Raw genomic sequence first — 70563 nt, forward strand, 5'->3', positions numbered from 1 at the left:
GCAGGGGATGCCAGAGACTGGGTGGCTTAAATAACACAATTCTCATAGACCTGGAGGCTAGAATGGCCAAGATCAGTGTGCCAGCTGATTCACTTCCTGGTGAGAGCTCTCTTCTTGGCTTTTGATGGCCACCTTTGTGCTCTGTCCTCACACAGAATCAGAGACAACTCTCTGGTTCCTCCTCTTATGAGGGCACTAATCCCATCATGAAAACCCCACCCTTATGACCTCATCTAACTTGATTACTTCCCAAATGCCCCATCTCCAAATACCATCAAATTGGGGTTGAGGCTCTAACATATGAATTTGGGGGACACAGTTCAATCCAAACCTGTCTGGCCTCAGCCCTCCTCAATGGTATATTCAACAAACAGTTAAGGAGATCCTACTGCGTGCAGTCACTGCTCTAGGTACTCAGGATACATCCATGAATGAGTCCAACAAACCCTCTACCCTCATCATTCCAATAGAAGGACAGGGACACTACACAACAGTCATGATAAATAAGGAAATGGTATAGTGTGTTAGGGGATAAGGCTCAGGAGAGTGGTTTCAGTTTTACATCAGGAGGTCAGAACAGGCTTCGTCAAAGAGAAGACCTCTGAGGAAAGACTGGGAGGAGATGATGGAGTGGATATCTTAAGGAATAGTTTTCCTGGCAGAGGTGACAGCTCTTGTAATGGCCCTTGTGGGGACTGTGCCTGGTGTGTTCCAGGAACGAGGCCAGTGTGGCTGAGGCAAGAGCCGTAAGAGAGTCTGAGATCAGAGCAGAAACAGGGAGCCAGGTCAGGTCCATCTAGACCTGGAACCTCACAATGCCCATGCCAGAAGGGGCCTCGAAGATTTGCATGATGATCACCACTTGCTGGTCAGATGAGAAAATGAGGTGGACAGGGTTGACAGGCACTGAAATAGACCCTGGTTCCTGTGCAGTTTCTCAAACCCAGCTCTTGCTAGTGAGGACCCTGCCTGGGTCCTGTGCAGGGCTGTGCCCTCCACTCTGTCCAGACGTCCAGGAAAGACCACCCAGGTGGCCACAACCGCGGGTCAGAGACTGGGTGGCTGCCGTTGCAGCACTGCCACCAGGGGGCGCCGGGCCAGCGCGCAGCTTCTCCCTTCATCCCTAGAAACTCCCCGATCGGCTCCTCAGCCCCCACCTGACCCCAGCTCCGGCCCCCGCCGTGGTTCCTTCCCACCCAGGCTTGCCCGCTTTTGTCTCAACTAACCTCCGGCTCAGTCCTCTCTCTCTCCGCCTTCCCCCGCCCCTCTTACCTCTGCCCGAGCTGTGGGGTGAGACAGCCCGGCCTGAAGAAGAGCTCTGAAAAGGGAGCCCCCCCACCCCCGGGTTTTGAGGGGCGGAGGAGTGGGAGATGCGGAGGGGCGGCTGCGGGCGGGGGCGGGGGCGGGGCGGGGTGGAGTGTGCGCATCACCCGAGTTGTCTACCCTGCCCCCCGCCGGGGCGGGCTCTTGCTCTTTCCCTGTTGTGTTTGCTGCTGAGGGGTCCCCGGGGGCTCATTTGGAGCCAGGGAACTGGGCAACCTGGGAGTAAGGGCCGAAGAGAGATTCAGAGAGGAGGGGGGCCCTCTGCCCGCCAGATCCCCTGGGAAAGGAGGCTGCCTCTCCCCCTACCCTCACTCGCAGGGTTTATCCTTTCATCAGCCACAGCCCCGGGAGGGGAGACTGAGGCACCAGAGGAAGGCTTCCAGGCACCTCCTTTCCTGCCTCTGGTTCCTGGAAGTGTCAGTACCAGGACAAGCAGGGGGTGGACACACCGCTCTGCTCCGGGCCGCCCAGGAGCCCACAGGGCTGAGGCGGCGCTGCTGCAGCCCCTTATCAAGGCTCTGTGCCCAGGCCACACCCGCCTGGCACACACAACCAGCCCGGAGAGGAGGGACGTCCAGAGAGACCCCTCCCCACTGCTCCACAGCCTGGGGGGCCGAATCCAGCTTGGGGTAATGCAGGTCTCCCCCACCGCCCTCCAGTGCCTCCGTCTGGTCCCCACCCTGACCTGGGGTTGCTCTCTGGGCCTCTGAGGCCTGAACCCCGAGCCTGAAGAGTAGAGATCAGCGGGAGTACCCAGGCGCCTCCCCTGAACTTTGGTCTGGCTGAATAGCTGGCCTGAGGCCAGGAGCAAGGTTCCCCTCTCCAAGGGCAGACTTCCTGCTGGCCAGAGGCCGGGGAAATCCCAGAAGCAAGCTTCCCCTGCCCCACAGGGGCTCCCAGCGGCCAGGCCAGGGCAGGGAGCTGCTGGGCCCTCCCACAGCAGAGGGAGTGCCAGGCAGGGGGAACTGGGGCTCGGGCCCACCAAGGACAGAGGACAGGGCGAGAGAGGAGCTAGGGAGACCGAGGAGCAGGGCCAGAAGCCCAGGAGGGAGGGAGAGGGGACCTCCTTCACCTTTCATTTCTGGGTATCAGGCTGTATCACTGTTATCCTGCTCAGGGGAGAGGGTGAGGGCTGAGGGCACAGTGGAGGTGGGCAGCCAGGAGACACTGAGAGGTGGGTGCCGGGTTTGCCTGTCAGGAGGAGGGGATCTGATCGTGATGGGCTGAGGTGGGGAGGAGACAGCTGGCAAGGCCCACTCTCCCCAACTGGTGGTCCTGTGGGAAGATGGGGAAGGGAGGAAGGAGGTAGTAAGAGTGAGGGGTTTCCACGTGGCAGAAAGCAAAGCCCCTGCTGAAGACAACACAGCACGCAGAGGGTGGTGCTGGGCATTACAGTGGTTATTCTTGTCCTGTTTCCCTAGAGATCTCATTCGGGCCCCCTCACAACAGCTGTGGTATGTTCCTCCTCCAGCTCCCCTGCTGGGACCAGGCCCAGAATCTTCCCTGCAGTGAGCACCCCCCCCCCACATTCTGTCTCCCTCCTTTGCAGCTAACTGCCCCTCCTGACCAAACCTGAGCCTCCTCCTCCTCCTCCAGGAAGCTCTCCTAGACTGACCTCCCCCATCCCTGCATTCCAGGGCTCCTCATCCCCACCACAATGGCCTTTTCTGGGCTCTGATAGGTGGCTGCATAAGTGTTCTACACACTGTGGTTTCCTGGGTGTGCCTCAGGTCTCCCATTAGTAACAAGTCCAGGGCAGGGACCTTGACATCAGGTCACAAGCCAGTCCATGTGGAGAGGGGGTGGGGGAGCCACCCATGGATTTTTACAGCTCCAAATCCTAATTAAAGTGTCTCTTTCTCCATCACAACCTGCCCAAACCTGGCCTTATATCTTCCCTTTCACCTACTTTCTTCTCAAACTTCCAGTTCTCGGCCAACTGGTCTACCCTTCTCCTACTCACTGAGGCTAGAAACCTGGAGTCATCTTGACTTTCTCCTCCAACAGCCCAGATACAGGCTGACATCCAGCCCTGCCTTTTCCAGGGCTCCAACCCAGGTCACTTCACCTCATCTCAAGTCAGCAAGCATTCTTGATCACCTGCCAGGGCCTGACCGATGTCAGGTGCTGGCACACAAAAGATGAGTAAGGCAGCAGCCTTGCCCTCAAGGGCGTCACCGCGCTGTTAGTCGCACTGTAACAAGTTCTGTACTGGAAGCCCTGAGAGCTTTGGAGTCGGAGAGCCGCATTTCCACTGGGGACATGAGGAAGGCTGCCTGGACTGTGTCTGTCCTTCCTTCATGGAAAGGACAAAGTTCTGCTCACCAGTGACTGGCTGGGGGACTTGGACAAGTTACTTCACTTCTGAGCCTTTGTTTCCGCAGCAACAATATGGGAATGGTAAACCCTTGCCGGATTTGGGAGGATTAGCTGTAATGATAGCTAACATTTGCTAACCCTTATTAGGTACCAAGCCCTCTCCTAAGAGTTCTATAGGTAACAGGTCATCTTATCCTTACAGCCCTCTGTGAGACAGAGGACGAAGTCATCCCTATTTTCAGATAAAGGGGCTAAGGCTCAGGGATATTAAGCATATTAGTGAGCCCAACTAAAAAGGACTGCTGCCAAAATTTGATGCAAGACACTGTTTCATAATTTGGTCATACTCACTTGTGCAAGTTTATCTTCAAAATAATGTAATTATTTTGTTAACAATAATTAATTGTAATATAACTTTTTTTGAGAGCTCTACTCTGTTCCAGGCTGTATGATGATGACTTGCATTTAATCCTCAGAACAACCTTGAACAGCAGATATTATCATATTGTGAGAAAATCAAGGCTCAGAAAAGTTAAGTAATGTCCCAGTCTTACAGCCAGTTCCCTGGATAGTCAGGCTTTAACCCAGATCTGTCCAACACCAGAGTTTTCTCTTCTGCCCAGCACCCTCCCGTGGCTCAGCCTGTCTGCTCACCTCCCAGGCTCACACAGTCACCTCACGTGTTCACCATGTTTGTTAATGCTCTGCTGCTGCTGCTAAGTCGCTTCAGTCGTGTCTGACTCTGTGCGACCCCATAGACGGCAGCCCACCAGGCTCTCCTGTCCCTGGGATTCTCCAGGCAAGAACACTGGAGTGGGTTGCCATTTCCTTCTCCAATGCATGAAAGTGAAAAGTGAAAGTGAAGGCACTCAGTCGTGTCCGACTCTTAGCGACCCCATGGACTGCAGCCTACCAGGCTCCTCCGCCCATGGGATTTTCCAGGCAAGAGTACTGGAGTGGGGTGCCATTGCCTTCTCTGCTCACTCCCCACCAACTCTCCACATCACCTCTGATTCACCCCCTCCACTTTTCAGATTCCCACCCGCCATCACAGGCTCAGCGTCTCCATAAGCCGTCCACACTGAGTCATTGAAGCCCACCCTGGCTTCTCCCATACAGCATGTTTGGGACATATATTTTGACACTTGACCATATTTAATTGGGGCTTCCCAGATGGTGCTAGTGGTAAAGAATCTGCCTGCCAATGCAGGAGACATAAGAGACACAGGTTCAATCCCTGGGTTGGGAAGATCCCCTGGAGGAGGGTATGGCAACCCACCTCAATATTCTTGTCTGGAGAATTCAATGGAAAGAGGAGCCTGGTGGGCTATAGTCCATGGGGCTGCGAAGAGTCAAACACAAATGAAGCAACTTAGCACACATGCACATATTTAATTGAGAGTGTAATTATATTTTATTTGGCATTGTCTTATAATTATCTAATATTTAGAAATCATACATCCCCAACCAGTGCAAAACTTCCTTGAGGGCAAGAAACTTAACGAAAATTTCCCTTCACTTCTTTTGTCTCCTCCCCTCGTCACTTCAGCAGATTGCTAGACACACAGCAAGTGCTCCTTAAATAAATCGAGAGGTGAAAGGCGTTGAAGAGGCAGGAATTCCTAGATTATTAATCATCCTTGTATCTTATTGTATGGATGCATATCTATACAATATGTCACCCCGGGCAGACAAGCATAAACCTCACCTGAAAGCAGCTTCTTCCTCAGATTCTGGGAGCTGGGAGCCTTTGGGGACAGATCAGCCGAGGCACAGCTTTACGCTTCCCTCTCCACTGGCAGTGCCAGCTCCTTGCCCTTTCATCCCTCCCTCTTCTCCCTGGATGAGGGCACTAAGAGATTGTCCTGAGGGTAGGAGAGGCGTCGTGGAGGAGCAGGGAGGGCCCACAGGGTCCCTGCCAGCTCTTCAGCCTGATGTGCAACCCTCTGTGTCTCCACAGTGACCCACACAATCTCTGGGTTTCGTGAGCAGGTGACCCACACAGTGGCACAGCATCCAACCCTCCGAAGGTCCCCGCAGATGAAGGTGAAAACAGCCTGGGCTCCTTCCTGGCTCAGCCACTTATGGGAGACAAGGAATTTAGGGGGAAATTTGTCAGCCTGTCTCAACAGGCTCTTAGCTCTACTTGTAGTTTCGCCGTTTCCTCGTGTATGAAGTTCCGAGTCCCCTTAGTGTTTCCAGCAGGGGTCACAGGAGATGCACATAGTGCGGTGCCTGGCACACTGTAAGCACTCAACACCTGGCAGCCGTTGTGGGCGCTATTGTGATTATTGCTGAGGCAGGAGATACTGATGGGAGTTGGGAATGTAGATGGAGCTGGGAAGAGCTGGAGGGTTGGCCTTGGGACCAGACGACTCATACCCATGGTCCAGAGATCAGGGACAGAGTCCTACGGGTCCAGGCCTCCCGCCATGATTAATACCCTTTCTCTCCTTCCACTTTTCTAATCATACCTCTCCTGCCTCCTCAGCAAGGGCCGTGCTCTATCTCCAGCAGTTTTCTTATCACGTCTTGAACATAAGCATTGCTTGTGTCTGCTTCCGAAACTTTGCACAAAACATTTGCTGCTAGATAGTCTCCCTCGCTCCGCCTTCCCACATGCGTGCCTATCACCTCCTCCAGGAGCCCTTCTTCACCAGGCCTCTCTACTCCTCTCCACGATTCCAGGGGCACCCTTACCGTGCAATTGCTCAGACCTCACTTAGTCGTGGCTTCCTGCCTCCCCCACTCACTGAAGGAAGCAGATGCCATATCTTCGTCTTGAATATAAATGCCTGAGGACAGACACCTGGCCCCTTTGACATTCTCCTTGCCTCATTAGAATGCCTCTTTCTGAGCTATGAGCTCTGTGTAAGCCCACTCCTCTGTGCTCCATTTTCAAAGAGTGTAACACAGCTGCTCCTTCTCACCTTCTCAGAGGGATTGACCATAATTCAGAAAAGAAGGCTGCCTGTCTGGGAATCAGGGTTCCAGAAAACCACAAGATAATCATGATTTAAATGTGCTTCTGTCCTCAGCAGCAAGGATGAAGGAACATCATGGTGCAATAGAAGACTCCGTCTGGAAAAGAGCCCAAGAGAGTCAGATCTACTCCTGGCATGTTGGGTGATCTGAGCAAAGAACTTCTCCATGACTTACTTTTCCTGATTTGGGGCTCTGAATTTGAGGCTGGTGCCTATCCATCCCAGACTGTGCATATGATTGGCCCTTTCAAGATTCCTTGGGCTTGGTGAAGCTTTTATTTGTTTACTTTCAAGCAGGAAAATAGAGCTGGCCCTAAGTGACACTGTCAAGATCTGAGATTATGTTTCATAGTCCTCCTTCCTGTTCTTTCAGCCCAGATCCCTTCCACCTGCTTCTGGTAGTCAGCGGGTAGAGAGAGGAGGACTTCCTCTCTCCCATATATTTCCCTCATTTATTTCCACCTAAACATGAAATGATTTGAGTAGTAGAGTCTTGCAGGAGTGAGGTGAGTTTCAGTCAATTGCCTTTCACAGGTAAGTTGAACTTCAAGCCTTTAATCACTAACAGTATGTGATTGACTATATTCCATATTCTAATAGTGATCTCCAAGAATATTTAGATGGCAAGATCCTAAGGAGCCCTTTATCCCTGAAATTCCTTGTGCCCATTCAAAATATTGCAAATAAACTGTACTAACATTTTGTTTGTATTTGATTTTGTTATCTATTGATATATAATAAACCATCCCAGGAGGAGGGCATGGCAACCTACTCCAGTATTCTTGCCTGGAGAATACCTATGGACAGAGGAGCCTGGTGGGCTACAGTCCATAGGGTTGCAAGGAGTCGGACACAACTGAAGCAACTTAGCACACAAACCCCGCCCCCAAATTTAGCTGTCTAAAACAAGAGCCTTTTTATTATATCTCACAATTTTATGGATCAGGAACTTGGACAGGGCTCAGCTGGGTGATTCTTCTGCTCCACAGAGCATTGAATGGAGTTACCCAGTGGTATTCAGCTGGGGGCTCAGCTCAGCTCAATGGTCCAAAATGATTTTCTCATATGTGTGGTATCTTGCCTGAGCTGCTGGAAAGACTGATCTTAGTTGGGGGGCTTTCCATTTCTTTGTAGTTTCAGGGTCTTTGCACATGTTTTCTCTAGCAGAGGGACTGGACTTCCTAAATGGTAGCTCAGAGGCCCAAGAGAAAAAGGTAGAAGCTGCAAATCTTCTCAAAGGCTAAGCCCAGAACTCCCACAGTATCACTTCTGCTACACTCTGATGGTCAAAGCAGTTAGAGGCCAGCCACCACTCAGGAGAAGGAGAAATAGATCCCATCTCTCCAGGGAAGAGTATCCAAGAATTTGTGGTCATCTTTAATCCACACAGAGTAACCAGATGGGGACTCAGAAGGAAAGATGTGTGGGAGAGGAAATGAAGGACCTGGGATAAAAAAGGCTATGGAGAGTTTCTTGATGTAAAAGTTGAAGTTTCAGACGTGACTGGGGTCCCTGACAAAGGTAATAAATACCTCAATCTCCCAGATATCTCTTCTCTCTACCCTTCAAACCTAGACTAGCCTGATCAGATCCCAGGAGTTTGGTTAATTTGAAATCCAATGGGTCAAAACCCTCTCTACCCAAACACCTAACCCTCTTCTAGGATCCTTTATTCCCCATCTTCTATCACCTCCTGTCTTCTCCTTTTCTCCTAAGGAAGTCAGACCCTGCACTTACTATCTCCCAGGACTAGTTTCTCTAATCAGTAATCACCACCTTGCATTTAATGAGCACTTCCTTTGTACCAGAGTCTATGCTAAGTGCTTCAAATGAATTATTACACTGACTCCTCACAACAAGGCACATCTCTCATTTTACAGATAAGGAAATTGAAACTCAGAGAGATTATGCAATGCACCTGACCTTGTGTGCTCAACTCAAAAGTGCAGGCTTTAATTACCACATTATACATCTACTCCTCCAAAGTATTAGTTGCTCAGTCATGTCTGACTCTTTGCCACCTCGTGGACTGTAGCCCACTGGTCTCCTGTCCATGGAATTCTCCAGGCAAGAATACTGGAGTGGGTAGTCATTCCCTTCTCCAGGCAATCTTCCCAACCCAGGAATCAAATCCAGGTCTCCTGCATTGCAGGTGGATTCTTTACCATCTGAGCCACCAGGGAAACCCACAGGGTCACAAAGAGTAGGAACAACTGAGTGGCTAACAATCCTCCAGTTGTACACCACTTAAATGACCCATCCATGTCTTTATGAGATATGAGGGCTGAAAGTTCCCCAACATGCTAAAACAAAGACCCCATTAGATGACAAAGGACGGGAGGAGGAAACTCAGGGACCCCAAATCTTTAAAAATGGGTATGCCAAGGATATTCTCTGTTGAAAAGTTATAGTCAAGGTTTCTGTCTTAATTTATGTCATATTGTGTGAATCAGTGGTGAGGATAAATCTGTAAGTGATACCATAGAAAACTCGTTACAGAGAGACAAAAGAGAACTAACTAAGCAAGAAGAGAGAAACTGAACAGCTCATCTGGCAGTCTAAAAGCACCAGAGTTACACCTCGCTTAACTGGAAATCAGGCTCTGACAACGCCAGTTCTGTGGAACACAGTACCAAATCCAGAAGTGAAAAAGGCCTTTAAGCGCACAGAATAGCTAACACAGAGCTTTTGAACCAAAGTCAGATCCTTAGGGCTACACACGGAGCCTTACTGAGTTACGCTGAACAAGGTTCCTGAAACCTCTGGCTTCCCAGCCCATGGTCCCAGGAAGACCAGGTGGGTGTGGGTGAAAGGCCTGCTAAGGAGGGAAGTGCTTTGAGAGCAGAGAGATAGCAAACAGCTTAAGAGCCCAGGACAACAGGACTCAAAAGTAGACACAGCATTGTGCTGTATATCACTTCACTTTAGAGAAAGGATTATAATGCCTCGTCTGGTGCCTGATGGCTCATCAAGCCCTTTAACACACATTATCTCATTTCAACTCCACAGCAAGCCTATGAAGTAGATGCTGAGGGGAAAAAAAAATACACAGAGAGGGTTATTGACTTATCCATGGTCACACTGATTAACGAGTGCTGGAGCTGGGAATAAACCCAGATTTTATGATGTCTAACACAGGCCTTTTCCTCTACACCAGGATGTCTCCTTTTTGATAATGACGACTGTGAGTCATCAAGAGGTTAGTTTGCAACTAGCAGACGCTGTTGAAGACAACAGGGAAGTAGGTAATATGCTTATTTTTTTTTAATTAAAAAATGATACAAATAGACAAAGGTTGGCATTTAGGATAAAAATCAGCTTTCTATTCTCAGCTACAGGATAATTCTGACCATTAGACAGTAGTCTGTGCCTCGTTGTTCAGACAACACCATGACTGAGCAGCGTCATCTTTGTCTGCTCAGCTTTCCGGCATCAGTTCCTCCTCTCCATCTCAATTCTACCGCCTTAATTCTGTTCTCTCCTCTCTCTCTCCTGAACTTTCATAAAACTCTCAATTGGGATCCCCACTTCCAGTTATGATCCCTTAAATCATTCTAGCCAAGCTGACAGGAAGAAAGTCACAGCTCTTAGCAGCAATCAAAGATCCACTCCATGGGACTTCCCAGCTGGTCCGGTGTTTAAGAATCTGTGCTTCCACTGCAGAGGACATGGGTTCCATCCCTTGTCAGGGAACTAAGAGCCCACATGCCACCCAGTGCAGCCAAAACAAAAAAGACTTACTCCATGATCCAACCCCTGCCAACCTCCACAGGTCGAGTCTTGCCCCTCCTGACTCCACTTTTGGGTTCCTACAGCACCAAAGTCTTCTTTCTACCAAGTTTCTCCCTCATAGTTGATGGCTTCTGCTCTTTTTATGATCCTCTCTTTCTGAAGTGCCCTTCGGCCATTTACTTGATCAATTTCTGCATATCTTTAAAGACCCAAGCTCGGTTGTCATCTAGATTCCTCTCCTTGTCCCTACAGTGCCCTATCTCCACACCACAAGGCCTCTATCCATGAATGTATCAACTACAATGCTTGTAGGTTTGTGTAACAGAACTCCCACACGTAAAGCAGCTTAAACAATAGGGGCTTGTTGTTTCTTTACAAGACGTCCGGAAGTAGGTGGTTCCCGAGTTGGTTCAGTGTTGTCAGGGACTGTTAGCATCTCACCAATTCCTTCGGACCTTCTGCAAGATGACTGCAGCGGATCTAAATTCATGATAACACCCAAATTCAGGGAAGACCCATTCGTTTTCTAGGGCTGCCATAACAGTACTACAGAAGGGAGTGCTTGAACAATGGGACTTTATTTTCTGCAGGGCTGATTTCTTCTGAGTTCTCTCTTCTGTCTTAAATGGCCACCTTTTCCCTGTATCCTCACATGGTCTTTCCTCTGTGTGTGTTCACGTTTCTTCTTCTTTATGAGAACATCGGTCACCTTGGATGAGGATCCACGCCAATAGCCTCATTTTAATGTAATTATATCTTTTATTTATTTTTGGCTGCACCGGGCCTTCCTTGCTGCTTGGGCTTTTCTCTAGTTGCAGGGAGTGGAGGCTACTCTTCAGTTATGGCGTACAGGCTTCTCATTGTAGCGTCTTCCCTTGTTTCGGAGCATGGACTGTAGGGCGAGTGGGCTTCAGGAGCTGCAGCTCCCCAGGCTCTAGAGCCCAGGTTCAGTAGTTGTGGTGCACGGGCTTAGTTGCTCCGTAGCATGTGGGATCTTCTCGGATCAGGGATCGAACCGGTATCTCCTGTATTGGCAGGCAGATTGTTTACCACTGAGCCACCAGGGAAGCCCATATAACTATCTCTTTAAAGACCCCATCTCCAAATACAGTCACATTCTGAGACACTGGGTGTTAGGACTTCCACACGTGAATTTGTGGGGTTGGGGGAGGACACAGTTCAGTCCAGAACAGAAGATGAAGGTATAGGAGATCCCCTCTGGGAATATCTCTTTCAGATCAAGAATCCTTTCCAGTACTCCTCCAGTAGACTTTCAGAGTAGGATTTGGTAGCATGCCCTGTTCCTAGTTACAAGGGGAGGGTTGGAAAGTATTTTTGATTTTACAATGGGAAGAGGGTTCTGCCGGCCAGAAAGAAAGAGTTGGGAATTATTGAGCAGATTACCAAACTGTCTGTCGCACGCGCCCCTGCACTGTGTGGCTGTCTGCTTATGCTTCTACCTCTCCCACTAGACTCTCAGCTCTTTGAAGCAGAGACCAGTGTTTGAATCATCTGTGTACCCCCAGTGACTAGCACAGTGCCTGTCTCATAGTTAAGTGCTCAGCCAGTATCTACTGAACAAATTAACACATAGAATTTAATGAATTAAATGAAACTGTTTATGCTATATTTGATTACATTAAACTCTCTTCACAAATTTGGCTTGCTCCATCTGTGGTTCACACCTTTAATTATTTGTACAGTGTATGGCTGGGCTTCCCCGGTGGCTCAGAGGTAAAGAATCTGCCTGCAATGCAGGAGACACAGGAGATGTGAGTTCGACCCCTGGGTAAGGAAGATCCCCTGGAGGAGGGCATGGCAATCCACTCCAATATTCTTGACAGAAAAATTCCACGGACAGAGGAGCCTGGCTGGCTACGGTCCATGGGGTCGCAAAGAGTAGGACACAACTGAAGCGACTGAGCATACACACACTTGGAGTGCAGCTAATGAAAAAGTTATTTCAGTCAGAGGAGACCACATTCCATGAACTTTGCTTCCCCAAAGTCCAGCACAGGACATGGTATATAGTAATTGCTGCATGGATTGTAGAATGAATGATGGATGGATTAAAAAAAATTAAAATAGATTTAATGCTTTGAAAAATATGTAAACTTAAGAAGTTACTATGTTTTCTAGAAAAATGTCTTCCAGAAATGGGCATCCCTTCTGCCCTACTGGTACTTGTAAAGGTGGTATATTATCTGGTATTGATACCTCCTAGAAGTGGGCAACAGAGGATGAGATGGTTGAATAGCATCACTGATTCAATGGACATGAGTTTGAGCAAGCTCCAGGAGACAGTGAAGGGCAGGGAAGCCTGGCGTGCTGCAGTCCATGGGGTCACAAAGAGTCGGTCATGGCTCAGCGACTGAACAGCAACAATAATGTCTATCCTATTCTATTCTAACAAAGAATGATCCTCATGAGCTTGGCCAGGGAGCCTATAACGCTTAGACCAATTTCATCTGAGAAGGAAAGATAGACTAACAACTGTAAGGCTGAGCTCTTTATGTGATACTTGATTTGTGGAGTTGTAGGAAGGATGTCACAGATCCACAGAAAGCACTGCTGCATGTTACATTTGGTCCACAAAAACCCCATGATCTGGTCATCCATGTTCTACAGAATAAGGAAGAATCAGGCACCCTAGCCGATGAATGGCATTAGTTGTGGGGATAAGTGACTTATTTGGTGGCAGTTCCCCAATGCTAGAAAGGCTCTCACGATTTCCATCTAATTCCAACTTCCCTCTCTGCATCAAGAGGGACTTCCCTGGTGATCCAGTGGTTAAGACTCCACACTTCCAAAGCAGGGGGCATGGGTTCAATCCCTGGTCTAGGAACTAAGACCCTACATGCCACACAGTGTGGCCAAAAAAAAAAAAAAAAATGTAACTTAAAAAAAAAAAAAAGGCAGTTAAGGGTGGAATTACATGGCGTCAAGGAGGAGCAGGGGAGGCGAAAACTCAAAGTTGCCACAAGTAACTGGGTTCCCAGAGGCAGGGGATTTTGGCACCAGGAGACTCACTTGTATAACCTTGAGTTCAGTCTCCTCGCTATTTCAGACCCAAGGGACCCACATCTCCCTCATGCAGTTCAAGTAATGAGGTTCAATTAAAACATTCACGTTCAATTAGAGTTTCAGGGATTCAGGGGCAATGTTAGTACAAAATATTTTCCACGAGGAATGTAAGAGAAACTCGCACTGCTCTGGGCCACATTGACATGTAGGGGCAGGAGAGGACTTGGTCTGCAAACAGCATCTGCATATGTAGACAGTGAACAAGATGACACTTGTGTGTGTGTTTGTGCTTCTGCAGTGCCTACTCTCTGTGCCCCGGGTGCTTTCCTAACAGCCAGAAGAAGGTGTGTGCTAGGGTGTTTTCCTTCCAAGTCGAGATTTTTTTCTTCTTTCCTTCAAGTATTAGCAGCCCAGATTTTTGCTGCAAAATCAAGACCTGTTATTATAATGATTGTGATTTTTTTAATTGTGCCAATGAACCTGGTCTTAATGCATTATTGCAAGCACATTAGCCAAGCCCATTACAATAATCTATTGTTGAGAGGAAAAATATCCTGGCAGTACATGTATCTAGAAGTCCGCCTTCTGAATTGATGCCAAAATACGATAGATTCCCGGCTCCTTATGATGTCCAGCTACTGTACACGAACTCCCACCCCCCTTCCCTGCTGCCAACATAATGACAAGCTTTACTTTGATGTTCTCTGCTTTCACAGTGGCTTTAACTCTCTGCCAGAGTCTCATGCACTAAGCACTCTGCTATTTGAAATCCCATTACCTGTAACTCTGCTAACTGGCATCTTACAGATCAAAGGTGTAATAATTGAGGAGACACTGCAGTGACTTCTGAACCATTTAGAAAATACTTGATTATGTTTAGAATAGTTTAACATTGGCCTTTCAGCATATTCTGCATTTTTTCAGATGCAAATACAGCTGCCCCAAATACAGTTTATCAATAAATGACACCAATAATATACTCTAATAAATCAAGATGATGTAGACAGGCTGGAATGAATAACAGATCAAAACCAACCAAATAAAGATTGACAAGAATTAATGTAACTTGAAGTCTGGCGTTTAGATTTTAAAACTACTTAACAGAAGAGTCCTGGGTAACAGTTCCCAAAAGAACGCCATGAATATTCCGACTATCCTGTTCAGCAATGTAGCTTCCCAGGTGGCTTAGTGGTAAAGAATCCACCTGCCAATGCAGTAGACGCAGGGTCAATCCCTGGGTCAGGAAGATCCCTTGGAGGAGGAAATGGCAACCCACTCCAGTATTCTTGCCTGGATAATCCCATGGGTAGAGGAGCCTAGTGGGCTACAGTCCATGGGCTCGCAAAGGGTCAGACACGACTGAGTGAGCACACACACACCCCCTCAGCAGTGTACTGTGGCCTCTGAAAAAGTTAATCCTATCCCTCCGCACCAAAAAAGGAGGGTGGAGAGCATCTGAATAAAGGAGGCAGAATAGTTTTACTCTCTACTTTGCTCAGACCAGGTCTGTGAAGGACAGTGTCTGGTTATTGAAGCCACATTTGCAGAGAAAAGGAACTAAGGAGGTTTTTTTTTTCCAGCAATGGCTAATGGAGGCATAATACCTGTCTTCAAATAACTGATGAACTGTCACACAGAAGAAACACTAATCTTCATAGCCCCAGTGCCCAGAACTAGGAGTCATGGCTAGTCATGTCAATGGAACACATTTCAGCTCCATATAAGGAAGAACTTTCTATAATGAGGGTGATCTAAACATTGAATTTGGATGAATCAGGAGGTACAAAGAGGACTTCTAGAGTATGGTAATTTCTGTTCTCTGCCTGGGTGGTAGGTACTTTGTTTTATTATTGTTCTGCATCTGATACATGTATACTTTCATATGCTCTTTTGTAGATGTAATATATTTTTTAAAATATTGAAAAAATACACGTGTCTAGCAAAGCAATGACCTCCTTATCATCATGAGGGTCCAAGAAGAGGCTGGGAGCACTGAGAGAAGGGATGTGATAGGTGACCTCTGACACTCATTCCATCTCTAAGATTCTACACATCTAAATACATGTGCACAATGATTAAAGGAACACTTTAAAAAATATTCTTAAAGTGATTACCTGTTAATTAACTAGGTCTGAGGCCTCACTCCATTTTCACTACAACTATTATTAGTGTTTGTTAGACTATGATCTCCAAGTCTATTACAGTGATTATCATTTTATTGGCCGTTATATAATGAAAATTAGATAGACACAGTCTTTGCCCGCTTAAGATGACAAACGATGTGGACAGTCATAAAGAGAATATAGTGAGAGCCGGATATGAACAGTGAATAAATACAAAAGACAGCAAAAGGTTTATATGGCAAACAGGTCAAGGTTCAGCTTGGGAAACAAATATCCTAGGGTCTTAGAAGAAAACATCCTGTATAAGTTAAGACCAAGAAATCTAGCCCTCTGCTCCAGTTAACTTCAGCAGGCTTTCTGAAAGAAGTGAACCTTCAGAAATCGATGGATTCTAGGAATTCCCTGGTGGTCCAGTGGTCAGAACTCCCCACTTTCCTTGCTGGAGGGCGTGGGTTCCCGGAACTAGGATCCCACAAGCCACGCGGCATGATTCTGGCAGTCAAACATTTGGTTAGGGCAAACTTTCTCCTAGGCTGTCAGGGGGCAAGAAAGTCAGAATAACTTAAGTGGCCATTTCCTCGTGTTAATCTTGTTCTCCTGATCTGTTCCTTCTTGATCTCTCACTACCTTCTCCACAGTGTTGATTTGACATGAAGGAACCAAGACCTAGAAAAGGGAAATGAGAGGAAGGGGTATTTGTGGATTGTGATGGACGTGGAATCAGGGAGAGTCCTTGAGTCCCTAAGTCACTGCTAAACAAACAGTCAGGCTCTCTACTCCTCCTGGCCGAGCTGTGACTTTGGGCAAAGTTACTTCTGCTTTGGACTCACTTAACCTTTAATCTGGGGATCCCCACTCATATTACTGACATTAATTCCTCTAGCCTCACAACAACCTTGAGTTGATGGGAAAACTAAACCAAAACACAAAATCCTATGAGATACTTGAGTCCAATGTGGTAAAATGCAAATAATATTTAGTCAAATTTTATTCTCTTATAATCATTTCTCTTCACTTTATCGAAGACGAAACTGAGTTACAATGAATGGGAATAAGTTAATTTCATATATACCATTCAGTCTTTGACCTCATCAGTGTAAACAGTCTAAAGTGTTAGCCATGTCAGACTTTTTGGGACCCCACAGACTGTAGGCCACCAGGATCCTCTGTCCATGGTATTTTCCAGGCAATAATACTGGAGTGGGTTGCCATTCCCTTCTCCAGGGGATCTTCCTGACCCAGGGATCAAATTCAGGTCTCCTGCACTGCAGGCAGATTCTTCATCATCTGAGCCACTAAGGAAGACTGTAAATAGTCTAATGTTACAGTATTTTTCTTTCTGGAATTTCCTGTCATGGTCACTTTATAAATGGGGAAACTGAGGCACAGAGTGATTGAAATATACTGCCTCAATGTACTGTCTTCATAAGATAGTGCCTAGATGAGAAACTCAAGAACACTAATTCTCAAGGCAAAATTCTTTTTCCGTTAGATTCCTACTCAAGTTTGAAACATTAAATCCACTCAAAGTTTGTGAAATTAGGTGATAAGTGCTATAAAGTCTGAGCTCTTGATACCAAGAACAGAGTAAGGTCTGGGGTAGCAACAAAAGTAATCAGATCCTTGACTTTTGTAAAGGGTTTCATAGTTGACAAGCACTCCACAGACACTGTTACACTCTGTCCTCATCAAGGACATCAATAGCATGCCCCTTTTACAGATGAGGAGGCTGAAACTCAGAGGCTAGTCAGAACACAGTTCATTAGGAAGGGGCAGAAATGAGATGGAAACTCGGGTCTTCTGAATCCAAGTTTACTGAAGACACACTTTGGGGAAAAGAGGCTACCCGGTTTTTACTGGGAGACTTGGTGGACTCTGAGGGAGATAGGAAGAAGCTAGTCTTAGCAGCACATTCACAGAAAAGGAAATCATCATCATTAGGCATTTCAAATGATGACACAGAACTGCTCTGGGCACTGTGGGGACCTATCAACTGCAGCTCTAACCTCTGAGGGCCTGCAATCTAAGACAAACACACAAAGAACAAATATGTACATGACATACAGATGGTATCTAACAGTAGAGCTACTACAGTGATCTACAGCAAGAATAGAGAGGAAAGCCTGTGAGTCCATAAATACAAACGGGAACAATACAGAAAAGTGAGCCAGGGAAGAAAGAAACACACACACCAATTCAGAAAGGATTTTTTTTTTTTTTTTGGAAGGAAAAAAGTTTTTTGAGTTCTTTTTTCCCTCTCTTTTAAGTTAAGAAGCAATGGATTAGCTGTGTTGCGGCCAGAGTAGAGAGTGTGAGATTTAAAACAGAAATTTATCGTTAGGCCTATGGAACAATCATAAAGATGGGTGGGAAGAGAGGGGGAAGGCAGTAAGTGGACAAAGAGGGCCTTTGAGCAAGTGGAAGTTCAAGACATATTTACCTGTCTTGACTTCCGGACTGTATCTAAGTGTTTCCACCCCCATGCTTTCAGAAAACTCAAGCTCTCCACACTTCAGGAACAAGAAATTCCAAGTTGGGAAACCTGTTTGCAGTGGGTGAAGAAAGCAGCAGTGCCATGGTGGAGGAGATAAGAACCTTGGATACGTGAAGGCAAGGTTCCAACATGAAGCCAAGAAGTCCCTATCTTGCCCTCAATTTCCATCTCCCCAGATTCTAACACCACAGGAGAGGTTCCCAGGGCAAAACTCACTTATCTGGATCCACAAATTGTTAGAGAGTTTCCAGTTTGCTTTAAATAAACCCAAATTCACCTGTTGAGTTTCAGGCCAGTGATGAGATTCTTAAGGTAAAAACTCTTTTGAGCTCTGCTGGCATATAAACATTTCTCAATGTATCAAATCAGACTCCAGCCAGGTAGAGATACCTATTTGTCTCTGTTAATTTTTGTTTACTCAAGTCATCCTTCGGAGCCTTAATTAGCAAGAGAAGCTGCAGCAAGGGACCTGTAGGAGACTGGACCGTTTGCTTGTGCTTAGTCATTCAGTCGTGTCTGACTTTTTGGGACCTCATGGACTGCAGCCCACCAGGCACCTCTGTCCATGGAATCCTCCAGGCAAGAATAGTAGAGTGGGTAGCCATTCCCTTCTCCAGTGGGATCTTCCTGACCCCAGGGTCGAACCTGGGTCTCCCACACTGCAGGCAGATTCTTTACCATCTGAGCCACCAGAGAAGCCCAGGGGACTGGGCTACGAATATGCAGAGAGTCCTATACTCTGATGCTGGCTCCTTGTAGAACGCAAGATCTTTGGAGGTGAAGTGCTGGCTTATCCATGACAATTTGAGACATGAGTCAAAGGTTAGCAATTTCATACTTTCAAAGGAGGCTGCTCATCCTAGTTTCTGAGTTGACACAAATACTAAGATGTGTATGGGTGGTATGAGAATTTGAGGATTTTTATGATGGTTCTTATGACTATTTTCACCAACATTTGTTTCTCTGCCATATTTATAATGTGCCATTTTGTCCTCTAACCACTCTACATGTATTAACACATTTAATACAACCACGTGAGTAGACACTATAGGTATTATGTTTATAGAGAAGTTGAGTAACTTAACCAAGGTCACACAGCTAGTCAGTGAAAGCACTAGGACCTGACTACAATTTACATCATTTAGCTAAATTCCTTTTTTTCTTTCCCCATACTGCTCAGCTTGCAGGATCTCAGTTCGCTGACCAGGGAGAGAACCTGTGCCCTGGCAGTGAAAGCCTGAATCCTAACCACCAGGCAACCAGGGAACTCCCCAAATTCCAATACTTTTAAAAGAATGTTTAACCAAATACCCGACATCTACATATAAAGCATTGTTCTAGGTCCTATGCAGAAGATACAAAGGATAGACAGACAGTTTCTGAACTTAAGAGACTCACTGTATAGCTGAAAATACTGGTAAAATGTTACCAAGCCCAAGTTCGTAGTGCTCACAGCATGACAGATCAATATATCAAGAGATGAGCTGTTGGGGCAAGGAAGAGCAACTTTTATTTAGAAAGCCTGGAGACAGAGAAGATGGTGGACTAGTGTCCCAAAGAACCTTCCCTGAGTTCGAATTCAAGCTTCTTTTATATTAAACAGGGATGGGGGTAAAGTCCTGATTCCAGGATGTGTTAACTTCTTCAGAACTTCCTACAGCCATTTCCAAGAGGGCCTAGTCAGGAGGTTTCCTATGTGCTAAAGAAAGATGCTTCAGGTTAACACTCATTACATGGGAGGCACAGTTCCCAGAGGTGGTCCGCGATGTACAATTTAAGATTACAGGCAGCATTTCTTGAGTGATTAACTTGAAGAAAAGCAATAGAATACAAAGGTTAAAGCAATCGCAGTAATCTCCATATGGCACTGGAATTTTTCTCATTTTATTCACCTGCATAGGATTTTCTCACTAGAAAAGACCCTGTATCACCAACACCATTCTCTTTTCTTTTTAAACAGAAAAGGCAATTGTAGCCCCAGAAGGGACCAACTTATTAGCTAATTTACAGTAACCAGAGAACAGCGAGTGGCAAACCCAAAACTGGAAGCCAACTTTTCTAACTAATGGTGATGTTTCATGTTCTTCTTGGCATTCAGGACATAAACGTATAGTTAGAACAGCGGTACAAAACAAAGTTTACTCCTTTATCCAAATTGTCATTCAATTCCATTTCTCTTCTTCACTTCTGGCACATTCTTACTGATCATTTCAACTCACTTCAACTTTACTGATCCCCATTCCTCCCTTTTTTTTTTTTCCTTTTGGAGTAAAACTAGGCCTTGACATCACTCAAACATACGGGGCTGGGATGGAGCTAATGTTGAACTGTTTGAGGTCCTTTACTATTAAAAAGAACCTTAAAGGAAGAACAAAAAGTGTATTGGACAAGATGCTAGTCATTGCTTGAGCAGGAACAAAAGAAAAAAAGAAAGGAGAGATGTATCTGAATGACTTAGGGAGACGTGCAAGTTGTTTAGGACAAATTAAGCTAAATGCAGAGGGGCAGGGATCAGCGAAGAAACTTCACAACCCCCTTAAGTCTGGGCGGAGCGGGTAAAAATGCCGAAGCAAAGCGATTCACAGAAAGCCTCACGGAGTCTTTTCAAAGTATCTGAAAAGACTCTTTCTTAAGAGGGTAAAGAACGCCCTCTGAGGTCCGCGGGTGTCTCTTCCCATTGTGAAGCCTCTCCTCTCTTGGAGGTCGCAGGCCCCTTTTAAGGAGAAACGGAGGACCCCACCCTCTCAGTGGTCTGGGGGAAGCTTCAAGTCGGAGCCGGGCCCCTTCCAGGGAGAACTGCGAGGTGCCCTCCGGCGACAGGTGAGACCCCCCGGGGCACAGCCTCGTCCACACCCGACCGGCGGGAAAGCCCGCCGCATCCCGCTGCTAGTCCCGCCGACCACAGGCCCGCCGCCCGGCCACCAGCCACGAGCGTGCGTAACGTGCCCCCGCAGCGTGACGCACGGGCCGCGCCGGGGAAGCTGCGCTGGCAGCGCGGCGGGAGGAGCGCGCGGCGGGGGCGGGGTGCAGGCGGAAGCCAGCGTCTGCGGAAAGGAGAAAGGAAAGGGAGACGCGGCTGGGTGCGGCGGGGCGCGGCTGGGAGACCGGCGGGAGGGCGCCGCCTCCTCCCCCGCCCTCTCCGCTGAGGATGGAAGTGACGAAAGCAGCCGAGGAGGTCACTTCCTGCTGGGGTGGATGAGGAGGAGCCGGAGACGCCGCGGAGGAGACCGGACCGAAGACCGACCGTGCCGGGGAGAGGTGAGTCCCGGCCTCGCCGCCGACTCGTCCGGGCCGACCCCCAAGCTTCGGCTGTGACGGCGTCCCTGCGGCCGGGACAGCGGGGAGAGCCACGTACTAACCCTGCTGGGCCTCCCCCTGCGCGGGGGCGGGGGAGGGAGGGAGCCCCCGTGGCTTAGGGGCGACGGGGACCCGGGCAGCGTTCTTGCGGTGGCTCCGCGGAGCCCCGAGACCACGGGGAGAGGAAGGCCCGGTCGGCAGGCAGATAAATAGGAGGCTCCGGGGGCTGTGGAAGCCGGGACGCGCGCGGTACCAGGCTCTGCAAGCCTCACTCTATGGGGAATGGTCGCAATCCGAGGTAGGGCAAGGGGCCTGCCGGGCTGTGCAGAGTTAAGATGAGTGACCCTACTTCGACAGTGTGTCCTCGGAGTGAATTTGCGAAAGGCATGAAGAGGCGCCTCCGGACTCCTGGGAGGAAGGCCTTTATAGGTGAAATCGGAGAGTTGGGATGTCAGGAGAAAGCTTCCTGGGCACGTCATTGTTGCGGCGGGATTTGAACCCCAGAGTCGTCGTGAGTGAAGGCATTCCCATGTCAGGATAAAGATTCCGCAACCCGACGGAGCAGCCTCGTTGTTAACGTTCAAGGCAGCTTCCTGGAGTCGTGGGGAAATTAGTGTTTTTCCTCCCTCATTGTCACGGAGATGGAAGCAGCCAGGAGAGGAAACTACTGCCTCAGCTCTGGGGCCTTGTTATTGTGTATCTTGTGTATGTAACTGTGTGTTTCTGTTTGTTTTCTCCTTCCTTTGGGGCATTTATCCATCTTCATTCCTTGGTAATTTCTTAGACCGAAACTTGTTGGTTGGTCTTCTTAAATGTGTATGGTGAGGGGAAAAAAAAAAAATTTCAAAGGATCTAGAGGAATCCTAGGTTAGATGAAATTTCAAGATTAGGAATTTGTATCCACCCCGCCCTAGGGTCACCAAGGCACCTACATTCCCTCTAGACTCCTGCTAATGTTGGTGCTGAGGGCCTGTCATTCACCCTGGGGAACTGCCTGAGTAAGAGTAAATCTGCCTTCTCCTGCTTGCATATTTCTCTGGCCATTTTACTCATCCCTGCTTTTTGCTAAAGGAGTAACAGATACAGGCTGCTTGCTGCTAGGAGCAGGAAATTTATTAAGAACTGTAAATCTGGATGGAATGAATGCAGATCACAGCCAGACTGCCTCCACTTGTTGAACAGAAGGTTCCCAAAAATGCTTGCTTCTTTTTTCCTTTCTGTTAAAGGGAGAAAATATAAATTTTTTTCTCAGAGAAAAATGGGAGGAGTGTGAGTTTTCATGTATAGAGTAACTGTACATATGGTGTGTTTACTTCCTGTATCCCAGGGTGTTTTTCAAGGAGGAAGGGGCAGTTTCTGACTGGGAGGAGTTTTCCTTTTCCCATCTCACATAATTCAGGAAAGTAAATCAAAATCAGATGTTCATTCTTGAGTGGCAATCAGATGGATTTGGGTTTTGGTTTTGTTTTTTTTTTTTTTTTTTTACTCTTTAAACTGGTACATCTGGGTGAACTCAGGCTTGTGTATCTTGGCATCTAGGCCTGTCTAGTAATAGAAGACAAACTGTTTGACTTGTTCTGGCTGCCTTTTTGGACTCATTTCACCATACCCTTCCTTTTTTTACATTTGAAAGATTGGTCAGGAGGGAGAAAGCAAATATTAAAAACAGTGTTTACTATTTGTGGTTTAAAGTCAGGTAAGAGATGAATTATGGTCTTTGAAGTTGATGACCTGAGGATCATCATTTCACGACTTGAGGATTAGCACTCTGGAAGTGACATGTTTGAAAGAGGGTTACATAAGGAGGGAAAGATGAGGAAATGGAAGTTTGGGAAAAGGCTGTGGCAGAAAACCTTGGGAGGATAAAAAACACAGAACACCTTAAATTAATTGACATGGCTTGTGTCTCTCAGCAGGAGGGTGAAAATGAAAGCGGGCTGTAGCGTCGTGGAAAAGCCAGAAGGAGGTGGAGGTGAGCAGAAGCTAATCAGTCATTTTCTGATGTACCTGGAATGCCCCTCAGTGGTCCCTTTTCTCTTCATTTGGGCTTGGTTCACAAATGCCAGACTGTGACTGACCGCCTCCTGACAGGGTAGATACTGCTAGGACAGTTGTATGCTTTTTCCTATGGATGAATGTTAACAAATGTGGTCACCACACCCTCATTTCCAAGCTTTCGAGTCTCTTTCCTCTTAGAGAAACAATTCCAACCTTGGGGAAAAGGTGCTGTTTTCTAAAACATTGTCTTTCCTGTGTGTTCCCTTTGAAACTTTCATGTCCTCACAGGAAGTAGGCATGAGATTTAGTAAAGTCTGAAAGGGGAAAAGATTAGGACACCTGGCTGCTGCTACCCAACTCTTATCAGATTTAATGATTGCCACAAGGAAAGGTAACTTCAGTCTGCCTTCCTCTGCACTGTTGTGATTAGCCCCAGTTGACTCAAAGGGTGTTCATGGCATGTTTGCACAGCACTCTAGAGTTTCTGAGCATCGGAATGTGAAGCTGGGGATACTGGTATGTATGTTCCTAGCTCCTGACTACCTTGATCTTGCCCTTTTCATATTAAAGGGTATCAGTTTCCTGATTGGGCCTATAAAACAGAGTCATCCCCGGGCTCCCGGCAGATCCAGCTGTGGCACTTCATCCTGGAGCTGCTGCAGAAGGAGGAGTTCCGCCATGTCATTGCCTGGCAGCAGGGAGAGTATGGGGAATTTGTCATCAAGGATCCAGACGAGGTGGCCCGCCTCTGGGGCCGCAGGAAGTGCAAACCACAGATGAATTACGACAAGCTGAGCCGAGCTCTGAGGTAGGGAAAAGAATTCCCAAATCCATTGTGTTAACAGATTGGAAAGAGGCTTAAGTAGTTTGGTACATGTTAGATAAAAATGTATCAGGTAATGAGAGACGACACTAGTGAATAACGTGTAGCTTTACAGCGGGAGTAGAAGAGCTGTTAAATCTGGGTGGCATAGGCACAGGAGGAGAAAAGGCATATCTTTGGTTGTATGTAGGAGGGAATTCCAACGTGGCTGGCACTGGATCCTGACAGCCGATTCTGCTCTGTAGTGGGCGAGAATGTGTGGTGAAACCTGGATTGGAGCTAATTTGTAATCCAAAGATTAGTTTAGACTTCCCCGTTGGAAATGTATTAGACTGTCTCTTCTTTAGGCACTCCTGAAAGACACTAGAAAAAGAGTGAAGCAGGCACACAAGAGGACTGCTCAGTGCATGGCGGGGCCCTCACTGTTGAGGAGCCAGTGAGCTCAATGGGCTGTCGGTTCGTAGTTTGCTCCAGCTTGTCTATAAAGATTGGTCACTCTAATTTTTCTCAGGTTCTCTTTTCCCCTTGCCAGTCTTTATATTTCATAACCCTTTACCCCTCCAGGGGTGTATATAATCTATGCCACTGAATATATTCAAGGTTCTGGGTACATTGAAATTCCCCTGCCTTCCTTCATTGTGTGACCCCGAATGTAAAATCTGAGCAGCAACATTGCTGGAGCCTCTCACTTCTTTTGAAAGTGAAGTAGGCCAAGCTGACTGCTGTTTTCCAGCTCAGAATGTACCATTATTTGACCTGCCACCATAAAACAGTTCTACATTCCTTTGTCTATGCCTTGAGCTTAGGCTTCCAGACTAACCACATCAGGTCTCCCAAGAGATTTGTCTGCCCCCACCTGGGGAAGGCAGAAAAGAGAAACGAAGCAGTGACGTATAGTAGAACAGGAAGGAAATGGACTAAAGAATTGAAACCGTAGAGAGATAGACAAGAAAAGGGTTGGGTCTCTAATAGGTGTACAGGATCTCAAAGAGAGACTGTCTTTGTAAAGGACTGGAATCTTGTTGAAAATTGAATCTGAAAAGTAAGCTCTTAGGTCTCCCAGCCCTAACCTGAGGGCAAAGCTGCAAAAGAATGATAGTGATGTTCCGCAAGTAATACTCTGAGCAAGAGCTGTTGATTGTCTGTTGGTTGAGCTGTTGGTTACCTAAGTGTATCAAAAACAGTCAGTAGCTAGAAGACGATTTGACATGCATTCTTGTTTTTACAGATACTATTACAACAAGAGGATCCTTCATAAAACAAAAGGGAAAAGATTTACTTATAAATTTAACTTCAACAAGCTGGTGATGCCCAACTACCCATTCATCAACATTCGGTCAAGTGGTAAGATGCGAACTCTCTTGATGGGGAGTTAAAAAAGAATTTTAAAAACCCAGGTCTTCAGATTTGTCATGTTTAAGGGGTATTTAGAAACACCACAGTAATATGATCCCCTGGATTCCCTCTGCCAACTAGTCTCATTCTTCTCACAGGAAGTGATAGACTGCAGCACTGAGATAAATTTGGTTGATTTGGGTCTGTTTTCTGCATATTATCTGTCATCTCCTAGATATTATTGCATTGTCCTGTTTAGGAATATTATTCCATAGGTTTGTGTTGATCCTTAAGTTCAGGATTCAGAATTTCAACTCCCAGCCCAGTGGCTCTTTCACAGACAAGAAGTAGTTTCTAAAACACTTCCGATTTTCTATGAAACAACCAAGCTCACCCTTATCAAGTGAATCTCATCAAAACCACAGCATCCTTGATCACAGGAGGGGAGGTTCATATGTTTGCAGTGAAAAGCAGTGCCTTTGATCTGCACCAACAACTCCTCGGAGAACAAGACTCTGGGGTTACTTGACCTTCTCTCTGAAGTGTTGCAAGGCTTCCCCTCTAGGCTCTCCACAGGATAGCTTTCCATTACAGCTTTTCACAGAGGTTTTGGGTCTGCCTCTCAGCGAAGGAGAAGGCAGTCTCTGATAAGGATGTTTGTTTGTTTCAAGATGCAAATCGGGCCCCTGCCTAAGAAAACAGATTGTATTTTACTAATTTCTGAGGAGTCCATCAGTGCTCTGTGTTTGTGGAATTGTATAAGGCAAAGAAGTCTGCTTGTGACTCTGTAGTATTACAACTTCTCAGGAAAAAGTTGAAAGAAACCTGAAAATTTAGAGCAGGGGTGTGGCTGAGAGAATATGCTGAGATCTGTGGCAGATATGTAATTACTACACACAACAAGTTAGGGCAGTTTTAGCTTGATGCTGCTATCATTACAGTTCCATCTCCCCTGTAACCACTCCCTCCTGTCCCTGGGGCATGCATTTAAAAAAAAAAAACTATTGGAATGCATCTCTCTAATTACAACCTGTTTTCTTTCCTTGTGCCTGAGGGAGAGGTGTTAGGAAATCAAACCTGTTCTAACCACTGGCATCTTGTTTCCTCTATTTTTCACTCTTGCCCCCTCCCTGTGTACCTAGAGGAATTTTGACTCTAGGAGTCAGTTCTTTGCATCAGGTGGCCAAAGTATTGAAGTTTAAGCTTCAGCTTCAGTCCTTCAATGAATATTCAGGACTGATTTCCTTTAGGATTGACTGGTTGGATCTCCTTGCAGTCCAAGAGACTCTCAAGAGTCTTCTCCAACACCACAGCTCAAAAGCATCAATTCTTAGGGGCTCAGCATTCTTTATAGTTCAGCTCTCAAGTCCATACATAACTACTGGAAAAATCATAGCTTTGACTAGACGGACCTTTGTTGGCAAAGTAATGTCTCTGCTTTTTAATATGCTATCTCGGTTGGTCATAACTTTTCTTCCAAGGAGCAAGCATTTTTTAATTTCATGGCTGCACTCAGCATCTGCAGTGATTTTGGAGCCCAGGAAAAAAAGTCTCTCACTGTTTCCATTTTGTCCCCATCTGTTTGCCATAAAGTGATGGGACTGGATGCCGTGATTTTAGTTTTCTGAATGTTGAGTTTAAGCCAACTTTTTCACTCTTTCTCTTTCACTTTCATCAAGAGGCTCTTTAGTTCTTTACTTTCTGCCATAAGGGTGGTGTCATCTGCATATCTGAAGTTATTGATATTTCTCCCAGCAATCTTGATTCCAGCCTGTGCTTCTTCCAGCCCAGCATTTCTCATGATGTACTCTTCATATAAGTTAAATAAGCAGGGTGACAATATACAGCCTTGAGGTACTCCTTTCCCAATTTCTAACCAGTCTGTTGTTCCATGTCCAGTTCTAACTGTTACTTCTTGACCTGCATACAGATTTCTCAGGAGGCAGGTCAGGTGGTCTGGTATTTCCATCTCTTTCAGAATTTTCACTGTTTGTTGTGATCCACACAGTCAAAGGCTTTGGCATAGTCAATAAAGTAGAAGTAGGGGTTTTCCTGGAACCCTCTTGCTTTTCTGATGATCCAGTGGATGTTGGCAATTTGATCTCTGGTTCCTCTGCCTTTTCTAAAACCAGCTTGAACATCTGGAAGTTCACGGTTCACATACTGTTGAAACCTGGCTTGGAGAATTTTGAGCATAACTTTACTAGCGTATGAGATGAGTGCAATTATGTGGTAGTTTGAACATTCTTTGGCATTGCCTTTCTTTGGGATTGGAATGAAAACTGATATTTTCCAATCCTGTGGCCACTACTGAGTTTTCCAAATTTGCTGGCATATTGAGTGCAGCACTTTCACAGCATCATCTTTTAGGATTTGAAATAGCTCAACTGAAATTCCATCACCTCCACTATCTTTGTTCATAGTGATGCTTCCTAAGGCCCACTTGACTTCACATTTGCATTTTTTTCTATTGAAAACCCACAAATCCAGCCACTTGGATAACCTGAATGGGGACCAATATGCTTTTCCAGGAAAAGGAAATCTAGACCATCACTCTGTGAAGACTCTGGCCTAGCAACCACACAGTAGTGGCCAAGAACTGCCTGTTTGGCCAGAAGTCAGTTGAATCAACATTGATTCTTAACCAGGCTCAAGATCCTGATCAGAAAATCATGGGGAAAGCAAAAAGTCCATTTCTTTTAAGGATACAACTAGTTTTTTACATCCTGGATGCAGATAACCCCAAAGAACTAGAGTCAGTAGTTCATAGAGAACTTTTACCCAAATAGACCAAACATTTCAGGTTAACTTCTAATGATGACAAAGAAATGTAACATTTATTGAACATCTGCTTCATGGAGGTACTTTTGCCCAGTGTTTTTGTGAGGTAACTCATGCCACCCTCCCCGCTTAGTGAAGTATATGTCTTGGTGTCCCCGTTTTAAAATGATAACGTTGAGGATGACAGCAGAGTCAAAGATGGATCAGGGTGGCTTGAGTACAGTTACCTGCTGGGCAGTTTCTCAGGAAACAATTCTTGAGCCATTGAGCTATTGAAATCTAGCTCATATTTAATAGACCATACGTTCCTTCCCTGGATTTGGGATTCATTAATTTGTTCAACAGATAATGTGTTAAGACTTAAAAACAAAAAGATTATGGGGGAGTTACTTCCCTCAAGGAACTTAAAATTTAGCAAGAGCGATAAGCTATCAATGTGGAATGTGATAAATGCTCTGAGGAGCAGCGCTGTGTGGACTTAGATCCTGGAGGCTAGAGTGATCTTGTCTAGATGGTGGGTTGATACAGTTGGGCTATTTTGAACTGTGTTTTTGAACATAGAAGAAATACGTTTTTTAATGTATTCTTAAGTTTTTTTACATTAACATGTATTTTTAATGGACTTATAAGAAACATTGGAAAGATGCAGAAGACATGTAGTAAAAATGCTTACTTGTCAGGGTTTGGGGGCAGGGCAAACCAGTTCAAGGATGAACTTGAGACCTCTCTATCCCACCCCAGTTTTTTTATATTTATCCTTATTTTAGAAAACTTTCAAGCTACCAAAAAAATTGAGGGGGAGAAAATAAAACTGCGAACACCCATATATCCTCTACCTACAATCACTAATGGATAACATTTGCTTTATCTATATATATAACTTTTAAATCTTTCAAGATTAAGTTGCAGATGTGACACTTTATCCCTGTGTACTTCAGTATGTATCTCCCATGCACAAGGACATTCTCCTCCTAATCACAGTAACATTACCATACTCAGGAAATTTTAACATTGCTCTAATATTGTTATCTAATATATGGTCCATATGCCTTTTAAAAGTTTTAGCTTTTTAAACCATGATTATTTTCTAATAAATCATGTATTTTAACAAATACATGGAATTTGCTATATGCTGGTACTAGTTTAAGGACTTCACAAATATTAATTCTTGTAGTTTTCATAGCATGAGGATTAGTCCTGTTATTATCTGTTTTACAGGTAAGGAAACTGAGACTTGGAAAGGTAAGTAAGTTACATAGAATAACATAGCTATTAAGTGGTAGGGCCAGGGTTTGAACCTTATCAAGGGCCTTATTCCCATTTTGCCAAAGGGGTTCAAAGACCCACTGGTTACTTGTACCAGGCTACAAAGTAGAAGGTGCTAGAACTAAGATTCAAACCCACATTTTCCAGCCCTGCTAAAGTAGGACTGCTGCAGCTAGTGAAAGTGAAGTTGCTCAGTCGTGTCTGACTCTTTGCGACCCCGTGGACTGTAGCCCACCAGGCTCCTCCGTCCATGGGATTCTCCAGGCAAGAATACTGGAGTGGGTTGCCGTTTCCTTCTCCAGCAGCTAGTTAAAGGGATCCAGAATGCTGCCTCCAGATTGCCTTCCTTCACTCCCTCTAAACCCACTTGGGAAATGCTCTGTGTTCTATCTCCATTTTTGCAAATTGACAATGTATCTTTAGCCCATGTAGAGACTGAGATATCTATCTTCCACTTGGAAAAACCAAAACAAATAACTGACTTGTTCAGGAGACAGGACCTTCTTTATCACCTCCGTTTCTCTCCATGTTATACTTATTCAATCCACCAGCACACAGAAAAGTGTTTTGGAGGGGGCGTGTTTTGGTTTTTTTCTTTTGCTTTTAAATAGATGTGCTATTAATACAAAATCAAGATTCAAGAGAATCAAAAAAAAAGTAGAATCATAGCCACTATAATAGGCTGGTCGCAGAAATATTTTTGAGACCCCCCTGAGTCTGCTCAAATTATATACAGGTCCATCCATCTGTTTTTCCTGATCACACAATTAAAATCAGTTGTTTTAGAAAAAAAAAAAAAACCTGTGGAACAGTTTTCTGCAGAACGTCAGTTTGGGACATGCTGCTCTGGCACAGTGTTCTTCAGACAAGTGTGCTGAGAAAGCTACACAGTCTTGCACTTAGCAACTGACCCCAGGGTCCTATCTGAAGATGACTCCGTTGTAACAAGAACAGAACACAGCTGATTGCTGGCAGTTCCTCCCCACATCATATCTTGTGCACCTTTTTGTTTCTTCTCCTATGTCACCACACTTGCACTTATTTGAGGTTTTTCTTACTTTTTCTTCTCCTTTATCCTTCCCTCAAGGTAAAAATAGCCCTCCTGACATCATCAGTGATAGAAGACACTGATACCTCCCAGGAGCCCATAGGGCCCCTGAGGCCTCAGACGTCTTATGCTCTGATTATCAGAAGGACTTCTGAGGGCCCTAGAGAACTTGCGAGCCTCTAAAATTGGCTTGTGTAGCGCAGTGTTGGTTTCTGCTTAGAGCTTCAGATCTCAGTCGACAAATTTGGGAGACGGGTGGTAGGGACTGGACTTTGTTCCAGCCTCCTCAGTGGTTGAAAGGCATGGAAAGCAGGATGGGAATGGAGATTGTTACACAGAATTTATATAATAGAACATAGATTTGGAGAGATTGAAAAATATTAGACTCTAAAGAAGTGGTTGTATGTCAGAAATGATAAAAGACACACCATGAGAACCTGCCTTAACAAACATGGCCCTTTGTTGTGTTTTTATCTTAAAATGCGGTCTTGGTCATGTTCATATTTGTGAGGTACAGGGTCTTCAAGCTTTTAATGCATTGTTTACATACACATCATCCCCAGTTTTGTCTGTTGGTTTCGGTTTGTTTGCTTGCTTTATAGACGTGGCCCAAATAATGAAAATAAGAAAAGACCATTTGTAAACCTGAGAATTGAAGCAGGTGTTATATACTGTATATACACACTCTTACACTCATTCATTCAACTGATAGTTCTTAAGAGCCTACTAATTATTCAGCCCTGAACTGCTGGAAATCTACTTGCAAATAAGAAATCCCTGCCTTCATGGGGTTTAGAAAACAGATAAACAAGCAAATGATATTTTAGATAGCAATGAGTACTAGGAAAACAAAGTGAGTAAGAGGCTAGAGAAAGGCGGCAACTAAATTGAATGGAGGAAGCTGAAAAGACAAGCAGGTGAGAGATTCAGTCCAGCTGGAATGTTTGTTTCCTGTTGCTCTTCAACATTTTGTACTTATTTAGTGTCAGTTAAATTGCCGATCATGCATGACTAGACCTCTAAAGTGGCCTTTTGTCTTTCCCACCCTCACAGGTGTGGTTCCCCAGAGTGCACCACCAGTGCCAACAGGCTCTTCCCGCTTCCATTTCCCACCTCTGGACACCCATTCTCCAACTAGTGATGTGCAGCCAGGGCGGTTCTCTGCTAGCTCTCTAACTGCTTCTGGCCAAGAGTCAAGCAATGGCATTGATAGAAAGGTGGAGCTTTCAGAGCTGGAGGATGGCCCAGCCGCTGACTGGCGCCGGGGCGTGGATCTCATGTCCTCCCGAAGTGCCGTGGGTGGAGGGATTGGCCACCAGAAGCGCAAGCCTGACATCATGCTTCCTTTGTTCTCCAGGCCAGGGATGTACCCTGACCCCCACAGTCCCTTCGCCGTCTCTCCGATCCCAGGCCGCGGAGGCGTCCTTCACGTCCCCGTCTCACCAGCCCTGCCCCTGACCCCCACCATCTTCTCCTACAGCCCCTCGCCAGGCCTGAGCCCCTTCACCAGCAGCAGTCGCTTCTCCTTCAGCCCTGAGGAAATGAAACACTACCTTCACTCTCAAGCCTGTTCCGTGTTCAACTACCATCTGAGTCCACGGACATTCCCTCGGTACCCAGGGCTCATGGTGCCACCACTGCAGTGCCAGGCGCACCCCGAGGAGCCATCCCAGTTTTCCATCAAGCTGCAGCCCCCACCCATCGGGCGGAAGAACCGGGAGAGGGTGGAGAGCAGCGAGGAGGCAGCACCTGTCCCTGTTCCCACACTGACTCCTGTCCCACCGAGGATTAAGGTGGAGCCAGCCTTGGAAAAGGCTCCTGAGAGCCTCAGGCAGTCGGCACGGGAGAAGGAGGAGCGCTCTCAAGAAGAGGGCACTGTGCCAGGCAGGACCACGGAGGAGGAAAAAAGCACCATCTTTGCCCGCCCGGCTGCACCGCCTGTGTGGCCTTCTGTACCCATTAGCACCCCAAGTGAAGAACCCCTGGAGGTGTCTGAAGACAGTGAGGACAGGCCTGGCAAAGAGCCCGGGGCACCTGAGAAGAAAGAAGATGCCCTAATGCCCCCCAAGCTTCGGTTGAAGCGGCGCTGGAATGATGACCCTGAAGCCCTGAGTAAGAATGGCAAGTTTCTCTGGAATGGGTCCGGACCCCGGGGCTTGGCAACAGCTGCTGCTGATGCTTAGAACTGGAAGAGGATTGGGAGCTGTTTATACTATAATCAAAACACACACATGTATTTATGTAGCAAGATTTCAGGGTGGGGGGTGGGGAGGGAATTAGACTGGTTTGATCATTCTAGGGGTGTAGACTTGTATTTTTGTTTTGGGGATAGGATGGGGTGTCTTCTGTTGTAAATTAGGTGGGATGTGAACACACTTTTTCCTGGTGAGTAGGACGGGATTGGTATTGAACTGAAAAGAGAAAGAGCCTCTTTCCTATTGAGGCTTACACTTTGACAAACTCCCAGAGGGCCAAGAAACTGTTTGGTCCCATAATAGTTCAGGTTCCAGACTTATTTCTTTTCTATTGTATTTATATATGGAAAGCCATTAATGAATTTATTTTGCTCTGAGAGAGACACATAAAGGGAAAGGGGCATGGTTGGGAGGTTGAGCAGCCAGAGACCATTAATACTAAGTATTTTGCCTGAAATGTTTCTTTATAATTATTTCAGGGGAGAAGTAAGATAATCTGTCTTACTGGGGCAGGGGGATGTTCACGTGTTGCTCTTTTTCTTTTTCCCTTTGTTGTTGTTTGGCTTTTTTTTTTTGATATAGAATGTTTTCAGGAAACATGAAATGTACTGCCAGTTAGAGCGGGGCTGGGAAGGCACAGGCACCAAGCCTCAGCTACCTGGTTGAGACAGGAAGCCCTGCTGTGAATTTCTTGGACATTTCACCTACTTCCTCTATTAAGAAGCCATGAGGAGTTGTAAACTCTTGTTCAGGGAAGAAAGAAGAGGACAGAAGGAAGTAACCTGATGCCTTTAAAAACAAAAACACAAAAATTATTATTTTTTTTTCCACCGTGCGTTTAGGGAGCCAAACCAGTGTGTGACTGTGAGCGAGTTGACTGAGACACGAGTTGAAGATGTCTCTGTTGTGTCTGCTGCTCTTACCGTTTTCTTCAGTCAAAGCCTTAACAATGAACATACTTCAACATGATACGGGTCTGTCAGCGTAAACCTGTAAAAGGGCATGGACAGCTTTTCAGATAATCCAGAGGTGTTGGAAATGGTTAAACTTTAAGCTGGTATTTAATCATCCCCACTTGATGTTATTGGGATGGGTAGCAGAAAGGCAGGATTGTGGGCTTTAAGGGCAAATTATACTTGGAAATGCAGAAGGTGGCTGGGGGTACAAGTGGATGTGTATGAGGTTGAAGGAAGAGGTGGATAGGAAACACAGAAGGCAGACAGATGCCACAGGGCTGGCAGAAGTGAACCGTGGGGGTCTGTCCTGACGTGTTGCCATTCTTGCCATACCCATTCCCCTAGATCGTACTAATTCTTAAGATCAGTTGACTGTCCATGAAACTCCAGGGATTGTTTCTGCATGGGAAGTTCTGTTGCATCAACTTCAAAGGAATGGGAAGGTATTGATCATATGTGAAGCAAAAGGAACCTGGACTAAGGGCAGACAGAATCCACAGCCAGCTGTGTGTACGTGTGCGCACATGTAGTACATAGATACAGAAATACCTAACATGGCTCAGACCCTCAAGCAGCAGAGGGGGGAATAACTGCATATCTGGTAGGGGCAGGAAGTGGGCACAGGGATGCTTTCAAGAAATTCCTGACTCCATCTTACCCTAGGTGAACTCTATGTCCTAAGAAGCACTTGAGGGTTGTCTTTTTATGGTGGGGGTGGGGGGTTTTTTTTTAAACTGGAGTGCATGCTTGAGAGAGGAGCCCGGGAAAGGTTAGAGCAGGTGAGTGAGTTATTAGATGGTTTAAGATGACTTGAGTCCATCATGCCTTTTTTTTTTTTGGCAGTTGTCCTCCCCTTTGTTTGAAATTCCATGAGTGACTTGTCTTTCCCTGGAAAAAGGATTAGGAGAGTGGTCCCTAACAACTCAGGCTGCCTTTGGTTGGTTGTGTTTTTGTCGGTTCCTTTCTCTGTACCTCGACTTACCTCGAATCAGAATAGCAAGCCCAGGCAGGTGGAAGAGGCATCTCTGCTTGGCATTGCCCAATCTAACCAGGGAGGCTGGCTGCCCACCACCTCTGTCCACTGGAGCGGAGGCGCCGGCAGGTGTCAGTATGAACTCAGGAATAGACATGAGGCCTTTAAAAAAGAGAGAGAAAAATCCATGATGCGTACCTGTAACCCCCTAGAACCCAAGTGCCAGAATTAATTCCTAGATGCTGCTTCTGTTTGAATAAAAAGTCACTGCTTTTACACTTGAAAAACACTCAAAAAATGTTCAACTCCATGAAAACTGTTTTTGGCTTTAAGAAACTGTTTGATGTTTAACTGTTTCCTTTGATTGCCATTCCACCAGTAAATTGTTGGTTGATTTGCACTGCACACTGGGGTTGGGGGAGTGTACTACTCAGAGCTGAACTTGGGATTGCCTGGGAAGTGGACCAGGGGATGTGGAGGTCATTGATATATCCTGGGGCAAAGGGGTGGGAGATAGTTTTTCTCCCCCAAGTCCACTCCTGGCAGCACCTGTCACAAGCCTGGCACAAAGCCAGGTCATTCTCTTCTGTGAACATCTCATCACTGACAGCATGTGGAAGGGGGCGGACAACACCAGGTCTATTTTCCCTCCCCATTTTTTCCAGCTTTTGCTGTGCCAAATGTTTAAAAATTTGCAAAGACACATTCTGAACTTGTATTAATCAAGAGCATGTTGTTGCAAGCCGTTTGCTTTTCTGGCTATAGGGAAGAACACAGTATAGAGACCTCTTCAGGGCATCCAGACTTGCTGAGTGTTTGTTTTTTAAGAACCGCTAGGAGTGAAAAATGAACAGTAAGTCCCTCCAACCCCAGTTTTCAAGCTGCACTGCATTAAACCCAGCTCGCTAACAGGGAATCACTGCACCCTAGTCCTCAGTGGGCCAAGAAACTTTCAGAAGCATTAAAAGAAAAAAATAGTTGAAGTATATCACTTCTTACCAAGCGGGTAGAGTCAGTTAGTTGGCTGTTTGTCCCTTGTTTTTTATTTATTCCATAAATATGTTTGTGTTCTTTGTTTTATAGACAGTAATGAAATATACTTTTAAATTTGGGGGAAAACTGATCCAGTCTTTCAAGAACTGTTTGATTTTTTTGTTCTTGGCAGGGTGGGGGTGGGGCGTTACCAGTTAATTTGTTTTGAAATATTTAGGCATTCTTTGAGTTATAAAATTGTGATGCAGGGATATTTGGAAATTCACACATGAAAGGTGACTTCACTAGTTACCCGCTTAAGCAGAATAGTGTGTATATGTACATAACATGTAAGTAATCCTCACTCCATTGTGCAGTGCCTTTTAGATGTTCTGCTTTCTATAAAGTCTTCAAATTTTTGCATATATATATTATATATATATGATGTAATGTTATAGAAATATATGTATAATATACATATTTTTTCCAGGGGTATCTGATAGCTCTGTATTTTGTTATGGAAGTTGAAAGAAAAAAAAAAAGTATTTTACCTCAGAAGTTAAATAAAAAAAAAAAAGTACTTTTAAGTAACGTTTGCAGAGTGTTGGTTTTGTTGTCGCCACGCCGAGCCAGGGTGGTTGTGCCGGAGCATCTGCTGCGTGCACACTCGTTCACCCACCCCCACACTTGATTCCTGTTGTGCAGGGACCAACATGGTGAGGGCGGTCCCTTAACAGTTTTGGAGATGGTCAGTTTCCTTGTGTTGATGGCTGCTTCTGGATAGAATACCACTGCAGCCACAGACAAGTTGGTTGGGGAATTTCACCCTCCAGATTGATTGGAGAAATCATTCAGAGTACATGGCAAAGCCAGAAACAGTAGGCCACACTTTGTATGAAGTATGAAGTGTTCAGAATAGGCAAATCTGTAGAAAAAACACAGGTTAATGGTTGCTGTGTAGATTGGTAATGGGTCACATTTTCTTTTGGGGGGTGATAAAAATGTTCCAGAGTTAGTGATGGTAGTTGTACAATTTGAACAGAAAACACACTGAATTAGCCACTCCTGAAAGGGTGACTCTTCTGGTATGTGAGTAATAATCGCAATAAAGATGGTTTTGTTATTATGTTTTTTGGCCGCAGCTTGCAGAATCTTACCCAACCAGGGATTGAACCTGTACCCCCTGCGTTGGGAGCACAGTCTCAACCACTGGACTGCGAGACAGGTCCTTTGTTTTGTTTTTTAAGTATATGAAAGGCCAGTGTGAGGGAAACCTAGTATTTCCCAGAAGAGGCCAAGAGTCAAGAGAAGTAGGAGGAGAACTTAAGTATCACATAACACACCCGAACAAAAATGGTGCCAGGCTTTTCTTCGTTCAGTCGCCAAATTGTGTCCAACACTTCGCAACCCCGTGGACTGCAGCACGCCAGGCTGCTCCTCTGCCCTTCACTGTTTTCCGGAGTTTGCTCAAATTCATGTCCATTGAGTTGCTGTTGCTGATGCTATCTAACCATTTCATCCTCTGACGTCCCCTTCTTTTGCCTTCAATCTTTCCCAGCATCTGTCTTTTCCAAAGAGTCAGCTCTTCACATCAAGTGGCAAACATATTAGGGCTTCAGCATCAGTCCTTCCAGTGAATATCCAGGGTTGATTTCCTTTAGGATCGACTGGTTTGATGTTGCTGTCCAAGGGACTCTCAAATCCAAACTAAGTAATCTCATTTTACTCTTGAGATAGGCAAATTGAGCCCAACATTTGTAGAGTCATAGCCAGGTGTTAAATTTGACTTCTATGAAAGGATCCTGTGAGTTCGAGAAGGCTGGAATTTATGAGGGGTAAGGCCAAAGGGGCAAACTAGGATGGATTATGAAGGGTCTTAGGAGATACCTAGAGTTTACATTTTATTCTGCTAGCAGTGGTCATCCCCAGTATTACGCAGAAGAGTTTGAGCTAGGCCAAGGAGCAGGAAGGCCAGCTTGTGAAGTGAACATCTCTGCTATCATGAGACTATTAACTCATTTTGGCAGGAAGAAGTGATGTGATAGAGGCTGACTGGTTGACTCCCTCAGTTCAGTTCAGTCGCTTAGTCGTGTCCGACTCTTTGCGACCCCATGAACCGCAGCACCCCAGGCCTCCCTGTCCATCTGGACAACCAACTCTACCCAAACTCAAGTGCATTGAGTCGGTGATGCCATCCAACCATCTTCTCTGTCGTCCCCTTCTCCTCCTGCCCTCAATCTTTGCCAGCATCAGGGTCTTTTCAAACTAGGCAGCTCTTCGCATCAGGTGGCCAAAGTATTGGAAGCAACCCAAATCAAGCTGGGAATGATTGGGCTTGGATTCAGACTCTCTAAGAGAGCCTCCTGATTCTTTCCCATCCTCAGGCTGCTGAAAGCAAAGTGAGGCTTGTTAGGAATGAAACTGAATGTCATTTTGAGATCAGGAAGGATCCCAGGCCACTGGTCCTGCCACCCCCTGTTGGCCATTCAATGCACAGAATTATACAGCAGTTATTCAAATTCTGAGCAAAGAGAGGAGTGAGTGATGGTGAGCAGAGGGGAAGAAGTAAGGAAAGACATGGAGCTTCAGCATGAGAACACAGGCAGGGGAGGGGGTTTCAGGGTTTGAGAGATGAGAAAGTGTAAATCTCAGAGCCTGTCAAGATGAGTGAGTCGGTATACCTACGGCTGATTCATGTTGATGTACGGCAGAACCCAACGTAACATTGTAAAGCAATTATTTTCCAATTTAAAGAATTTTTTTTAAAAGATGAATGAATAAGGAGTTAACCCTTCAGAGGCTCATCACCTCCCTGTTTACAGTCCTTAGTTTAGTTTAGAAGGCCCTTCATAATCTGGTCTCCATTTACCCTCCCGGCCTCGTCCTTAACCCCACACATGCGCGCACACACACTCAGCCACCCCACATGAAGCCCAAGCTCCACCCAAAACAACCACTGCACCACCAAGCCATAGAGACGTGAACTGGTGTGGCCAGGGTTCAGGCCCCACCACCTGTGTTCTTAACCACTCATGCCACAAGGCCTCTTGGCCCCGCTGAACTCACCGCCTGGAGACACTTCCCTCCACTTCACCTGACCAAGTACATTTTATTCAGAATTTAACTCAGATGTCATTGCCTCCAGCGGCCTCTCCTGGGCTTACCTCTGTCCACCACCCTCACATACTGTTATCAGTGTTCTGCCAGTCTGGTTTCTCATGGGATGGTCTGGAAGCCAAGGGCTGGTACAGGGTCGGTTCATTTTCCCCAGTGCCTAGCACACTGCCTGGAGCCTGAGGAGGCTTGATGCGTGTTTACTGGATAAACGAATGAGAAGAAATATTCAAAGGAGGCTCGATTGTCTGGATGGAGAATGCTGGTTAGGAATATTGAGAACGGGGAGGACTGCTGTCTCGGACATCCCCCCACTCCACCGCCCCTACTCCTCTTGTCACAGCTTCTGCTTCCCTTCTCTCTCAGGAGCTGGGCGTGTTGACTCCCTGAGGAAGGGAGATAAACTGGAATTGGCTCTAATCCCATAGTCCCACCCCTGCCATTTTACTGAGTGTGAGGCCTTGGGCAGATTATGGAACCTCTCCATGCCTCTATCTATTTTATAGGATTGTTGTGAAGATGATACACATAAAGCATTTAGTCCTTTTTTATGATATTTATGCCTGTACTCTATATGTGGAGGCTTGTGCCTTCACATCACTTGCGTTGGCCCCTCTCAGGAGAGGTAAAATACTTGGTACAGGAAGGGGGACCCTTTCAGGGCCCGAGAGTGTGCTCTTGTCTAACATTTGGAAATGAATTATCCAAAGAGACACATATGCTGAGAAAGCAAGAGACTTTACTGGGAAGGGGCGCCTGGGTGGAGAGCAGCAGGGTAAGGGAACCCAGGAGGACTGCTCTGCCGCGTGGGTCCCAGTCTCAGGTTTTACGGTGATGTGATTAATTTCCAGGTTGTCTCTGGCCAATCGCTCTGACTCAGGGTCCTTCATGGTGGCCCGTGCATCATTCAGCCAAGATAAATTCAAGTCAGAAGGACTCTGGGAGGTTGGTAGGACATATGGACTGGAGTCTCCTTTTGGCTTTTCCCGAAGTCTTCGGGTTGATGGTAGCTTGTTAGTTCCACGTTCCTTACCAGGACTTCCTGTTGTAAGATAACTCATGTAAGCAGTTACTATCAGGCCTGGGCAGGATGGGCAGTTTCGGTCAGTCGTTCCCCTAACACAATGATCCCTGTTTTACAGATGAGAAAACTGAGGTCCGCTGTTGGTGACCTTCCCACTGATTCAAACCTATCTCATGAGTCTGAATCCCATACTTTGCCCACTCCTGGCCTTGGATCTCTGAGGCAGAGTAAAGACACTTTAATCAGACACACAGAATTAGGGTGGTGCAGGGGACCCCGACCTCGGCATTTCTCCAGGCATCAGGCCTTGTATTACAATCTGGAGGGCAGGAGGAAAGTCAGCACCTGTAGCAGGCCCAGGGGACAGGGCATTTATCTCTGGACAAACAGATTCCTGGGGCTGGGCTGTGAGGACTGACCAAAGAGGGATAAAGATCAAAGATGAAAGAAAGCCTTCCCCAAATTCAGGGGAGCCCCACCCTGACTCCCAGGGCCCAGGTTGAGGGGGAAGCCCCACATCTCCAATCCCGGACTCCAGGATCTGGGAATCTGGTCTAGGCAGCAACGGGGAGGGTGCAGCCCCAACAGTGGGTGAAGACTGGGGAGTGACGGTCTGAGGCCAAGAGGAAGCAGGCCCTGCCCCAGCATCCCTGCCTCTTGCCTCAGTTGTCAGGTGCTGGCTCCATCCCAGCTTCAGCCCAAGGAATGGTTTAGGACAGTCAGAACCTCACAACCTTTGTCCCAGAGAGCTAAGGGCCCGTGAGGGAGGCGCCTCTGGCCTCTCACCCTGGGCCCTGCAGGGACCTGACCAGGGAGGAGAGGGAAAGAGGGAGGAGGCTGGAGGGACCACTCGCCCCAGGAGACAGGTCAGACTTGAAAACACAATTCTAGGGGCTTTTGTTCCAGGGTGTCTTTTTTGTCCTTCTGTTCCTCACCCCACCCCCAATATTTCTCCAAGAGTAAACAGGCAGAGGGTGGGGTAGAGATGTCTTTGTATGATTTTGACCTTGCAGCAACTAACTAGAAGGAAAAGGGAGGGGAAACTAAGATTTGCATAGGTATCTTCAGAATATCACAATGAAGGAAGTTTGCTTTGGTTCTCCCACTCCTGGCCCAATTGGGAAAAATCTTTATCTGCACATGCTGAAATTTTGGTGACCAACTCCTCCAGCCCCCATGTTGACAATAACAAGTAACATTTGTTCGCTTTTGTCACTTGCCTTAATTACTTGATCCACAGATTGATCCACAAAATTGCCCTCTATGGATTATTATTACTATTATAATCTCCATTCTGCTGATGAGGAAAACAAGGGTCAATGAAGTTAAGTGAATCACCCAAGATCAACACAGCTAGTAAGTAACCAAACCAGGACTCCCCGAGTTTGTCCTGGTGTTTGAGAAAAAGACTCCATGCTTTCTCTCAAATACCTCCCTACCCCTCGGTGATGATACACAGACTAGAAGGAAAAGGCAGGGGGATCGAGCTGCTTTAAAGAGGCCCCTAGACTTCTCTAAGGGAAACATGGAATCATTGCCAGTGTGAGCTGCCCTGAGATGACCTCCAGACCAAAGAGGAAGAGACCAAACATGTATCTAGTCATTCATTCATTCATTCCTGAAACTGATATGATGGGCCACGTGCCCAGGGACACAGTGGGTCCCTGCTCGCAGGACACTCACAAGGGCTCAGTTTCCTGGGGAAAACGAGTCAACATAATGAACTGAAATACAAGGCAGATTGTGCCTAGATGACAATAGTCATTCATTTATTCAGCTAACATTTCCTGAGTGCCTGCTGGAGGCCAGACTCTCTCTTGGAATTTCACAGTCAAATAAAGACACTCTGAGTCCACCAGGAGCCTCCAGTCAGAAGACGGGTAATTAGGAGGCTGCGGCTCCTCCTCTAGTGCTCTCCCCACAATGCCACAGCCTTTCCCTGCATTCCCCAGTGAGCTGTAACTTTACCAGTTACCAGAGAATTTTCAGTACTAACTTGGGCAGGCAAGAACTCAGATGTCCCCACAATACTGGGGGAGTTCTCATTCTCCTCCATGCCCTTTCTGAAAAAGAAAAAAGAAAAAAAACCAAGACCCCTTCTAAACACAGGCACCAGTCCCCACGTTGACTGGTGCCATTCACCAGCAGCATCCACACCACCACCCTTGGATCAGCAAGAACCAGGGTCCTCCTCGTAGCCTCCTGCCCCAGAGTCTAGCTTGGCTAGCACCTGACATGTAAGGCATGCTCTATAGATAGAGTAGGTAGGTTATACTGCCAATAACTGAAGCAGGAGGCACAGCTCCCTCCGCAGTTAGGTTAGGCTGATGGGGACGGCTTGGTCCTTGCAAACCTAGTTCTCAGCCTGAAAGAGCTCCTACCTGATGGAGGAGACGGGGGTGCGGGGATCCCCTTATCTGCACTCGCCCTCAGGACACAGATGTGGGCAGCTGACTATCCATCTGTCTAGGGCTGTGGCCCCCACCTAGGGGGTAAGAGGGAGGGAGTGGAGAAGATAGAAAATGAGTGGGACTACAGTCCATCAGTCTAGAAGGACTATTGAGAGTGGGTCAGTCTGGGAAGGGAGGACAGAGACTGGGTGAGGGCATGTGAGATGAAGAGGGGGCCCTGGGTGTTGTGGGGTGGGGGGGGCGGGTGGTGGCAGCCCTAGCACAGGTTGGGAGCTGGAAGGGGCAGGGGGTGATACACTGGAAGACAGACCACAGAGGCTGAAGTGGAAGGCAGACTTAGAGACGAATTCCCAAGGAGGTAAGGTGGGGGGAACTGAAGCAAGCAGGCAGGGGCTGCGGAAGGAGTAGGCAGGGGAGCGGGGCTGAGAGCAAGGAGCACCACCCCCCCAACCTCCTGCCCATGGTATTGATCCACTAGATTACTCAATTTCACCCGTATTGATCAGGTAATTGCTTTATCTCGGGTCTCATTTGAGCTCTGCATTCCCCTGGCTTCCCCATCTCTCTCTCTCATTTTTTTTTTTTTTCTATCAGCCTGACACAAGGCTTCTTAACACAGAAATATATATATGTATGTGTATATATATATATAAAGATTTGGTTAGCCTGCCCAGGGTTGGTGTTTGGGGTGGGGGATGGGAGTGCATAGGAGGTGAGACCAGCCTCCCCTCAGAGCCCCTAAATTCTCTTTCAAGAAATCCTTCCTGGCTCCAGATAGTGGAAATGTCTGCCCTCCCAGGGTCTCCAAGGTCCAGGTAAGAGCTGGAGGAAATAGACACCAAAGGCCCTGGGCTCAGCCTCTCTCTCCTCACCATCCCACCCACCCTGCTCCCCTAACTACAAGACCTGGAATCCCCCAGCACCCCAGCCAGGCTCTCGGACATCCCTTCAGTAAGTCTGCAGAGTCTTGCCTCCGTCTGTCCCTCTGGCTGCGCGTCACTGTGTATCCTGCCACTACCCCTGCCCTCTCTGGAGCCCAGTATATGGGTCCTTCCTGCCCACCTTCCTCACCCCCTCCGACTCTCCTTGGCCCTGGCCCAATTCCCCACCCCTGGGGACCCAAGCATCCTGCCTTCAGCTGGAGGAAGGAAAACTAGGGAAGAAGCCTCAGCCACTCGCCAGGGAATCCACAGACAGTTCCCCCAGGGAGTCCCTAATCTGAGAGGCAACACCTCATGGCTTCCTTGAAGCCTCCAGTCTAAGAGTAGGGACCAGACCCATCTGAGGACAGGACTAGGGGAACCACACGAAAGATAAAAGGCGAGGTCTAGGGAGTGGAGGGAGTGTTGGGAGATCCCAGACGAGATCCAGCTCTCTCCCCAGTCTCCCAGAGCTCAGCCCTGCTCAGCTCACAGACCAGCTGGGCAGAAAGGCAGCAGACACTGAAACTGTAATTTGCCGACAGCAGCATCCTGAGTGTGGATGTGGAGTCGGTGGGGCCAAGGGGACCCGTCCACTGCAGTGCACACTCTGGGCTCCTGGCACCCTGGAATTCTCTGCATAGTGACCAGGGAGGTGTCCAGGCACACATGGTCCTCCACCCTGGGCGCACCCTGCTGAGTTCAGGCCTGGGGGCAGCTGTCCATCTGTGCTCTTGCACATGCGGGCTATGTCGCTTCAGTCGTGTCTGACTCTGTGCAACCCCATGGACTATAGCCTGCCAGTCTCCCTTGTCCGTGGGATTCTCCAGGCAAGAATACTGGAGTGGGTTGCCATGTCCTCCTCCAGGAGAATCTTCCTGACCCAGAGATCAAACCCACGTCTACTGCATTGGCAGGCGGGTTCTTTACGACTAGCGCCTGGCACCTGCAAATGTCAAGAGCGGGCCCAGGATGCAAAGATTCTTCGCCATGGAGCTCAATTTCCAAGACTTCCACCGAGACCTTGAGCCAGGCATTGAGGTAGGAACTGGGAATTCCATGGTGAACACAATGGATAAGACTCAGACACTCCCCATGGAGCTTAGAGACTCTAGGACATTATAAACCATCTCTCCATCTGTAACCTCTGGACCCCTCACCCAACGCCATGCACACCAGCCAGGGCCTTGCAGGCTCACTCTATCCCCTTTGAGCAAGGGAGCCCCCAGACAGAGAGAGAGGGAAGGACTCAAAGCCGTGTGTCCAGACATGATCTGCACTGGGAAGGGGGGTAATCCCAACTCTGAGCCCCACAAACTCATCCCCACCCAGTGAGGAGCCAGAGGAAGAAGCAGCTGGTGTGCAGGAGGGCATGAGCCCCCCAGGGTCCATCCGGCTACATCTTACCTGCCACGAGGTGGTGGACACCAGTGTCCCCCACAGAGCTTTTCCTGAGCAGAGGACAACTGATCTCTTTCCTTCCTGTCTCAGTTTACAGAGTCCCAGCTCCGCTTTGGGGAAGCTCCTCCCTGAGTCTAAGCAGCATTCCCCTACTGCTCCCACAGTCTTTTTTTTTTTTCTTCCTAGTTCCTCTTCCATTCAAATGCCTCAACTTTTCCAGCTTCTCCTTCAACTCTCCTCACCCCATCTCTCTCTCATCCTTCCTTCCCTGACACCTGCACCCATTCACTTTGGCCTCCTGATATCCAGGCTTGGAAGGAGCTGGGACCCACTGTCCCAGTTCTAATACTGAAAGTCTTGAGTTTGAGAGAACCTCTGTGTCCCAGGGACAGGAATGCACCCTACCTGGAAGGTAAGATACTGCACGAGGCTCAGATGGGAGCAGGGTTTGGGTGCAAATACGAAGAGGCCAGCAGCATTTTCCCACGTGTCCGCAGAGACAGACAGACACACATACACACTATACACAGAGATACCCATAAACAGTCTCCAAAACAAAAGCACAGCCCACACACCCAGGAGCAGACATTCACAGACACACAGACACACGCACTCAGGCTCACACACAGACACGCCCAGACTCACACACCCACACTCCTAGAGACAGGTGTGTGTGGTCACAGACGGGCACATACAGTATACCAACAACACACAGTGGAAACACCAGAACTGACACAAACGCCCACGCACAAAACACACGGCCATGGAGACAGACATCCACGGGAGACGTGCACTCATTTTACGACTCATCGGAGACACACAGACACACATTCAGACACCCACAGAGAGGCAGGAAGGAGACCCGGGAGCACAAAGACGCCTTCACCTGCGCCCACGGGCTGAGCTGAGCAACAGATTCCAGACCTTTTCCCTGTTCTGCCCTGGAAATGCTCACAGGGCTGGGGGGGCAGGGGGGGAGGTGGGCAGCTCCTCCTCACCCCCCAGAGGAGAAGGTGGACCCAGCCCCAAGGTCTCCATGGACCCCAGCTCGAGATTCACAGAACCAAACGGAGAGCACGCACCCCCTACCCTACTGAAGATCTTTCTCCCTGGGGTGTGGGGGGGTCCTGCCCCCCGACCAGGAGCCAGGGCTGGGGACAGCTCTGAGACTAGCCTCTCTGGAGACGGAGGGGCGGGGGGGGTGGGCGTGGGAAGCCCTGGCTCCCTCTCTGGGGGTCGGGTGGCGGGGGTGGAGAAGTGTGAGTGAAATGGGTTTATTACTGGGAGTCTGTTGCCTCGATTGGTATCGATCCCCGCATGTCACCTTCCATTGCCACTAATGGGACATGAAGAGTCGCCACCGACACCAGCCCCGGCGGCACGCACAAACCCATAGCTCCCCTCCCCCGTCCCCACGTCCCGAGCTGCAGCCCAGGCGGCCTCGGCCCTGCTACCAGCTGACCCCCTCCTCCCTCCACCTCATCAACTCCTTCTCCTTCGCTTCCTCTCCTTCTGCCTCTTCTTTGTCTCCTTGAGTCTGACTCCAAAAGCTTCCCCCACCTGCTTTCCTTTCCCCCTTTACGGTCACCTAAGGACCCTATCCCCCCACTCAGGGGTGTCCCTTTTCCCTCCCTTCACTTCTCTCCTTCCTCCTCTGGGTCCAGAATCGGCCACCATCACTCCCCAAATAAGGGTGCATTGGGTCCCAGCCAATCTTGGGGAACAAGGGGGAGTCAAGGAAATGAGTCAGTGGGAATGACCCCTCTTTCACCAACATCTGGCAAGGAGTGCTTCTCAAAGGATAATTTCCTTCTATCACACCAACCTGGCCAGACAGAACATCCTGGAACAGCCGAGTCCCCCAAACAGACCCTCCTGGAGCAGCGGGGCCCCCCACCTTCAGTCCACTGGCTGCCACGACCCCAGGCTGGATCCTGGGTAGAACAGCAAAGAGAGAGTGAAGATGAGGAGTCAGTTTTCTTTTCTCTTATCCTGCTCCTCAGGGAGGAGATGGCACCACCTCCCTGTCCACCCCACCTGGCAAGCCCCACATCCCCTGCAGTGCCTGGTGAAGCCCTCCCCAGGGCCTGATCCCATCCAAGGGTCTGCAGTCCTGCCCACGGTAATGTCAGATAGTCACAAAGGCACAAGGGAGACCCGAAAAGACCCATCCAGGGTGATGAGGTCTTGATACAAAGTATGTCAGACAGTGTCCATAGGCTGGGAATTTAGCCTATTGTGCTGGTTACTCAAGTATGAAAAAAAGTCACTAACTAGAGCAGGAAAAGTCCACTCGAGGCGCAAACAGAGCATCCTTGGCTTTGCTGCTAGGAAAGCAGTCTGCGTGCCCGAGTCTGTGCCATTAAGCCCTGGGGACTGGTGGGGCAGCTGAGGAGAGGGACTCCTCCCAGCCCCACCCTGCACCACACTCAGCCCTGAGAGACTCCTCCCCAAGTGGACCCTGGGAGACACCCAGAGCCATCTCTAGGTCCCCAGGTAAAAAGGGTGGCCTCTTGTCGATCCCTGTCACCAGACAGGGATGGGGTTTCCACCCCTCATCACTTAGCCCCATTACTGTGTCCTGTCCAGGTTGTTTAGGAGGCTGGACCAGGCCAAGTAGAGGTACTAGATACAAAGCTAGGGGTTTGAAGGTAGCTTCAAAAGTTGAGGCTGCTTGAACCTAGATGTCCACCGACTGATGAATGGACAGCTCAACAAGGCAGCTTATAAAATTATTCAGCCATAAAAAGGAATGCATTTGAGTCAGTTCTAATGAGGTGGATGAACCTAGAGCCTATAACACAGAGTGAAGTAAGTCAGAAAGAGAAAGATAAATGTAGTATACTAACGCATATATACGGAATCTAGAAAGATGGTACCAAAGAATTTATTTGCAGGGCAGCAATGAAGAAACAGACATAGAAAATAGGCTTATGGACATGGGAAGAGGGGAGGAGAGGGTGAGATGTATGGAGAGAGTAACATGGAAACTTACATTACCATATGTAAAATAGATGGCCAATGGAAATTTGCTGTATGTCTCATGGAACTCAAACAGGGGCTCTGTATCAACCTAGAGGGGTGGGATGGGGAGGCAGATGGGAGGTTCAAGAGGGAGGGGACATATGTATACCTATGACTGATTCATGTTGAGGTCGGACAGAAAACAACAAAATTCTGTAAAGCAATTATCCTTCAATTGAAAAATAAATGAATTTTTTGGAAAAGGTTGAGGTTGCTTGTTGCCAAGGTAGGGTAGTTGGAGGGTCTAGAGTGTGGGGAGCCAGTGGGATGTTCCTTTCTGGTTTACTCTGCAACCCTTGGTAGGACAGCCCCATGTCCAGGCACTGCACCAGGCACCTGATACACACAGAGATGCTCAGAAAACCAAAGGAAGCGACTTCCCTGGTGATCCAGTGATTAGGACTCCATGCTCCCTCAGCAAGGGGGCATGGGTCCAATCCCTAGTGGTCAATCCCACATGCCTTATTGAGCTGCCAAAAAAAAAAAAGAGCAAAGGAAAGGGCTGGATTTGGCCAGCGGACACCCTTCCCCAAAGGGCAGTAGGCCCTTTGCCTGTGTTTTGGGGAAGAAACAGAGGAGGCCCAGGGTCCCATGCTAGAAGCCAAAGTCTGTGCTGAGTGCCCGGGGTTCCTAGTCCCAAGCCAGCCTCCTCGAGGAGGCCCAGCAATCAAAATGTGAATTGACCAGAAAGGGTGGGGGTGGTGAGGGGGACACTTTGATGAGGTTTACGGGAATACAAGAGGAAGTGGGTAGGGACAGCGTGTGGAGCAGCAGAAGAGAAAAGGTGAAACCCTAATTGTCTCAGAAGCAGCTGCTCTGGTTCTCGAAAGGACTTGAAGTTAGCAACGTGAGGGACTTTCCTGGGAGTTGGGACGGTGGCAGGAAGTAGGAAAGCAGAAGAGCCTTGATCCTCCCTTCCTGGGAGCCTGTCAGATGTGGCCCTCCCAGGAGAGCTGTGGAGGCATCAGGTGGTCCAAAAGACCCTTGGGGTCCAGGCAAGGTGGAGGTCCCAGTCCTCCCACTAAAGATTCTGCCACCACCTGCTCTTCCAATGGGGCCTTCATGCTGGAGCAGGAGTGGGGAACGCTTCTTCCTCCCCAGAATGCTCTCCTTGGCCTTGGCTTCTTCCCGCTTTGAACTCAAATCGTCCTAAATCCTTACATGAGGGAAATAGGATGGAGTGAAGGGGAGCAAGGGGCAGAGCCAGCTCTTCAGGTGGAAAAACACCAGTGATACCTGAGAGAGATACCCAGAGTGGCCTGTCCCGGCACCAACCCCGGTCTTCCTGGTTGTAGCTCTCTGTTTTCTATGGCAATCAAGTTTACTTCATCCTGGCTAATATTCCTCCCTTCTCCCTGCACCAACTCCCTGGAACAACGTTCTGGACCATCCCTCCCTTTGCAGCTTCTTTCCTTTCTGCCATCGATGGGCCCTGAGGCCCGTCCTGCCTCTCCGCCCCCAGCAAGGACTCTCTTTGTGGCCCCCCAGCTCCTGTCTCTTCCATCAATCAACCTCTCTCTCTCACCTTTCCATCATGTTAGCTTCGGTTGATTTAACCAGAAAACAACCCCTAGAATTTAATTCCATGGCCCTCCATTCCCATCTCGATCAGCTCGAGACTGGGAGGGGCTGTGTAATGATGGGGGAGTAGCAAGGGGTAGAGACAGAAACTTGGCCTCCTAGACTCAGGAAGAGAAAAAAGAAAAGAAAATCATATTGATTCCCCAATGACAGTCATCAGTCTTTTCCTCCCCACTAGGGACTGCAGAGATTGGACACAGGCCCAACAGGCTCCAGGGTCCCTTGGTCCCCAGGACTTAAAAACAGAGGCTGTAGTGATCTTTGACATGCTCACTCCTCTAGTTTTCCCTGAGGTCAGTTACCTAAATCCTCCATGCCCTCCCCAGTGTAAGCTGGAATCTTACCGCCTTCTCTTGTTCCTGCTGTTTTGAGTGGGATACCTGATGCCCCTGCAGTTACTTTCTTCCATCTGGTTTAGGATTTAGTTGGCAGTTCTTCTTGCTGTCTAACTTTGTGTAGTATTTATAAAGAAAAGGAAAATGAAAAATCTATTTTCTATAGCCTTAAGAGGAAAGAGACATAATAAGTGCTTTAAAAACCTTAGAGAAAAGGTGATTGGGTAAATTATCAGTTTCATTTTAGTACTTGAGACTAAGAGGAAAATTATAGATTATGACTGTTCATCCCCAGTATGGGAGCAGGGTGGGGCCTGGGACTCCAAGGGAAAAGCAGGGAGTGAGGTGGTGTTAAGAGTCAGAGGTTGTGAAGAGGGGATTCTTTACCAGGCCAGGACTCTTATCTCCACAGGACCTTCTGAGAGAGAAGGGCTGATGCAGAGGGAAGGGTAGACAGCTGGAAGGACTTCCCGACAGTTCTGTCCCTTTTCCTAGAACTGAGGCAGGAGTAGCCCTCTCATCAGTCTCTCTGTTGGTCAGATGTTTCAAGAGCCATCTGCCCCAGAGGTGGGCTCTGGATGCAAAGGACCCAGTGGAAGACACTCCCTCCCACGGCACCCCCACAGAGGTGCAGAGGGCGTGGGGCCGTGGTGCCACCGGCCCCTGAAGGGTTAAAGCTATTGTCTGAAAAACCACATCAGCTCCCCTGGGAGCTTGGAGATACCGCTCTCATTTTAAGTAACCCTAACTCAGCGTGTGATGAGCGAGGGGTCGCTGGGCGAGAAGTGCGACTGGAAGGAGCTGCTGGACAGAGCCCGGACCGGCTGGCTGCTGCGGCAAGGTAAGGGGTTCGGGGGGCCAGCCAGGAGGACGATCCTTCTCCGCCCCCACCCCCATCCCCACCCCAGCTGGGGTGCCAGTTGGGGGACAGCTGGGAAGGGGAGAAGAAAAGAGACACAGGCACCGGGTGAAGATGAGAACCCAAGGGCCACACTGAAGCCTCCTGGAAGGGGCCGGGCTCCTCTATACAGATGCAGGATAGTGCAGAGGCAGGTGTGGGGCAGTCAGGGCAGAGAGAGGGGTCGAAAGACAGCGGGTCTGACATGGCACCAGGGTCTTCTCCTCAGATGGGGCGCAGCTGGGGTCAGATGTCGGCTCACTGGGGCAGAGCAGACTCCTGGGATTCATGGGGCTGAGTCAGGCTCTGGGTGCTGAATGAATGAGGGTCTCAGCCATCCCCGTGCCCTGTTGTCTCTGCCTACAGGGAGTTCAGCATCTCAGCGTGTCACTGCTGCCATCCCTCTGACACTGAGGGGGTGGGCATCACAGCCTGGGCATAGGAAGGAGCAGCAGGTGGTCCGGGGAGGGCAGAGTTAAGGTTGTGCTCCCATCTGAGCCAGGCTGGGATGAAGTGACATCTCTGATGGGGTGACGGGATTCTGCCCCGTCCATCTGCTTCCCTCGCTTCCTCAGACTCCTGGCTCCATCCCAGAGAACGAGATCCAAGAAGCCTGAAATCTAAGAACTTGGGTGCCCCTTGACAGGAGCACCCCAGTGATGGTGGGGACAGATGTGGGCTGTGTGAGGTGGGAAAGGCACCCAAGGTGATGTTCCTATGGCAGACAGAGGTCCCGTGACTCCCAACCCCTTCCCAACTGACCAGAGGAGACGGAAGAGAGTGGGGCCGCGGCCACTGCATCTCCAGCCCCTCTCTGGCCCTGCTCAAGGGCAGTGGGGCCCCATGGGGAGAGGGTCCAGGGCGCACGCATGGGGTTGTAAGCTGGGTTTAGTGGAAGTTGAAGTTAGGGCTGGGAGTTGAAGTTAGGCGGTAAGACTGGGGATGAGGACGAGGGTTGAGGTGGAGGCTGGAAGCAACACTGCACGAAGGGCTGGGACTGAGTCAGAAGGCATCAGAGGCCCCCAGCTGAGGAGAGCGCCCCAGAGGCCCTCTGCCCACAGCTGCATTCCTGGTCCCTGTTACTCAGCCCAGGAAGGTCTGCCAGCTCATCCCAGCTCAGCACTTGGCTGGGAGCTTTCACTTCCTCCAGCTGGCCTGGCTCCTCAGCCACCTCAGCAGCGCCTGCTGGAGGGGATTTCTTGTCCCCTGGTCGGGGTGGGGGGGGGGGGGGGGCGGGGATGAAGGGAAGGATCAGGGGGTGTCCAGGCAGGGGGATCCCCTGAGGCCCTGCTGATGGGAATGAGATGAAAGGAACTGACACTGAGTTTGTGCTGGGGGAGAGGGCAAGGGGTTGCTGGAGGGCTGGTGGGGGGCGGGGGAGAGAAGGGGCTGTAGAAGCTGGGGGCCTGGGTTTGATTTCCAGCTCTGAAGCACAGGTGAGAGACAGGAGGGCAGGAGAAAGACAAAGAGGTAAGAAAAAAGAAACAATAAGGAGAGGCAGGGACGGAGACAGGGCAGGCTGGGTGAGCGGTTGGGGAGGCACTCGCAAGAAGGAAAACAGGCTCAGCGGAGGCAAGACAGACCGCTTGGTTTGTAGACAGTATGATTTGTAGACGTCAGATGTAAGGAACAGAGAAACCAAGGGAAACTGAAACAGAAAAGTATAAACAACAGAGAGAAAAGAAAATGATGGAGCTGGGGAAGTAAGGCAAGAGAAGGCTTGGCGGACGGGAAGTGGAAAGGAGGAAGAAGGAGACTTGAGCGGGGAGAGGAGAGAAACTGTAAGGAAGGAGGAAACAGTTGAAAATTAAAGGTCAAACAAAGCGAAACAGAGACGTGGAGGGGCCAGACCAAGGCAGGGGTTGGTGTGGGGCTGGAAGCTGGTCTCCTGACACCCTAATCCACATCCCCCAGCCCATGGGGCCTTAAGGGGTCTGGGACTTCCCCCATGACTTTTAACTGCCCTTCCTGCCAGCTCTGGGGGTGGAGCATGGGGGTGTCTGGCTTTGGGTTTCTACTCCATGGAGTTACACAAACCTTTTAAATCCCACGGCCCCCAGGGACCATGGAGGCAAAAGTCAGAGACAGTCTGCAAGGGGCTGGAGGGGCTGAGGGGAAGAGGAGGTAAAGATCTGAGACCCCTGGGTGTGGGGGTGGGGCGGAGAAACTGAGGACAGGAGCCGGCTGAGATGGAGCCTGGAGATGGAGCTCAGGGCTGGGGAGGAGGAAGAAAGGGTTCAGGAGGAGTCCAATGAGCCTGGCAGGAGCAGTGGCAGAGAAGGCAGTGTCTCTCACGGGTGTGGGCTGATGGCCTGCGGGAGGGAGCCAGGGTTCAGCTGGCTAGATTCCCAGCCAGGAAGCATCCAGAAGGGGTCCTCTGCCCTAGAGTCTCTAGGTCTGACAGAAAGGACAAGATGTCCTTGGTGAAGAAGGACATCTATCCCAGCTCCTCCCCCAAACTCCCCAAGGAAAAAGGTGTTGGCTTTGCCCTTCCCAGGCTCCCAGCCGGTCTTGCTCGCCCACCTAAGCTGCTTTCACTAATAGCATTAAGGAAGGTCTCAGGACTAACACTCCCCACTTGGGGCTGAGATCAAGGGGAGAGACTAGAGGCTTCTAATCAGATTGGGGATTTGGTGGTGGGTGGTGGTGGGGGGGAGGGATACACAGTTTGCTCAGTGCTCACCAGCAGAAGATATTACCCACCCCACCTCACCCCCAGCCCACCAGCCTGTATTTCCCTGGTTGCCCCTCTGGGCTGGTTTCTCCACTCCAATCTTTCCTTCTCTCCTGGGGTGGTATCTGGACCTCACCTGTGTCCACAGCATCCAATTTCCGCAATGCTATTTGTCTCTGATTCACTCTCTTCCTCGCTGACTCACTTGCCCTCTCTTTCAGCTGCCTTTGAATTTACAGTCTGTCTTCCCACTGCATCAATCAAGCAGTCACTGAGAAGACTTGGTTGTGTCCAAACAATCAGATTATGGGGACAATCCACTTTAGCCCCTTAGAAGGGCCGGCAACAAAGTGTCTTTGAGGCACAAATTTCATACTTTGCATGGGGGCAACCTTGGTCTTGAACTCTGAGGGTTTTTTAATTCTGGGTGTGTTCCTGTCTTTCTCACTCTCTCTGTATTCCACTCTGCCCGTCTGATGTCCTCTGGCTTCCTGGGGTTCCCACTGATCATCTTTCAGGCAAAGAGCCCACTCCTTAGGTTTAATGGGAGTGCCTCTTCCAGGACCCCAGGGCCTCCTGCCAGCCTTGCCCCTGCTCCCAAGTTTTCTGCCCTGATTGATTACAGCTGGGAGCCTGGAGTCAGACAGACCTGTTTCCATCTGGCTCCACCACTTGCCCTGGGATCTTATGCAAGTCTCCTAATCTTTTGAACCTCAATTTCCTCAGCTTGCAAAACGAAGATAATGATACCCATCACAAAGGATCATTGTGAAGATTCAATGAAGTAACTAACATAAGGGAAAAAAATGTCAAGCCCAATGCTAGGTGCATGATAGGGGCCCAATTCATATTAACTAAACCCTTGAAAAGGTAAAATCTGCTTGGGACATTTCGTTTGGCTCGTTTGGCTGGCTAAGACTTACTGTCTATTTTATCATTGTTTTCTCTGTTGCTTTTCTTAAATAATGACCTAGAACCTACGTGTGTTGCAATGGGCCCTTGCCGTTGGTCAAGGGGATTAATCATATTATTAATAATCAGAATAATGGTAAGACAATAATAATAATTGCTTGCTACTATAACCCATCAGGAAATACAAAGCCCTTAAGAGCAGGCTCTCTGATCATTCAAGATTGGGTTATGATCCTTTGTGATTTATGGTTCTCAATACTCATCCTCTCAGGCCATTGCACTGATCCTGTAGTCCGGGCGGGAGGGGCTGTGCAATGGCCTGTTAGAGCTGCCCCCACCTCAATCCCCAGCCCACAGGACAAGAGGGAGGGAGCTGGGAGAAGGGGGGAATAGACAGAGTAGGAACACCTCCCCCCAGCCTTGGGGAGCATTGCCACCAGAATGTGGGTTAAAATCAGTCCTAATGAGCTGGATGAACCTAGAGCCTATTAAACAGAGTGAAATAAGTCAGAAAGAGACATATGGTATATTAACACATGTGTATGGGATCTAGAGAGATGGTACTGATGAGACTATTTGCGGAGCAGCAGTGGACACGCAGACATAAACAGACCTGTGGACACGGTGGAAGAAGGAGAGGGCGGGATGGATTGAGAGACTAGCACATGTAAAATGCAAAATAGACGTTTTCATGTATAAAATGGAGGGCTGGTGGGAATTTGCTATGTGACACAGGGAGCTCAGCCCAGTGCTCTGTGACCACCCAGAGGGGCGAGATGAGGAGGGAGATGGGAGGGAGGCTCTGGAGGGAGGAGATATGTGTGTCTCTGTGGCTGATTCACTCTGATATATGGCAGAAACCAGCACAATAAGGTAAAGCAATTATCCTCCAATTAAAACAATTTTTTTTTTTTTTTTTAAAAAGAAGTATGAGGAATTACGGTTAAACAGCCAGAGCAATGCTTGGGTTAAACAGCCAGAGCAATGCTTGGGTGTGAAGGTAGAAGTAAAACCGCTCGTCTCTGAGGGTTCCCCGTGGCCAGCTCAGGGACCCCTGCAGAAAAGGGTGGACTAGAGGGAAGACACTTGGCAGGACTCAGCAGCAGTGAGGATTTCCACACCCAGAGCCAGCAAGCTCCTCAGACATGCGAGGATCCAAGAAGGACCCTCACAAACATGGGAGAAGCCAAGGAGGAGGCTGAGGCATTTAGGAAACCCAGAGTTTGACCTACTTGGACGTAGTATTTTTAATTTTTTTCTTTGAAGGAGCAGGAGAGAGGGTGTGGTAGCCTACCTAGGTGGCTGAATATTATAAATGTTGAATTAAGGTCTTGCTTTGCACTCTTTCACTTAAGAGCTGTGTGTGTGACCCTAGAGAAGTCACTCAGCACCTCTGCGTTCCATCTCAGCTGATAACTTCCTGTGAGGTTCAAGATGTGTCAATTCCTCCCCACAGTGCAGGGTGCCTTGAGGGTCTGCTCTCCAATGGGTTTATTGTTCCCTTCTTGCCAGATCCTAAACCTGAGATCTCAAACCCTCCAGACCAGGAAACTTTATCAGATCCAGCAGGCACGGCAGCCCTAGGAATTATATCTACTTCCTCCAAGGAACATGCCTCCTTGGGCATCTGTCACCTCTGCAGCCCCTATTTCCCCATCCGTTCTCCTGAGCTGAAGTAGGAGAGATCCCCAAGCAGCTGGAGGTTAGACAAAAGAGGAACTTTCCAATGAGTTGCTTCCCAGGTGGCACTAGCGGTAAAGAACCCTCCTGCCAACGCAGGAGACCTAAGAGACACGGGTTCCATCCCTAGGTTGGGAAGATCCCCTGGAGAAGGAATGGCAACCCACTCCAGTATTCTTGCTTGGAGAATCTCATGGACAGAGAGAAGAACCTGGCGGCTACAGTCCCTGGGATCACAAGAGTTGGGCACGAATTAGCAACTAAACCACCACCACCACCATAGTTGGTTAACAATGCTGTGTGCATTTCCGCTATACAGCAAAGTGATTCAGTTATACATATATACACATCCCTTTTCATATTCTTTTTCATTATGGTTTATCACAGGGTGTTGAATAGTTCCCTGTGCTATACAGTACGACCTTGTTATCGGAATTCCTCAACTTCTTAACACCCACAGCCCCTTGATGCTGTTTCCCCGTGGGTTCTTGCTACTCACAGTACAGCCCACAGACCAGCAGCACTGAGATCACCTAGGAGCTCGTTAGAAATGCAGAATCTCAAGTTCCACCAAGTCCCACTGAATTAGAATCTGCATTTTAAAGAGATCCCCAGGCGACTCTTATGCACATTAGAGTTTGAGAAGCACTTTTACAGATGATTTAAGTCTTAAGGCAGCAGAATATAGGAGAAAGTGCTGTGGAATAGGAGTGGGGGGTGGGGGGAGGCCACACATGGTGTAGCAAGTCACTTTCCCTCTCTGAGCCTCATCTGGCAAGTGAGGAGGCTACTCCAGATAAGCTCTCACTTGCCCCCAGACCTGACGGCCTAGAAGTTCTAGTTGAGAACAGGGCTTGCCTCATGCCAACTGCAGTAGAGATGGAAACTCAGAGCCCAGGTGGTGTGAGCCGGTCCCCTGTTGGTGAGCGAGCTGTTGAAACAGTCAGGTAACCCCACTGCGTCTGGCCCAGCCTGAAGCAGGCCTCTCGTCCTGCCGAACCCATCCCCCTCCCATCTCTCCTTGTCCTCTGGTCTGTCGGCTCCTCCTGCACCAGTGACACGGAAGCCAGCCAGCCTTTCACACCACCCTCAGTCCCATCCAGAAGGTGTCGGGACAAAGACAACTCCTCCCCTCACCTGCAACAGGCAAGTTTATCTCACTAGGGCTGGTCCCCCAGTCTTCTCCCGTCTCACCAGCTGCCCCTGTCCCATCCCAAGCTAAACTGGGAAACAGCAAGATTCCTTCTTCCTCGTCCATGGTTCACTAATGCAGCAAATATTTAGAGAGCTTCTGTGAGTACAAGACCCTGGGTTAGGCTGAGATCTGGGGCGCCAGCAGTGAAAGAGGTGCCCAGGGTTCCTGAGCGCAGGCAGCTGACGCGCTGAAGGGGAAGACATAGGCGAGACATAAAGTGACATCCTTGCTACATCCCTCACCGTTCAGTGATTCTACCAAGAATCATTTCTTGAACACCCATGCAAAGGCAGGTGCTCTGCTAGACACTTGAGACTTCTCAGTGAGTAAACACACAAGAGTCCCTCCTCTTCTCAAATGCAAAATTGTTCTAGGCATTAGAAAGGTGTGGGTCTGTCAATCTGCCACCTCCTTCCCTTCAAGGTTTAGAAAGAGCCAACGATTAATTACATTTTAGCTTGTCTTCTCTTGGGAAAAACCTCAATCCTGTTAAGCCCTGAGAAGAGATCTCATTCTCTGTCTAAATCCCCCAGCAGGGGAAGGATCTAGAGGGCAAGATCTAGACCCTTTGCATTCCTCTCCATCTATTTAAGTGGCTCAGCCTCAAACCCCAAGTCCTGGGTCAGCCCCTGGCCAGTGAGGAGGTCCCCAGGGGAGGTTTGGCCCAGCCTGGCTGTGGGGCAGTGTCCTGCTCAGACCCCACTCCCCTTCCCCAGTCTCCCCACTCTTCTCTCTTTCCTTCCTCTTTCACTTCCTTCTCCCCTGCCTTCTTCTTTCCCTTCCTGCTAAGGGGACTATTTCCCCCCCAAGGCCCAGACGCAGCCCTCGCTCCCTGGGAGTGGACCATGCACTGCAGCTGCTTGGCCAAGGGCCTCCCTGCCATCTCCGCTGCTGGTAACGCCTGGATCCCAGGTGAGCCTCTGCCAGGGGTCCCAGCGGCGCTCCAGAGGAGGCCTCGGGGAGCAGTGGGGCGGTGCTGACTCCCCTCTCCACCCCAGGCCTGGCCTTCCCCGACTGGGCCTACAAAGCCGAGTCGTCCCCAGGCTCCCGGCAGATCCAGCTGTGGCACTTCATCCTAGAGCTGCTGCAGAAGGAGGAGTTCCACCATGTCATTGCCTGGCAGCAGGGAGAATACGGGGAATTCGTCATCAAGGATCCAGACGAGGTGGCCCGCCTCTGGGGCCGCAGGAAGTGCAAACCACAGATGAATTACGACAAGCTGAGCCGGGCCCTCAGGTGAGAGGAGGCAGCCAATGTGACCAGAGAGGGAAGAGTTCAGAGAAAAAGGCTGTGGTTTCTGGCACCCCTGTCCAATTCCCGCCCCTCTGAGGCTTGGGAAATGCTCTGGAGTGTGTCTAGCGGTTATCCAAGAACAGCTAGGGGTCAATCTTGCCAATCTTGGGGAGCAGGGATATGGCTGGGTCTCTTGAATGCATCCTCCCTGCCAACCTCCTGCTCTCATCCTTGGGATCTCCAGATATTACTACAATAAGAGGATCCTGCACAAGACCAAAGGCAAAAGGTTCACTTACAAGTTCAACTTCAGCAAGCTCATCGTCGTTAACTACCCTCTGTGGGAGATCCGGACAGCCCCGTCCCCCTGCTTGCTGCTGGGGGCCCCTGCTCTATTTCAGCCAGCGCTGCTCCCCATGGGTATGAAGAGTGAGGTAGGCACGAAAGCTGGGCCTGTCCCCAGAGCTCCTCCAGACCTCGCCTCTCCATCCAGAATGCCCCCACCCTCCTCTCTGCCTTGGGGGCCCATTAGCTTTCAATGTTCTTCTCCCCCTGCATCCAAGTCCCCGAGTGTCCCAGGGGCAGAAGTGATATTCTGAATCACCCCTCCATTTTTAACAATCCCGACAATATAGCCTGTGAGAGAGGGCAACTCCTTCTGCACCAGGCATGACTCCTTTAATGATGGGTCACAAGGAAGGGGGTTGGGTCTCCAGAGAGGGTGCAGGACATGTGGGCAGTGCTGACTTAAGAACCATTATGAGACTATTTCATTATTTTAATGACTGGTTGTTAAACAATGTGTACTGTGGAATACATACCAAGGAGGGACCGTTCCACCCCCGTGCCTGCCTCTCCTCACTCCCCAGCTCCTACACAGCATGCTGTTCACCCATCGGGCCATGGCGGAGCAGCTGGCTGGACAGTGGACCCCTCAAGGGCCACCAGAGGCCTCTGGGAACAAGAAGGGGAGCAGCAGCAGTGTCCACCGTGAGTGCTCACGCCTGGAGAGGGCCCAGGGAATTTTGAACAGAGGAGGGGAGAACCCTTCAGATTGAGCGCATGGAAGAGCGGGCATGAGTCCGGGAACACATCGTGTATACAATCAACAAACATTTAGTGCACACCAGCTATTTACTCAGAGAAGGCAATGGCAACCCACTCCAGTACTCTTGCCTGGAGAATCCCATGGGCGGGCGAGCCTAGTGGGCTGCCATCTACGGGGGTCACACAGAGTCAGACACAACTGAAGCGACTTAGCAGCAGCTGCCGCTATTTACTAGGTGTGGGGGTCCACGTGTGAAAGACGGCCCTCAGGATGCTCAGAGACAAGTGAGGAGCAGAAATAGGAGGGTGGTCAGTGACCAGTACTGGGATTCAGGGAAGCGCAAGGTGCGCTTGGGGCTTCCTGGAGGAGGCTACACCTGAGCAGGTGAAGAAGATGGAGAAAGATGTCCAGACAGAGGGAACAGCATTTATAATGGAAAAAGCTGCCAATGAGCGTAGTCAAATCTGAAGATCTGCTGGTAGCTTACATGGTCAGAGTGAGGCATGTCAGGAGCAGGGATGAGGAGAAAGAGGAGAGACACAGCTGACAAGATGATGCTGGCAAGGGAAATGGGCGTTTAGTCCCAGAAAGCCTCAGAAGCCATGCTGAAGTGCTTGGACTTAATCCTGAAAGCAAAAGGAACCCAGAGGGAGAAACGTGTCCAGATGTTCATTTTACAAAGACAACTTGGGATGTATGTAGAGTTAGGGATGTAGGATGCCTACAACCGGTGTTGGAGGCTTTTGAAGATCTAGGTAGCTGGTGACGGAGCCAGAACCAAGGCAAGGGCCTGGGTGCAGAAGGAGGCCCAGTTGAAGAGAAATTGGGAAGATACATTTCACTCATTCATTCACTCATTACTTCTTTCAACAGATAGCTCATGAGCTCCTGTTGAATGTGCCAGGCCCTGTCCTAGGGCTTGGGGCGCCAACGTGAGCAAGATTGCCTTTATAAAGTTTGTAGGCAAGAGGGATATTCAGTTAATAAGCCAACAAACTGACAAGTATTGGTATCTGTACCAAATGCTAGAGAAGCTCAGGGTGCAGAGAGCAGCCAGGAAGACTTCCTTGACAAAGTGGCATTTGAGCTGAGACCTAGAATGTAAACTGGTGCCAGCTTAGTTCAGAGGGAGAGAGGCAAGCATATGGCAAGCAGAGAGCACAAAGTGTGCAAAGGTTCTGGGGCAGGAAAGAGGCACTGGGAGCTCACCAGTGTGGCAGCACACGGCGATTGAGGGGGACACGGTAAAAATGCAGGCAGGGGCCTCCTCTTCTGGGGCTGTAACCTGGGGAGCAGCAAAATCAGATTTTTTGTGACAGAGATCCTTGACCAACCATAGGCTCTTCTGCAGAGGCCCACGACATGTCCCTCCACTTCTGGCAATTTTGTGGAACAAAGACCCTTGGCCTTAGCCCCACTCCAGTGCAGCTGGGAGTCCAGAGGTCCCACCTCCCAGAGAATGCAGAGCACCTGGCTCCAGGCCCTCACGAGTGCAGCCAAGGCTGGGGGTGTGGGGTGGCCCAAGGCCTGCCAGGACTCGCAGGGCCACAAGTCAGGCAGCATAGAGCAAGATAGCACCTGAACACCTCCCTGTTCTTCCACTCTCAGCCACCCCTTCCTAGTTCTGGGAATGCCCTGGGCACAGAGCTTCTCTCTTTGAGAAACTATCAGGGGGAAAAAAAAAGTATTCTCTGGCGAGCCCCAGCTTGGAGTTGTTTCGCACCTCCCTGCCCTCTGTGGGTACAGGCCCTACCTGTGCTGGGGCCCTGAGGCATGCTGAGCAGGTTAGGTCACTGGAAGGCCAGCAGCACCCACATGGCCCACTTCTGGACTGGGATTCCAGAAGGCGGTGCCAACCCCTCACTCCGCCTTCACTCTCAACTGCTTCTGGGCAGCCGAGAGGCCAGGACTACTGAGCCAGCGGCAGGAAGCCACAGGGCTAGAGCTAGGAATGGGAGGGGAAGGGGAGGAAGGCTCTTAGAACCATCCCCTCCACTTGCCTGCTCAGCTGTGGGGCTCTGAGGGAGACGCTGTCCTTGGAACCCCCAAGGGATACAGCCTTGCTGGGGAAAAACAACAGTCCCCGCTTCACCTAAGAATCCAAGGAAAGGACAGTGATTCAGGAGAAGGTACATGCTGGGCTTCCCTGGTGGCTCAGGTGGTCAAGAATCCACCTGCAATGCAGGAGACCTGGGTTCAATCCCTGGGGGAGATCCCCTGGAGAAGGGACTGGCTACCCACTCTGGTACTCTGGCCTGGAGAATTCCGTGGACAGAGGAGCCTGGCATTCTACAGTCCATGTAGAGGCTACATTCCATACTTGTATGACCTTTGCTTCCCTGGTGGCTCAGATGGTAAAGAATCCTCCTACAGCGCAGGAGACGTGGGTTCAGTCCCTGGGTTGGGACGATCCCCTGGAGGAGGAAATGACAACCCATTCCAATATTCTTGCCTGGAGAATTTCACGGGCAGAGGAGCCTGGAGGGCTACAATCCATGGGGTCTCATAGTGTCAGACACAACTGAGCAACTAAGACAGATACACAACGCTGGCAGGGGTGTCCATGCTTTGCCTCATGAAAGATTATCTTAACTGTTTTCCCCTTTCACACATCCAATGTCAGAAATTTGTTCTTACCAAATAAATTGGATGAATTAAGTAATAACTAGATGGTTTTTCCGGAGAAGGCAATGGCACTCCACCCTAGTACTCTTGCCTGGAAAATAAATCCCATGGACGGAGGAGCCTGGTAGGCTGCAGTCCATGAGGTCGCTAAAGAGTTGGACACAACTGAGCAACTTCACTTTGACTTTTCACTTTCATGCACTGGAGAAGGAAATGGCAACCCACTCCAGTGTTCTTGCCTGGAGAATCCCAGGGACGGGGAAGCCTGGTGGGCTGCCGTCTGTGGGGTCACACAGAGTCGGACATGACTGAAGCGACGTAACAGCAGCAGCAAATGGTTTTTCCAGGTTTTACCAGCTATAGCCCTGCTGGTGTTACCACCTTGAGTTCATACTTGACCTTGCTAAGAAAAAAATGTGGAACTGGACTTAGGTTTTGTTTGTTTGGTTGGTCGGTTAGTTGTTTTCAATAATTTTATGTATTTGGCTGTGCAGGCTTTTCTCTAGCTGTGTACACAGGCTTCTCATCACAGTGGCTTCTCTTGTTGCCAAGCACAGGCTCTGGGGTGTGCGGGCTTCAGTAGCTGCGGCACACGGGCTTAGTGACAACTCCCGGGCTCTAAAGCACGGGCTCGATAGTGTGGCGCATGGTCTTAGTTGGGCTTCCCAGGTGGCTCAGTGGTAAAGAATCCCCCTGCTGACACAAAAGACCCAGGTTCGATCCCTGGATCGGGAAGATCCCCTGGAGTAGGAAATGGCAACCCACTCTGGTATTCTTGCCTGGAAAATTCCATGGACAGAGGAGCCTGGAGGGTTCCAGTCCATGGGGTCTGGAGAATCAGACATGACTGTGTGTGCACGTATGCACGCACATGTGCCCGCACACACGCACGCGTACACACACACACACACACGGGCTTAATTGCTCCGCTGCATATGGGATCTTCCCAGACCAGGGATTGAATTCATGTCTACTGGATTGGCAGGCATATTCTTTACCACTGAGCCACCAGAGAAGCTCTGGAGTTAGGTTTTTTGAACTATAGGAAGTGGTGTGAAATTCTATATAATCATTCTCAGAGATCCCAGGCTAGGAACCCCTATTGTAGGATGCTGGGGAAATGGGGTAGGTTTGGAAGGAGGGAGAGCTTCTTGGAGGAAGAGAGCTATGGGCCAGAGCCAGCCAGAGCAGGGGAAGGCTAGGGTTCACCCCACACACATTGGCCTCACAGCTCTGCAGGCCCCTTTGTACCCGTGACACTGCTTGATCTTAGCTGGGAGAGGAGGTTTTATGGATGAAGAAACTGAGACCTGAGAATTTAAATGACAAACCCAGAGCGACACAGCCAGCTCTTTGCCAGACTAGAACAGAACTAGAGTCTTCTTCTACAGGGATGAGGAGAGAGAAGAATGGATCCATTGAATTATGGCAAAGAATAGCCTCAATTCATTCATCCAATGCATTTTTATTGAGCACTTAATACACGCCAGGCTGGGCTGGATCCCAGGATCCAAAACAAAACAGACGCAGTTCCTGCCCCCACAGTGTCGGGGACACAGATATTAAGTAATCTCACAAATGACTCCCGATTCTGAACAACAGGCCCTGGAGGAGAGAACCAGGAAGGAGAGGGGGAGGGTTGTCCAGGGGCTTTCACCCAGGCTGGGGAGGCGTGGAGGCTTCCCCAAAGAAATGACATTTATGATGAGACGTGAAGCAAAGAAAAAAGGAAAGTGCCCGGGTGGGGAGAGAAAGTTTCAAGCAGGAGCAAAAAGAAATAGGAAGTGGGTCATAAAAGGGGGCATCTCCAACGGTGGACACTAACTGACCCTTTCTCTCTCTCCTTCTCTCCCCTTCTCTCTGTCTCTCTCTCTCCCTAGGACTTGGCTCTGCCCCGGTCCCCTGCCGGCCTGGCCCTTGCTGCCACCTGGGGAGCCCCCTGAACGACCTGCCCAGTTTTGCCTCCTTCACCCCTCCCCTACCATTCGCTGTCCCCTCCAACTGGCCCCGCCTCTCAGCACCCTTCTTGCCCCCTGTCGCCCCAGAGCTGCCCTTCCCAGGGTCCTCCACGCCAGGCACCCTGCTCCCAGGATCCATTTGTGCCCCAGCAGCCCAGCATTTTCCAGAGCTTCCACTGTTGGCCAGACTGGCGCAGGGGGCTGAGGAGAGGCTCCGACTCTGGTCCCTGAGGCCCGAGGGGCTGGAGGTAAAGCCCGAGACCACATCGGCTCCCAGGGAGGGCTTCTCCTCAGAGAGACAGGGAACCAGCACTGGAGAGGAAGGCCCCGCATCCCCCAGTCTGGCGAGCTTCAAAGCGGTGTGGCCCCTGGATCCTCCTTAATGGGGGAGGAAGGTGTGAAGTTGGGAGGAGTCCCCCAAACTCCCTCTGTCCTCTTGTCTACCTCCCTCTGGCTTTTCACCTTCCCCTGGCTGGAAGCAGGGTGATTGAAGGGGTGGAGCTGGACCCAAGGGGACGGGGGCATCCCAGGGAAGGAGTATATGTGAGGACGGGAAATCCGAGGCAGTGCGCCCCCTCACCAAACTGCTGATCACGTTAAGGAGAGATTCTTAATCTCAATTTTTTTTCTTTTTTGAGGGAGATGAGAAAGAGGTTCCCATCATTTGAAAGACCCCATACCTGCCCACCCAAGAGGGGAAATTAAGAGTCTAAGCTGGGAATGGGTCAGGAGTTGTTTTGTTCCCCAAGTCTCAGGGCAATTTCTTTCTTCTGTGGGCCACTGTCCCTCACCCAGGCTAAGGTGTCCCATCTCTTTCCTGTGCCTCCACGTGCTTCTCTCCTACCCCTCTGCTTTCTGTGACCCTGGGAGCTCCTGTCACCTTCTTTCTCCAAGACCTAAGCAAGTGGGATCAGGAGGGACGGGCCTCCTCAGCTCTGTAACTCTCCACAGCAAACCACAAATAAAATGCCCTTGGCAAACCGCCCTCTTGGCTGACCACCCACTGCTGCCCTCTGATCTGGTGTGGAGCTAAAGGCCACCCCAGATTTCTGATGGGAAGAGGTGGGAGGAGGGGGTCTGGGAGGGATCCTGAGGCCTAGTAGAAATCGAGCCAGCCAGTCTCCTCCCTCTGCCGCCATCATGTCCCAGAGAGAAAGGCTGAGGCTGCAGCCCGAGTCGCTCCCCAGACCAGTGGGAAACCAGCCTCAAGGAAGGAACTTCAGAGCAGAGCAGAGGTCTTCACAGGTTGACCGCCCCCGCCTCAGGTCCCTGCCATGGGCTTCTAAGCAGAGTTCTAAGGGCCTGGGGATGAAGTACGGTGTTGACAGGGTTCCCCATTGAAGCATCAGGTGGCTGGGGGAAGAGGAGAGAGGGGTCTTTTGTTCAAACAAGGAAAAGCCATCAGAAAAGAACGTTCCAGGAGCCAAGGGAACAGAACCATGTTGCTCTGCTATCTCTAGGCTGCCAATTACAGGCTTCGGATTTATCTCTACTCCCTTCCCACGATGGAGAGCAGAAACTAAGGAGGCTCAGAGGGTGCCTTTTGCCCCTTGTTTGTCCCTGCCTCTCATCCAACGAGTAGGGGTGCTTCCTTCTCTCGGGGCTCCCTGTTCATTCTGCTTTTCACTGCAGCTCAGGCCTTATTCGTGGCAGATGCGTGTTCTCATGGATGGAATGGGGAAGAAGACACCCAGAGAAAGGTGGGGCTAAGCGCTCACCCCACAGAAAGGTTAAGATGATCAAGGAACCAGCCCGCAGGCTTCCAAGCTGGATAGAGGCTGGGAGAAAGGGTCTGTGAGTGGTCTTCATCTTAGTCTCTCTCTCTTACCCCAGATGCCAAAAAAGGGGGACCTCAGACTGTCTCTCCCAGGAGATCCTAGGAGCTACAGTGAAAACTGCTTCTCATTCGCTCCCAAAGTCACAGGCCCATCCCCAGTCCTACAGAAAGGATGAACCCCCAGCCTGGGGCTTTCCCATCATCCTGCCCAGTTTAGGGAGACAAAGAGCTAATGTTGTCTGCTTCAACACAAGGAAATGGATCTCACTGTCACAGGGCTAGTGTCCTCTTCAGAGAGGCCAGTGTCAAGTACAGGGCCCCATAGACAGGGGCCCCCATGTGCCTTCTGCCTGACCCCTCCTCCTCTTCAGTGGCTTGCTGTTGCTATGACCCCCAGGTTTCAGGCAATGAAAACTGCTTTATGGTCACTTTTCTAAAGTTTGTTTTTGGAGGAGGTGAACCCAGGAGACTGAAAGCTCAGCTTCAGAGGACGTAAATTTCCAGGCGGCACACTCTGCCATTTAGACAACAGGTTCAAGGTGAGCAGAGGTTCTCAACCTCAGCACTAATGACATTTGGCAAAATTCTCCGTTGGTAAGGAGCTATCCTATGCATTCCTGGCCTCTAGGTACCAGTAGCACTCTCCCCATCTCTCCTCTTCTAGACCTGATGAAATGTCCTCCCAGGGGAAGAAACCGTACCCGCTTGAGAATCACTTAAGAATGGCTTCAGCAAGTCCAGATGTCCTAAGACGGGACCCTGGCTCCGCCAACGCCAAGAGAACTATTGATGTCCACATTGCAGGAGTGCCCTCTGGTGGCCAGAATCAAGGATCGCGATCAGAAGGGCTTAGCGTTCCCTACTAGGCTGAATGAGTAAAGCCCGCCAGGAGCCGGTGATGAGCACCTTGGAGTCTTCTTAGGGAAGGAAGAGAGTTGCAAGATAGGAATCCCATTTGCAAGCCATGGACTGTTCACTAAAGGATCCACAAATCTAATGGGAAAACAGAGGGTAGATTGTCGATTCTTCTGGTACAATCTGCTGCAGCCATCAACCCTAGACATTACACCCTCTGGCCCTCTGGGGCTGTTAGGCTTCCCCTGGGAAGAGCACCAAGCAGCTACTCAACCTTCTTCTAGGAGGAGTGGGAACTGGGCTGAGACGCAGCAAAGTGAGCTCACCAACCGCCCCTGACCCAGGCTCCTGGGCTCGTCACACCAGACGCAGCGACAGAAGCACGCCTGGGTTCCGGCAGAGTTTTAGGGTGTCAGGACTCCCAGACTTCATGAACCACACATTAATAGCCAGAAGGGACCTTTGAGATCATCCAGTTCAACCCTCTAATTTTATAGGCCCAGAGAGAAGAAGGGACTTGTTCAAAATCATACATGTAGAGGAACCAAATTTAGAATATAAATTTCCTAATTATCAGTTAATGCTCTTTTCATCTCACCATAATCACTTGGACTGAGACTTGAGGCCCTTAAAATTCCTTAGAAATAAGAGCATATTATATATTAACAGGGAAGTTTTTTAAGTTATTTCTGTGTGATTTTTTTCTAATTGTATTACAGTTGATTTTTACTTTTTTTTTACATGGTTGATTTACAATGTTGCTTACAATGTTTACAATTTTAGACGATTCCATTATATATATATATTCTTTTTCAGTATATATATATATATAATTCTTTTCAGATTCTTTTCCATTATAGATTATTACAAGATATTGAATAGAGTTCCCTGTGCTGTATAGTACATCTTGTTTGGTATCCATTTTCTATATAGTAGTGTGTATCTTTTAATCTCAAAATCCTTGTTTATCCCTCCGTTTCCCTTTGGTAGCCATAAGTTAGTGTTCTTTGTCTTGAGTCTATGTCTGTTTTGTAAATACGTCTTTCGTCACTTTTCTCCACTGCGCCTCGCAGCTTGTGGGCCTTGGTCCCCTGACTGGGGATCGAGCGCAGACCGCTGCGGTGCAGGCACTGAGCCCTAGTGCTCGGCCACAGGGGATTCCCAAACCACAGCAGCAGACACGTTCCTTGCTGTGTGCGTTTTGGCGCATGATTACGTATTGTCCGGGGCTGTCCTCTGCTTGCCTGATGTGTGCTAATGCGTGTCCCCATAAGGCTGGTTTTCTCAGGGTGATACAACACATACTGTTAAAGGGAAGATGTTTCATTGCTAGAACACTTGATTAGCATATAGAAGAGGTCTCGAAGACATAAAAACAAAAGTGCTTGCTGCCCTGAATCATTGCTGGCAATCCCTGTCCTCTCCCTTTTTTCCCTGCTAACGAAGACCCTGACCAAGACGGGAGAAAAAACTTCAAATACCGTATTCGTTTATACACACACATATGAACACGTGTGTATAATTCAACAAACATTTCTTAAATGCTCACTACGTGCCAAACATGGTGCTGCCATGTTCGGAGGTGCACTGAAGACGCTCCTGTCTGGGAAGGATCACAGACAGTGTGGCCGGGTCAGTGCCTTGCACAGAAGGTAGGTGACCGGGCCCCGGAGAGGAGGGCAGGGTGGTGTTGTCAGGGCTTGGCAGTCACGGTAGGTGACTGAGTACCAAGCACTTGAGAGGCAAAGTTTCTGCATACACGCTCGACACCTAATGTAAACATGAATTTTGTTTGGTATTCAACCTACTTTAAAATACCTGAAAGTAAGCCGCTCTCACTTTCTCAAACGAACTTCATTCTCCCTAGGAAATGTGTATCTCTTTAAATAAACTTGTTTCCACTTTAATTAATTAATTAATTATAATGCCCAAAGGTAAACCTTAAGAAGTCCTTTCTAATCTCCAAAAGCACAAGCAACATGTGTCGACTGTTTATAAAGTTATCAAAACAGATATATAATTCTGTGATCGCTTTTTTCATCAAATATTACTTCATAAACACTTCACTATGCTATGCATTCAGGAAAGATTGAGGGCACGAGGAGAAGGGGGTGACAGAGGATGAGATGGTTGATGGCATTACTGACTCAGTGGACACGAGTTTAAGCAAACTCAGGGAAACGACAAAGGAGAGGGAAGCCTGGCATGCTGCAGTTCATGGGGTCACAAAAAGTCTGACGCGTTTTAGCAACTGAACAATACATTTGTAATTAATGTCACCCACCTTAACCTGAGGCTGGGAAAGATTGAGGACAGGAGAAGGGGGCGACAAAGGATGATACGGTTGGACAGCATTGTCGACTCAGTGGAAATAAGTTTGAGTCATCTCCAGGAGATAGTGAAGGACAGGGAAGCCTGTGCTGCAGTCCGTGAGGTTGCAAAGCATCGGACATGACTGAGCAACTGAACAGCAACAACAAATCTTCACCAGGGCGGACTGTTCTACCACGTCGCTACAACACCGATTTTACCATTACCCTTTTGGTGACTTTTTGGGTTGTTTCTCATTATTTGCTTTGTAAGTAAAATCATTGCAAAACTTTTGTCCATAGTTTTAATCTTTTTTTTTTCCCCCTCAAATTTGTTCTTTGAGATTCATTCCCGGGAGTGAAATAACTGGGTCAAGGATTTTGACATTCCAATACCTATTGCTCAACTGTCCTCTGAAAAAAGATTAGAATATTTTTAAAAGTCACGTTTACATACTTCTTACTATGAGCCAACTGTGTCATAAGAGCTTCAGATACATCAGTTCATCCAAAAGCCACAATAGTTTTAGGAAGTAAGTACTATTATCATCCCATTTTACAGGACGCCAAGGCATAACGAGGTAAAACAACCTGTTCAAGGCCATTTTTCTGGCAAGTGGCAGAGCCAGGTTCAAATCCAAGCCATCTGGCTCCATAATCCTGCCTCGAATGCTGGTCTATGATGTCAGCTGCAAAGGATGAGTTCTTCTAGACCCTGGGACCTCTCCCCGCCTTCCCCCACTTTGATTAATAAGACCAAACTGTTGCATCATTACTGTCTTCTTTGGTATGTTTTTAGTAAATGGTGAGGAAACTGAACATTTTATGTTCATATGCTATTTATAACTTGGACTCTCCTGCTTTAAACCCGGGAACAAAGGCAGCCTCACTAATATAATATTTTAAAAATAGTTTGTGTGCGTGCTAAGTTACTTCAGTCGTGTCCGACCCTTTGTGACCTATGGACCATAACCCGCCAGGCTCCTCTGTCTGTGAGATTATCCTAGCAAGAATACTGGCATGGGTTGCCATGCCCTCCTACAGGGGATCTTCCCGACCCAGGGATGGAACCTGTGTCTCTTATGTCTCCTGCTTTGGCAGGCAGGTTCTTTACCACTAACACCATCTGGGAAGCCCCAAAATAGTTTATATTACATATTATGGTTGGCAAAGGATGAAGGTAGAAAATAGGGTTAGCCAAAAAGAGAGCTTTTCAGAAGGTTTTGAGGAAAGAGAGGAAGACAATGTTCCAGCCACCAGGCAAGGTATCACGTATCTCATTTAGTGTTAATTGTTTATCATAATTACCTACAAAAGTAATTTATCTGGTCACCTGGCTGGGAGATGTTAATTCCATTTGAAATGTTAATACTATCACTAATTAATACTGTTTTTAATTCTTTCATTGCTTTGCTCTAACCCTTTCAGAGGCTCAGACCAGTCACAGCAACCCATCATGGGAAATTTGAGTGAGCTCAGCAGTAATTACCTGAGGGTTCAGCCTGAGGAAAGCAAGCAGTGGGTGAGATTTGGTCTCTGGGCCAGAGGTTTTGCATCCACATGGAATGAGACCCAAACAGCACAATTACCACGAACATTGCCAGGAAATCAGAAATGAAGCCAGACAGAGCATCCATCCAACCCATCTGTTTCTCAGTTGAGGATTCAAAGGTCATCAAGAATAAGTCATCCTGGGTCACTTGGAGCCACAGACTCTGGGTATCAACTCCTATGTATTAGTAATCGATCCCATTCACTTTTCCTACCCCCAGCTTGCCATGGACTGATGGAGAAAATCCCACAACTGCAGGGCAGGGTGCTGTCATGAAGCTGCCCTGTCCAACCTCATCTAGGCCCGCACAAATCTCTTGATGGTCCCACATCAGCTCTTAGCATCTGTTCTAAACCTCCTCGTACCTATTCCCTGCTCTCTTCCTCTCAGTCTG

General features: G+C 48.6%; 2 protein-coding genes across 3 annotated transcripts; both read left to right on the forward strand.

The window, feature by feature from the left end:
- The first annotated feature begins 21092 nt into the window (after positions 1 to 21092).
- On the forward strand, positions 21093 to 36227 carry ETV3 (ETS variant 3). Of its 2 annotated transcripts, none has more exons than XM_027529590.1 (5): positions 21093 to 21257; positions 23210 to 23268; positions 23865 to 24102; positions 25346 to 25461; positions 31601 to 36227. In XM_027529590.1, exons 2-5 carry the CDS (start codon positions 23223 to 23225, stop codon positions 32728 to 32730), a joined length of 1530 nt encoding a protein of 509 aa, XP_027385391.1. In that variant the 5' UTR covers positions 21093 to 21257; positions 23210 to 23222; the 3' UTR covers positions 32731 to 36227. The 2 variants fall into 2 exon arrangements, with proteins under 2 accessions (XP_027385391.1, XP_027385392.1); XM_027529591.1 differs by having other exon boundaries at positions 23213 to 23268.
- Positions 36228 to 57432: 21205 nt separating this feature from the next.
- On the forward strand, positions 57433 to 64660 carry ETV3L (ETS variant 3 like). The gene is made up of 5 exons (XM_027529602.1): positions 57433 to 57724; positions 57811 to 58048; positions 58290 to 58479; positions 58915 to 59035; positions 63599 to 64660. Exons 1-5 carry the CDS (start codon positions 57658 to 57660, stop codon positions 64057 to 64059), a joined length of 1077 nt encoding a protein of 358 aa, XP_027385403.1. The 5' UTR covers positions 57433 to 57657; the 3' UTR covers positions 64060 to 64660.
- The last annotated feature ends 5903 nt before the right edge of the window (positions 64661 to 70563 follow it).

This window comes from Bos indicus x Bos taurus, chromosome 3 (genome assembly GCF_003369695.1).
Source record: "Bos indicus x Bos taurus breed Angus x Brahman F1 hybrid chromosome 3, Bos_hybrid_MaternalHap_v2.0, whole genome shotgun sequence".
Classification (NCBI taxonomy): Eukaryota; Metazoa; Chordata; class Mammalia; order Artiodactyla; family Bovidae; genus Bos; species Bos indicus x Bos taurus.

Excerpts from the sequence above, each read along its gene's own strand:
- ETV3 (XM_027529590.1), top strand. The coding sequence starts at position 23,223 with ATGAAAGCGGGCTGTAGCGTCGTGGAAAAGCCAGAAGGAGGTGGAG. Across the intron at positions 24,103-25,345 it reads AAGCTGAGCCGAGCTCTGAG|ATACTATTACAACAAGAGGA; the intron begins GTAGGGAAAAGA and ends TTGTTTTTACAG. Across the intron at positions 25,462-31,600 it reads CATCAACATTCGGTCAAGTG|GTGTGGTTCCCCAGAGTGCA; the intron begins GTAAGATGCGAA and ends CCACCCTCACAG.
- ETV3L (XM_027529602.1), top strand. The coding sequence starts at position 57,658 with ATGCACTGCAGCTGCTTGGCCAAGGGCCTCCCTGCCATCTCCGCTGCT. Across the intron at positions 58,049-58,289 it reads AAGCTGAGCCGGGCCCTCAG|ATATTACTACAATAAGAGGA; the intron begins GTGAGAGGAGGC and ends TGGGATCTCCAG. Across the intron at positions 58,480-58,914 it reads CCATGGGTATGAAGAGTGAG|CTCCTACACAGCATGCTGTT; the intron begins GTAGGCACGAAA and ends CTCACTCCCCAG.